The sequence below is a fragment of the Gossypium hirsutum genome, chromosome A13, assembly GCF_007990345.1.
Source record: "Gossypium hirsutum isolate 1008001.06 chromosome A13, Gossypium_hirsutum_v2.1, whole genome shotgun sequence".
In the NCBI taxonomy this organism is placed as follows: domain Eukaryota; kingdom Viridiplantae; phylum Streptophyta; class Magnoliopsida; order Malvales; family Malvaceae; genus Gossypium; species Gossypium hirsutum.
In genome coordinates, this window is record NC_053436.1 from 65,282,599 (window position 1) to 65,354,687 (window position 72,089).

General features: G+C 33.2%; 1 long non-coding RNA gene and 1 other non-coding gene across 2 annotated transcripts; both read left to right on the forward strand.

Annotated features, from left to right (window-relative positions):
- The first annotated feature begins 31,110 nt into the window (after window positions 1-31,110).
- Window positions 31,111-37,013, forward strand: LOC121212432 (uncharacterized). The gene is made up of 6 exons (XR_005907569.1): window positions 31,111-31,179; window positions 31,358-31,429; window positions 31,512-31,580; window positions 31,672-31,719; window positions 36,538-36,678; window positions 36,769-37,013. It is a non-coding gene; the product is annotated as an uncharacterized lncRNA (long non-coding RNA).
- A 4,671-nt stretch (window positions 37,014-41,684) lies between these two features.
- LOC121213311 (small nucleolar RNA R71) lies at window positions 41,685-41,790 on the forward strand. The gene has a single exon (XR_005908694.1). It is a non-coding gene; the product is annotated as a small nucleolar RNA R71 (small nucleolar RNA).
- The last annotated feature ends 30,299 nt before the right edge of the window (window positions 41,791-72,089 follow it).

Sequence of the window (72,089 nt, forward strand, 5' to 3'; positions counted from 1 at the left end):
TAACAATGTTGTCTCCAAGATTCAAACCTGCGTCTCCCCTTGAGAGCACAATACGTCTTACCATTGCAGCCAAAACTTGTTGGTATTGTGTGTTCAATTGTAAAACACATAATAATTCACCTAATTTGATATTAAAAACTGAGTGAAGTGTGTGAAAAGTCCTCATTTAAACATTTTCAAAAAGTTTGACTATTATTTGAGTATTTTAAAAGGTTTAGCTCTTAAGTGAATGACCTTTACAAATGTTTATCTTAATTTGAGCATTTAATTATTAAGTAAAGTTAAAAGAAAAATCCTCAAACAATGTGTCTATATTTCCATGCAACTAAAGGGGTTTGTAGGGGAAAAGGATAATTTATTTAAAGCATCACATATTATACAAAGTCAAGGATAACATCCAAAAGAATCAAAATTAAAATGCAAAACATCCACACAACCATACGAGGAACTAACTAATGGTGCACAACAACATTAGTAGTACGACTAACACATGATAACGAAATAGAAGTAAAAGTATTAACATGTTGAAAAAATTGGTATGAAAAATATTTGAGTCGGCATATTATAATTACCCTTTCAATTCTCGGTAAATTCCCACAAAAGCTCATAAAAACTCTTTCATGAGATAAGCTATTTATCCGATCTATTTTAGCTTGAGTGTTTTATCCACTGTGAAGTTTCATCTGACCAAATATATTTGATCTTACACTATTCTAAATAATCTTGGGACTCTTTTAATATTGGAGTCTTATAAATTTATCGCATGACGTAGATAAATATCTTATTACATTTAACGTATTTGTTGTTTATATGATAATTATAAAAATATAAAATTAATACACAAATAACTTGTGATTTGTCTTGTGGACACAACTTGTATAACAAGTCGTTGTATACTAATATATAATATATTATAATAAATTAGTGATCAAAATGGTTGATATATTTTATTTATGTTCAGTATTTTGAATAATATTATTTTATATTAATTACATGAGGTGAAAATGTATTATTTAAAAAAATAAAAAAAATAATGCATGTAACAGTAAGATCTAGTATATAGAACATGTCATACTTTAAAGAATACAAATGACAAAATATAAAAATATTAATGGTAATTTTTAAAAATGGTTACATAAATTAATCGATTTAAATTATGAATTTAAATATATTTTTTTAAAAGTTAGTCACATAAGAACAATTACATAAATATTATAGTATATTTAATTTTTTATATGATATAATTCTATATATATAAATAAATTACATATATAAAATCTAATTGAATCGGTTAATTGAATTTTAATTCGATTGACATTTATATTGTTGTAAGTTCATGAATCGAGTTTAAATATTGAATATTAAAATATCAATTTACTTATTTTTTCAAAATCATGATGTTTTTAGTTTTAAATCTTTTTAAATTTGAAACTAACCTTTTTTAAGTTGTGGCTAACTCAACCTTGAAGGGGCGTAATTGATACTAAAATGTTGAAACTTGCAAGCAATTGCCCCAATGATTTCCACGTCGGCGAACCCAACTGTACGTAAATTTGGGTGAAACTGAATTGTTACGCTCCAACATCCAGTGACAGACACACAACTAATCTTCACCTAAAACAATTTGTCATGTCTCATGAATTCTCCAAATTCTAAAATGGTTCTCCATTTCTTTTTCTTTAAGATATCAGTATACATAATTTAATGTCTGTATTTGGTATGAAAATCTTCTTTTTTCTATCACAGGCATGAAATTTTAATATATTGAAAATTAGATACTTCAGTTATATATGTATAGAGGATGGATTTACCTGTTTGGTTTAATAGGTGGGGTTTATAAAATTTAAGTCTTTGATAAAATAAATTATAAATTCGAATAAGATGAGTATATTTATAAATAGTGAGAGTAAAATTTACATAGAAAAAATATTAAAAAATTTCAGATCCATTGAATGAAGGTAAAGAGAGATTAGGTAATCGTAAATGGATTGAACTGCTTGTCCAATTTTCCAAGTGTCACTTTGAATTTGTTTTTCCATGTAAACGTAAGGCTGTCTCATTTGGATTCCTTACTTTTACTTCATTTTGACAAGAAAGAAAAGTTTGATTTGATCACCATTCAGCATTGACTTTTTTTTCCGCTATAAAAAAATGGAATTTTTTATAAGATTAATCTAAAAATTTTAATTAATTACATAAATAATTTATTTATTTTTATTAAACACATAAATAACTTAATATTTGTAGTGAAAATTAGTGGAGCCAAAGAGTTTGGCGCACTAACATGCTAGTCAGCAACCTGGATAAAAAATTAATTTTTTTTGGAATCAAATAAAATGACGCCACCTGTATAAATATTAAGTAAATATTATAATTTCTAAAAAAAATGAGGAGGCTTTAATAAAAAAATTTCATTTTCTTGTGGAGCCAAATAAATTGGCGTCACCCATTCTCAATGTAATTTTTTTTATTTTTTTTAAAATTTTAAATATATTAAAAATAACCTTTTTTTGTCTTTACCTATTAACAAATATATTAAAATTTTAAAAAATTAAATTTACTTAAAAATATATTAAGTATATTAAAAATTTTAAATTGATTATCCTCAACATTTTCTTTAACATATTTAAAATTTTAATATATTTTAATTTTTTTTAAAGTTTTTTAAAATTTTAAATATATTAAAAAAATTTCTCTTTACCTATTAAAAAATATATTAAATATATTAAAATTTTAAATATATTTTTAAAAAATATATTGAATATATTAAAATTTTAAAATTGGTTATACTTAACATTTTTAATATATTTAATTTTGTTTAAGTTTTTAAAATTTTAAATATATTAAGAAATTTTTTTTAATTTTAAATATATTAAGAAATTTTTTTTAATTTTAAATATATTAAGAATTTTTTAATTTTAAATATATTAAGAAATTTTTTTATCTTTACCTATTAGAAATATATATTAAGTATATTAAAATTTAAATACATTAAACTTTTAAAATTAATTATACTTAATATTTTTTAATATATTTAAAAGTTTAGAAAACTTAAAAAAAAAAATCACATTAGGAATTGGTGGTGCCAATTTATTTCGCTCCACCAAAATATGGAAAATTTTTATTAAAGTCTCCTTAGTTTTTAAAAATTATAGTATTTCCCTGATATTTATACAGGTGGCACCATTCTATATAGTTCCACTAAAAAATTGATCTTTTTATCCCGGTTGCTGATGTGGCATGTTAATAGCGCTAAACTCTTTAGCTCTACCAACTTTCACTATAAATTTTAGGTCATTTACGTGTTCAATAAAAAAAACCATTTATATAATTAATTAAATTTTTTAAGTTACTTTTATAAAAAAGAAAAAAATGGGTAGGTCAAAACAAGTATGTTAATTATTTCTACAGTAACATGTTTTTCTGTTCCAAACAATTAATCCCATAGGAAACTAGGGTTAGGTAAGGAGCCTCTCAAGAACTTTTAGTTTTCCATACACAATTCTGACTTTGCCCTTAAATCAGTGTATTTTATATTTATATTGCTTACATGTTAGAGCTAATTGTATTTAAATCACTGTATTTTAGTTTTTTTTATACATTTTAGTATTATTATACAAAAGCTTTTATAAGGTCATTGAACGAGTTTATATTACAAGTCAATTCAATATTAAATTTTCTTTTCACCAATATGGTAACATCAATACCATAATAAATAATTAGAGTGTATTTGATATTTATAATCTGATATAGTTACTTATTTAAATTTCTTTTCGCTCACAATTTAAACTACTTTTTTTATTTTAAGTTTGTATATATTGCATGTGTTGTCGTTATTATTAGTTTCAAATCATACATTTTTTATTTATTGTATGTTATTTTTAAATACATACATGTATTATAAATACATAGTTTTTATACGCATACGCATGTGATAGAATTTCTAGTTCATTTTACTAGATTTAACAAGTTATATCATATTGTCAATTGAGTCTTAGTACAATTGGTACTATTGTTATTGCAACAATAAAATTATGTAGGTTGGAATGCACTTATGCATGTTTTCATTAAACAGTAAAACAGATTATATCATATTTATATGAAAAATGACTTTTTTAGCCTTCCAACTATAAAAAAAGTTATTTTTCACCTTTTTAGCCCTTAAACTTACATTTTTGTCAAATAACCCCAAAATAGATGGAAAAGTTAACATTTTTAACTTTGGATTGCCATGTGAGTGATATGTAATCATTTAATTAATTTTTTAAGATTTAAAAATATTTAAAATAATTTTTATACTTTTCAATAATTTTTAATTTTTAAATTTATTAAGTTTTAAAAAATTAATTGAATGTAGATTTACCACCCACATGGCAATCCACATATATGTTATGTCAACAAAGTTAAAAACGTTAAATTTTTTTTATTTATTTTGGGTGATTTGAAAAAAAAAATCTCAAGTTTATAAGGATTATAAAAGGCGAAAATTAAATGAAGGACTAAAATAAATTTTTTTGTAGAATTGGAGGGCAAAATAGATCATTATGTCTATTTATATATTTTATAAATTTGATAGGTTAATAATTTGTATTATATAAAAATTGAAACATTCTAATAATTACTAGATTTTTGGGCACACTCACAATATGGATGTAAACTATATAACAAATATATTTATTAAAAAATAATTTAAAATTAGTTAATATTTTGGTTACAATGGTAAACTTAATTATTGATCATGGATGGTGCTTTAGGTTTAAATCTCGTTATGATTAAATTTTTATTAATTTATTACATAAAAAAACAAAAGCACAACATAACAATATTACTTAATTTATTTATGGGAAGGTATTTTAATAATTTCATAACTAAATTAATATTCAATCAATCTATAAAACTAACTCAATAAAACATTTAAATATATAAAGAGATAGGTGTCTTTTTTTCTTCTTACATGTCTTATGTTATTGTCATATTTTTTAATTACTTTTCATACCAAATGTTTGTTAATAATTTAAATCGTGATGGAATATCTCAAATTAAAAAAAATTAACTGATGGGTCACGAAACTAACTAATATTTCTATTAAGGCTAGTGCACCTATTGATTAGTAGTATAGCTATGGTAAGTCTGGATTATTATATCCACGAGGACTAAAAGTACTAGTAATAACCATCTTTCTATTATTTAGCCTATAATTAAAAGGATTTGTTTTAACCTAAAATTAAACTAATTAACTATGAACAAGACAGAGATCGAATTAGGAAAATACTTAAGAAAACCAATGAGAGAGACAATACACAGGAAATAATCCACCTAGACTTCACTTATTATTCTGACTCTGAATCGAACGATTTATTCACTTGTCTTGATCAGTAAAAATCCCTAAATTATGTTAATATCTTTTTTGAGACTAAGAACAAATAACTCTAGGTTGATTAATTGAAATCTCTTTTTAATTAAAACCCCTATCGTCGCATTAACTCGATCTATGGATTCCCCTATTAAATTTGACTCTAATCCGGCAGATTTATGTCGTCCTATTTCTAGGATTGCATGCAACTACACTTAATTATACTAGATCTACTCTTAAACAGAGACTTTTGCTCCACTGAATAAGCACATCAAACTTGGATTAATATTCTGAAAATATTAAGGCAATGATTAAGAACACATAATTAAGAACAAGAATAAGTATTTATCGTGTAATTCAGATAATTAAATAATAAGATCCATCGTAGGTTTCATCCTCCTTAGGTATTTAGAGAGTTTAGTTCATAATGTAATAGGAAAACATCTCAAAAATAGGAAAGCAACAAAACATAAAGAAACCTAAAAACTTTGAAAGAAATTGAATGGAGATCTTCTGTAACACTCATAACCCGTATCCTTCGCCAGACTAGGGTTAAAGGCATTACCAGACAAATCTAAACATCTCGCATTCATTTCTCAATCATCATATCATCATCGTCACACATCATTACTAAACCCTTACATAGGTTAATGAGACCTTAAACATGCTTTAGAAAGAGGTCGGGACTAAACCGAGCACATACAAATTTTCTCAGAAACTTAACAAAATTTTCAAAGTTTCAAAGGTCACACACCCGTGTGAACAGGCCATGTGCCTCACACGGCTTTAGACACACCCGTGTGTCTAAACCGTGGAAAAACAGGGCATACATACTGACTTAACCACACGGCCACAAGACACGCCCGTGTGCCTTGGCCGTGGTCAAAACTGACTTGGGTCACACGGCCAGCCACATGCCTGTTTTTCTAGCCTGTGTACCAATCGAAATGGCCACACACGCTCATGTGCCAAGGCTGTGTGTCTCACACGGCCACTAGACATGCCCGTGTGTCTAGGCCGTGCTCAAGACTGACTTGAATAACTAAATTACAACAGACACACGGTCGAGACAAATGGCCATGTGCTCAACCGTGTGGGGTAAAATTATGCTTGGTTTAAGTGACATTCCCTACCTATCTCAAGCACTCAAAACCCACAACATTTTAGCATTATTTGCATACATTCATAGGCAACCAATTCAACCATTTTGTATATATTTCATACCAGTCAAATACCATCCAATTCACTACTTAATTTCACAACCAAAACATACCAAATCAATGTACCAAAGTCATCACAACATACATAAGTTTCAAATACATAAACTCATCATTTTATCACATACTCCATACCATAAAACTTTCCAATTCAACAACATATCAAACTATCAAACTATATAACCTCAACCAATTCATTATGCCAACATCATCACAATTTACCAAAGTTCCAAATGCATAAACTCATTACTCTAATATCCTATAATAAACCATCACTTAAACATTATAAACATCACATTTCTTACTTATCAAACATACCATTTAGGCCAACTTAAGAGGCCATACATACCAAAATTTACAAGCCAAGTCTCATGGCTAATCACAACACAAAACATATCAAAATGAAACTAGCCTATACATGCCATATATCATATATGCAACTCCCAAAATGGTACCAAAATAGATGTCCAATAGTGTGATTGATGTCGCTGACGATCCCCAAATCCGAGCTAGCTTTATAACACTGTAGAACAGAGAATATTTCACACAGTAAGCTTAAAGCTTAGTAAGTTCGTACCATAAATAATCAACAGTTTATAATATACGAAACATCAATTGATAAACACTTAATAATTCACAATTCATCCATTAATTCTATTCTATCCCATTTAATATGTTCATAAGAATTCATCAAGCTTCATACACATAATATCATCTACCACATAGGTATCGAACATACTTGAACTTTCCCGTATTTATTCATTTCATTCTCACCTCTTGTTCAAATACCTTAATTCATTCGGAAGTCTTTCCATGCTTTAAAAAATTGCACACTTAGTGCATCAGTGATTTGTCGAAGCCGTAACAATCTCGCATACTTAATGCCATTTCAATAAACTGAAGCTATCTTGATATCGCACACTTAGTGCCTCATATAGTCGAAGCTATTCCAACTTGCACACTTAGTGCCATTTGTAGCCGGAGCTATTTCGAACTGCACACTTAGTGTCGAACATAGTCGATTATCATCATGCTCAAACCGTAATCAAATATTTATACAATTTATGCATTATCAAAGCATTAAAACATAACCATAACATCATTTATCACGTACGAACTTACCTCGTACTTGAAATTTGACGATTCAGATCGTTTACTCGATAATCTTCATTTTCCTCGATCTAAATCTGAATTCCTCTTTTCTTGATCTATATGTATTCAAAATTAATCGTCTTAATCACCAACACATTAAATTTAATACACAAACACATATTTGGGCATTTTTTCACTTTAGCCCCTAAAATTACACATTTTGACATTTTAGTCCTTATTACACAAAACACCAAATATATATAAAATTCATCAAAACTATGCCTTAGCCGAGTTTTCTTATGGTCCCTATCAGCCCATATTTATCATTTATTTCACATTTTAGTCCCTCAATTTCTCATTTTCATAATTTAGTCCAAAATAATCAAATTCATCAAAAATTCCAATACAAAACATAATAATCTAACACATATTTTCCATTTACTATCATCAAACTTCATAAAACTCACATTATCAACAATGGCTTAACTCAAAATCATCAACAATTTCCAAAATTCATACATGGGCATGATAGTATACAGAGCAACGATCACAAAAAAGTAGAAATTATTAAAAACCGATAAAAAACACATATCTAATTGATGCTTGCAAGTGCCAAATGTTTGAAGGCTTTAAAACCCTATTTTCTTTCTTCAATTTCTGCTAGAAAAGATGAACTAATGACCAAATTTTGTTTTTTTAATTATATTAACATATTATTCCAATTACTATTTTAACCTTTGTTTAAACATAAAAGTAAACACAAAACGGATGGTTATTAATGTCCATTAACCTTTTCAATGGTCTTATTGCATCATAAGGACGTCTCATTTAAAGAGACATAGCAATTAAGCACTTTAACAAATAGAAGGCCACTTTTACATTTTATGCGATTAGGTCCTTTTATCAAATTAAGCACACAAATGATTAAATTTTCATACGAAACTTTCACACATGTTTAACCACATACTGTAAACACGAAAAATAATATTAAAATAATTTTTCTAACTCATATTTTTGTGGTCCCAAAACCACTATACCGATTAGGGTCTAAACCAGGCTGTTACATCTTCAGTCTTGAAGGAGATCCTGCTTTTGAGCTGAATCCGTTGGCGGTTCTTCGAGTAATTTTTGTGTTCTACTCTGCGTGTCCCCTTTAGGTCTACTTCTAATGTGTTTATATATGCTTTAGAATGCTCACAAACCCTAAAAATTAGTTTTTTCCGTGTGTTTGGGAAATAGGGAGCGATACCGACATGGGCTGCCACATGGGCGTGCAGCTAGCCCGTGTGGATCACATGAGCGTCTGCTATGCCCTTGTGGAAATGGTCTTGGCCATGTGGATCTTTAAATCAGCCTGTTTTGTCTGTTTTTGGCCCGTTTTCTGCTCCTTTTGTTCCTCTATGCTCTCCAAAGTATAAAACATGAAATTAAAGGATTAAGTGCATCAAATTCACTAAATTAAATAATAAATCATCCAAAAACATGCTAAGCATGGGATTAAAATGTGTTACTTTTATGGTTTATCAAATATCCCCACACTTAAGTGTTTGCTTGTCCTCAAGCAAAATCCTCAACTCATAATTAAAATTAATATCTCTCAACTTGTAATTCTCATCAATAATGTTTTGTCATAATTCACAAATAATCACACATTGATAATTCAACTAAAATAGCCCTAAAGATTCAAACAATCCAAGTCAAATATTTTTAAGATATGAAAACATAGGTATATCCCATTATCTAAGTAATTACCTTTAATTCAAAACTGACAAGATTTTACATCCTCACTAAAGATTCACTCAAATCACTCAAAGTGTTTAAGGTTCAAAAATTAAGCACTCAAAAGTCAATTATGAAAAGTCATTACCATAGGCTTACATGAAAATCAAATCTCCACCACTATAAATGAGATGATACACAAATCAAAAGGTCTTTAAAGGGTTGTAATGGGGCTTGGGTTAAAGGTGTGGATAAAGGCTGAAAAAGAGGGTTAGAATCGAGATCGAATTGATAAATTACCTAATTAGAAAAATAAACTAATACTGAATAATTACATCAATCGAAATTAATAAAGAATAACACGAGCTTTTCTCAGGATATGAACTTAACTACTTAAGCTCAAAAACATAGAACTAGTGATAATGTGTTTGTATTTTTTTAAGAACAAGAATAATAAATAATAAGAAAAAAATTTAACAATGAAACAAAAGAACATAGTTAAACAACTCACCAAATCAAATCTCGACAAAAAAGGAGTCAATAAAATGAGAAACAATTCTCAATGAATCAAAAATAAGTTATGGGTTAATATTAATGGGTAAATCAAGAAAAGGTTTGTTAGGCTCGAAGGGGTTCACTAATGGTTAATTATGGAGGTAGGATTTTTATGGGATAAGTGGGTTAAAACCTAGGTGCCTTTATCATCTCAGTATATCAAATCAAAGGTGTGGTCTCAAAATGTATAATCGAAGAAAGTTCTAGAATAAAAAATCAATATTGACACACTCATAACCAATAATAAAGTGAGCAAGAAAAAAAATGTATGCTCTAAAGGCTCAAAATCTCAAAAAAAATTATGGCTTTTGATGTCAATCTTGTAAATTTCAAACTTCAAGGTAATACTTCAATTTAGGGAAACAATCTAAAATTTTTTAATTCTAAAAATAGACTTGTCATGCTTGATTCTCTAGTGTCTTAAAGTTTAAACCATCAATGCACAAATCCTTATGAATTTAATCTAAAACATATCAATAAGAATTATAAATCGAGGAAAAGTTCATTCTAATAGTGATATGAGAAAAGTACTTAAAAACAAAAGGCAAAATTCAGCGATTTGCAAGTAATCATATAAATAACCTCCCTACACTTAAGATTTACATTGTCCTCAATGTACAAACAAATATAATATATTATAACTAGAATATCGTAAGAGAGGGAGAGAATTGAAACTGCCATGACTGTTGGATGGAATTCCCAAAATAGTGAAAAGCGGAATTGTAGATAAATATAGAGGTAGTGCAAAATTCTGAGCAACTAATAAGAAGATAAACACAATAATGAAGAAGATTAAAAAGGGTTACTCGATTAGAAACAACCATAATAATTAAAATAGAGTTCAAAATATAAAGACAAAATAAAGATAAAAATAAAAATAAAAATAAAAATAAAGATAAAAATAAAAATAAAAATAAAAATAAAAATAAAAATAAACATAAAGATAAAAATGGACTCAATGGTCCTCATCATCAGAGAAGTTAGCATTGTGAGTCGTCGGTGCTGAAGATGAAATATGGAAGTGTTGACATATCTGCTATAGAGTGGAATCGATGTTGTCGAACCTTTGAAAACACTGCTGCTCGAATCGAGTAAATTGCTCCAAGAGGTCCGCAAGGGTAGCAGCAGAATGAGTAGGGCGATGACTCAAAGGTGGTGGTGGAGGTGAATCCTCGTGGTAGGGAGGAACATTATTAGTGAAGTACTTTGGGTCATGCTGAACGTCAGACTGAAATAGTCTGTACTGAGAGGGGTCCACTCTACGTTGCCGCTCGATCATCTTCATGTGGATCATGCTTGAGATGCCCTGAAGGGACATCTGGCTGACGAGGGTAAGTGCCGAGGACTGCTCCAGTATGTCAAGTAAATAGAAGTGTCAAGCGAGACGAGTCACGTAAGGACCGAGACAGATGGGGCCCTTCTTATGGCGGTCAGTCTGATGGAGGAAAGATAGCGCGATGAAGTACGCTAAATAAAAAAATGGCCATGGGCCATGCTCCATAAGAAGTAGGCGTCGTGAGTGCTAACAGCACTGATGCTCTCTTTCTGACCTGTTAAGGTGTGAGCGAGGAGTACTTGAATGTATCGTAGGGCTGGAGAGAGAGAAGTTGCCTTCGAGCGACTCGTGCCATATGGTATCTTACTGTCAGTAAAATTGGTCTAACAACGCGAGGGCAAGTCATGGATGTGCCGATGAAGCTGAAGGAAGTCCTCGGTGCTTATGAACTCTTCTGTGTAAAGTCCTATAGCAGCACCAAACTCTGGGATGCTCAAATGTCGCACCAACCCACCAAGGCGAAAGGTAATGGTGCCTGGCTCGTCATGGACTGTCATGACCTGCTAGATCGAAAATGTAGCACAGAACTCCAAGGTGAGCTCCGTGTTAGTGGGTTCGATGATGGTAAAGAATCTATCCTACAGAGCTATGGCAATAATCACGCGCACGTCATCAGGAAGTCAGACCTGCTCTAACGCAGCCCAATCAATGCAGCGGCCCAAACTAAGTGGTCGCACTCGATGGAGCTGGTATAAGTCCTCCTGTGGGCCCCTTGAAAATCGGAGATAAGGGTGGCCAGCCTCGGTAGATGCACTTGAGGAGAAGGTCCCACTGGAGCCCTTCCATTTTTCGAAGCAGGGACAACGATCTTCGTCTTGCCTCGTGTATTTGTCATAACGTGTCTATAAGTAAAAGACTTTAATTAATAACTAAAACAATCACCAAATCTGTAAGCCAAAATCTTAGTAGTCCTAAATAATATGTTGCTTCCTAAAACAATGTGGATGAAATCTCAAGCATGCCAAAAACATATAGTGAAGCTGAGTAAGAATCAAAGGGATCAAATAAAGAAGAATAATTAAAAGAAAAGAATTATCACTAAATATAACAAATCAGAACTAAAGGACAAATCAAGCTTTACTTAAAATAGAAGTCCTAATTGTATTAGACAAAAATCAAGAAATAAAATAATAAAACAAATACAAAACATTAGTGAATCTAATTAAACTAAAGATAATCAAAATGAACTCAAAACTGAACACAAAAAGAAGCAGAATAAAAGAAGAAAAATTAAGGAAGAAACTAAAGAACATAATGAAAACTCAAAGAATAGAAAATAATAAATAAAAGAGCATAATACGGATAATAAAATAGAAGAAAATAAAGGAAAATAAAAATAAAGATTAAAGGACCGGAGGTGAGTGGTGTGAACGGTGGTGGATTTGTGAGTTGAGGGGAAGAAGAGGAAGGATGGAGGAAGGGAAAGATGGTGTTGGGGCGCACGGTGCTTGGCCGAGCGGTAGGAGGGTCGGTTGAAAGGGGAACGGGCAAGGAAGAGATGAAGGGTAGTATGAGGGGGTGTGCTTTTAAGGTTTGTCTGTAACACCCCTTACCCGTATCTGATGTCAGGACAGGGTTCGAGGCGTTACCGAACTTAAACATTCACAAACATGCAAAACCGGGCCACAAAATTTTGTCCAAATTAATACTTTTCAAACACATGAATATCGTCTCTTATACGGGCCTTCGAGGCCTAAAACATACATCGGGGTGGTTCGGGACTAAACCGGGAACTTTCGATAAACTTTGGATAACTTAACAAATTTTCTTACTTTGGAGAGTCACACGCTCGGGTGGGTTGGGACACGCTCATGTCCTCAGCCCGTGTAACTCTCTATTTGTGACGTCAGCAAATAATTTGAACCACACGGCTAGGCCACACGCTTGTGTGCTAAGCCGTGTCCTCCACACAGCTGAAATACATGGTCGTGTCTTTGCCCGTATGGCCAACACTTAGGCTATTTTCCAAGCCTTTTGTTACCATTAATACCTCACATACTTAAATACATTATAGACACATATAATGTAGCATCAAGTAGATAATTAAACATCCTCCATTAAGACTCAATTGTAATATTCATATGTCATCATACATATGTTTTGCTTACTCATTTTATACCAAGTCTAAACATACCAATTTACAATAAATTGAACATGTCATTTTGATCATCACTTATACATTTATACCATGCTTGATATTATTTCACATTCACAAATGACATGCTTGCCTAAGTCATTCCACACCAATTTTGTTTTCCAGCATTATTGACTTATTGCCATATCACACTTTTATTCTCTGATTATGACCATTTCGTTTGGTCATAAGACATTCATCAAGCATGCGTACTATAGCACTAACCATTCATATAAAAGAAATATAATCACATGACCACATTGCAAGGCATCAATACATAGTTTGGATAAATAGGCTTACAAGCCATCACCCATATAAGCCACGTCTCATGGCTAAACACAACGAATCAATTTAAGCCAACATCTTGGCCAAATCATGAGAATACACATCATAATAACTAAGTCCCTATACATGCCACTCACTCAAATACACTTAAGGTTTATCAATACCCCAACGGTAATAGCTTGATAGTGTGATGCTACCTCCGACGATCTCCAATCCAGAGCAGACCTGACAACACTAAAGAAATGAAAAGGAGGGAGTAAGATTTACGCTTAGTAAGTCCATATGAAAATAATAAGCAATATGCATGTATGCTTTTCAAGGGAATACAACTTTAATTACACTTTTACTTATTTTTCGGTCATGATGTTTTCTCGTAGTTATTAATTTATTTATATCTGGAGCTACGGAACTCCAAATTAAGATCCACTAATTCTCCCTAAAACTAGACTCACATATATTCTTACCATAAAATTTTTAGAATTTTTAGTTTAGTTAATAAGTACAATTTATTCTTTAAAGTTACCCCTTTTTTGTTGTATAATAATTCTGACCCATCTTCACTAAAAATTATTTATCTCATAATACATTACTCAGATGACATTCTTGACTATTTTTATAAAAAATAGACTCATTAAGGATTCTAAACATATAAATTATAATGCATAACTATTTTTTTTTACAATTTTCAATTATTTTCTCAAATCATAACAAGGGATTTCAAAATCATTCTGACTCTGTCTCACAATAATTTAAATATCTCATAATCTAATATTCATTTTCTTACACCATTTCTTCTATGTGAAACTAGGCTCAATAAGCTTTAATTTCATATTTTATTCAACCTCAAATTCAATTTCCACAAAGTTTGGTGAATTTTCAAAATTTGACTACAACTACTGTCCAAAATAGTTTTAGTACAAAAATGATGATGACTAAGTCCATCACACCTTCATTTCTGTTAAATTAGAAATCTATGCATTTATAAAAACATATCATAGTCCACCAAATTAACACAACATCATTTCACAATACTCATGGACTTACCATTCGTGGATTTCATATTCAATTGAGTTTCTGTACATACCTGTACTCATTCATAACATAACTCAAGTTTGTTCTCACCAATGACATACCTCATTGAGATCATCATCAAATCATTCCTTGAATTACCCGTTGAACACTAGGAATACTAATGGATACACGGAAACTTGCACATAGTGCCATATACGCAGTTAGAACCAACTCATAGTGCGTAACGTATGTAGCTAAATCTACCACATATTTTGTAATGCCCGCATTTGAGCTACTCATGGTTTTGTACACAAAGTCAGCACCCGGACCCCAAAGCATTATCATGTAATGCCCGCTCATTGAGCTACTCATAGGTTTATACACAAAGTCAGTACCCGGACCCCAAAGCATTAACATGATATGCTCGCTCAGCGAGTTACTCACGGGTCTATACACAAAGTTAGTACCGAACCCACATTATATATATCACTTGTCTCATAAATTCAGACACAATTCATGAGTTCAGACCACATTATTTCTCATGACATATCTCGTGTATCCTATTCTACTCCTAAGGTTCAAACCAAAACACTTGCTCATAATATCGTTTGTTCTTCCATCATACATTTCATACTTTCATGATAGTAATAAAACATTTAAATGCACATATTATCTAAGCATTAAAATATGTTACAACATCACATTATTTGCTTATGTACTTTCTTGTCGAATTTTCATCAAGAATATCCATATAATCAATCATAAAATTTATATAATAATAACAATAAAGCATTTAATATTTAATTATAACATTGCATTATTATTATCACGCAACTTACTTCAAATGAAAATTTCGGTCGATTATTCCATTTTAGTCCATAACCTCGTGCTTTCCGATTTAAGCTCGAATCTCGATTTTCTTGATCTATAATGATAAAATCCACTATTTTAATCATCATGTTAACCAATACATTTCATAATTTATACTTTGGAAAAATGACCATTTTGTCCCTAGACTTCCACAAATTTACGATTTTACCCCTAGGCTCGTAAATCGATTTTAATCGAATTTCCTCACTACCCAAGTCCAGATGAATTCTTTTTATACTAGGAGCAACCCACGATTCTCATTATTACTAATACTAATAACTCATTTTGCCATCTTTACAAAATGGTCCATTTTAGGTGTTTTCATGAAAATCCTTTCACAAAAGTTGTTTATTACACAACCATGAATCATTTTCTTCCATAAAATATCAGAAAACAACATAAATATTCACATAGAAAAACCCTATACTTTCAACCATTTTGCAAAATAACCCCCCATTAGCTAGCTCATGCTACAAGGGTTCCAAAAATACAAAAATCAACAAAAAATGACCATCAAAATGACTTACTAGTAAGGGTTGCAAGTGGCTAAAAATTTCAAGCTTCCATGGAGGTTCTCCTTCAATATTTTGGCAGAGAAAGGAAATGGAGAAGAGAAATGACCACTTGTTTTATTTTATTAGTATTTGCTTTTGTCATCAAATACCAAACCATTACCAACTTTGACTATTTTGTCAATTCTTGTCCCCTATGGCCGGAAATAACTAATTTAAAGGCCTATTTGCACTTTAAAGACCCACAATTATGGTTCTCTAGCTATTTAACACATTTAGCTAGAAAAATAAAACTTTTGCCCCTTATGCGATTTAGTCATTTTCCGTAATTAAGCTCACAATCGCTAAAATTAATTAACCAAAATTTTCATGCACTTGTATAATCATGCTATGACACATAAAATAATATTAAAAACAATTTCTCCAGCCTCATAATAGTGGTTCTGAAACCATTATCCCGACTAGGCCCAAAATCGGGCTGTTACATTGTCGATGGAGACTAGAGGGAGGGGGTTTGGGGAAAGCTGTGGTGATCAGCAGTGGGGGGGAAATAGAAGGGGCGGTGGTATTGGGTGGAAAGAATATGGGTAGGGAGAAAGTGGCGGCGGGTAGGGTTAATGTGGGGGAAGAAGACAAACTATAAAGATAAAATACAAGTTGGGGACTTTAAAAGGGTAACACAGTCATGTGAGGCCCGTGTTGGGCCACATGGTCGTGTCACACTCCCGTGTGATCTGAATCCTAGTCCATGTGCGGTTAATGAAATAAGCCTAGTCTTTACATGGCCTTGGACACACCCATGTGTCCAGGCCATGTCGCACGGCCGTGTGCAATGTTGTTCGCTTCTCCCATGCACATGTGGCCTCCCACACGCCCGTGTTTTCGAACACATGGCCATGTACGTCGCCTGTGTAGCTCTCTAACTTGTTTAAAAATTGAAAATCTAGCTCCAGTTTTTACACGACTTAGGACACGCTTGTGTGTTCAAGCCGTATGGTTCACACTACCATGTCGCATGCCCGTGTAGCCTCTTTTAGCTCGTGTCTCTGTCATTTTTTTTTGGATTTAAGCTTTAGGGCTCACACGGCCGAGAACACTCCGGTGTGTCTAGGCTGTGTGGGTCACATGGCCATATCGCATGATGTGTAACTCATTATTGCCCCTATGTTAAGTTGCACGGCCTAGGACACGCACGGCCTAGGACACACTTGTGTGTCCAGGCCGTGTGAGTCAAAAACCTACATAATATGAAGTAAAAATAGGAAAATTAGCAGTGTTAGTACTCGGGTTGCCACCCAAGAAGCACTTATTTAAAGTCTAATCTCGACTTACCTCATATTCACGCGGTCACAGTGGATCACGGAGTCGAGACTCCTCTTTCTCACTGTTAATTCCTTTATTTAAATAAGGTTTAAGTCGGGTACTGTTTACCTTGAAAGTGCCAAAATAAGAATGAGTTACCTTGACTGTAATGTATGGAAAGACATTGAGTACCATCAAAGGAGTTACTCCGTTTACGTTAAGCTCTGAAGTGAAAATTCGAGGGTCGGTTTCATCTAATAAGACCTAGTCCCCTACCTTGAATTGTTTCGTCTCATCTTTATGCTGGTCCTGGTTTTGTTTTGATTCGGCATTGTGTTTTTTTGGTTTCTCCTTGACATGTGTCCACCATTCGTCTAGTTCATCGATTTGAAGCCTTCATTCTTCATGACTATTCTAATGTTGTCGCATGAGCTAGAACGTGGCTCATTTGTGCTCCTTGAAAATTTTTCCTGCAAAGAGGGTTGAACCACATAATTAATCTTATTGTCAAGATTTAGAAAATCACATTCATCACTCGATGTCTTAACTGAATCACGAGCCTGAAAAGTGATTGTTTCATCACCTACATGAAGAGTTAGTTAACAAGTACCAACATCTATGATAGTTCTAGCAATTGCCAAAAAATAGCGTCCTAAAATTAAAGGGACATCACTATCCTCATCCATGTTCAACAAAGTCAACTGGGAATATGAATTTATCAATTTTTACGAGTACATCTTCAACAATACCCCTAGGAAATCTAATGGTTTTATCTTCTAATTGAATGCTCATTCTAGTTTGTTTAGGTTTCCCAAGACCTAGCTGTTTAAACATTTTGTAAGGCATGACATTAATACTTGCCCCTAAATCAGCTATAGCATTATTTACATTTAAACTACCAATTAAACAAGGAATGGTAAAACTCCCTGGATCTTTCAATTTGTTGGGTAGTTTATTCTATAGAATAGCTGAGTAGACTGTATTTAGCTCCACATGCGATGAACCATCTAACTTCCGTTTGTTTGCCAGAAGCTCCTTTAAAAATTTAACTAAGTTGGGCATCTACAAAAGAACTTCAATAAACGATAAGTTAATATGTAATTTTTTTTAAAATGTTAAGAAATTTACCGAATTGTTCATTTGTGCGGTCTTTTTTTGTCGCGTTGGGGTATGGCACACGAGGTATATATTCTTTACTCACTGGTTTTTGTTTACTCTGATTTTCATCCACCTTATCTTTATTTACCACACTTTCTTTGTAACATCCTGAATTAGGGCCTAGTCAGAACAATGGTTTTGGGACCACAAATCTGACACAATATTTTTTATTATTATATTTTTATGGTCTACAATTTTACGGGATGATTTCGTGAAAATTTCGTTCGAAAATTTGAGTTCTACATGTTAGAGGTGTTTAATTGTTATGAAATTTTGAATTGGAGGCCCTTAAATGGCAATTATACCATTGGATAATTTGTTGGCAAAAATGGATATGAAATGGGTGAAATAGAATATTTTTAAGTTAGGGGCATTTTGGTAATCTAGTAATTATAATGAATTAAAAACAAAATTAAAAGCCAATTTTTGTCCATCTTCTACCCCACGGCCGAAACTTGCAAGGAGAAGACATAGCTAGGGTTTTTCAAGCTTCCAAGCTCGATTGTAAGTCCGTTCTAGCCCCGTTTTTAATGATTTTTACGTTTTTGAAATCCTCGTAACAATATCTACTCATTTCTACCCATATTTTGAGCTAGGGTTTGTGTTTAAAAATCTACCCATGGATGGCATCAATGTGTTTTGATGTCTAATGGTAGCAAATGAATGCTCGGTGTGTAATAAATGACTTTTACTAAGTGATTTTCAATGAAATTGTTAAAAAGGACTGTTTTGCAAAAGTTACAAAATTTGTCATAAAAGTGTGATTTAGTGGAAATTAGGGGCTGCTATAGTTATGAAAATGATTTGGATAGGCTTAAAATGCAAGGAAATTAGATAAAAATTGGCTTACAAGCCTTGGGGAAAAAGTGCAAATATGTGAAAGTTTAGGGGTCAAAATGCAAATTTGATTTTTGGACCCATATGAATAATGTGACTAATTAGTAAGCTAAATGTGATATTATAGATCAAAGAAAATGAGATTCGGGCATAGATTGGAAAGGAATGAGATTATGGACTAAATCAGAATATATAGCTGTGCTCGCATTCGATGTAAGTTCGTGTGTCAATAGTATTGCAATGCTATGTTTGAATTGAAAATTATATATTATTATTGCATGAATGGAATGATTTAACATATTGAAAAATGATGAAAGAATGATATATAAAAATTGTAAGAACAATGATATAAATATTGAAAAATGATGAAAGAATGGTATATAAAAATTGTAAGAACAATGATATATGACTAGTAGCACATGTAACACCCCGTACCCGAGATCGTTGCCGGAGTCGGACATGAGGGGTTCACAGACTAAATTCGCTTACTATCGCAGTCCATTTTAAAAATTTTCCAGGCAGTTGGCTAACTGCGACACTGTCACCTTAAAAATCATATCTTGAGTTTCACAACTCGAAAATCAGTTTTGTAATTTTTCCCTGAAACTATACTCATATGCCCATCTACATATTTTTTTCTAGAATTTTTTGTTGGGCCAATTAGTACAGTTTATTAGTCAAATTCTCCCATGTTACAGGGGTCGACTACACTGACCTTTGCTCATTATGACTTGGATATCTCCCTGCACAGAGCTTCAATACTGATACCGTTTGTTTCTATGGAAACTAGACTCAGAGAGGAATCTATACATATATGGAATGACTCCTAATTATCTCTGGTTAATTTATAATGAATTTCCAAAGTCGGAACAGGGAATCCAGAAACTGTTCTGGCCCTGTCTCACGAGAACCTGAATATCTCTTAACATACTGTCCATATGATCGTTTCGTTACTTTCCTATGAAAATAGATTCATCAAGGTTCATTTACATAATTTAATAATTATTTAATTCCAATCCTACTATTTTTAGTGATTTTCCAAATCTACATCACTACTGCTGCTAGCATCTGCCTTTAAGGTAGACTTTACCTATTTCATAGTTTCCATGATTCAACTAGCCCTTTTTGCATAAATAGCACAAATTATGATAGTGATTAACCATTCCATACCAAATGATTATAACATTATGCTCAAACATATATAAGCCATTTTCGCATGGCTATATACATTAACCAAAATATTCTTCTGCCACTAGTCTATTTTATACATGCCATAAGATAATCCAAAACATAGCAGTACCAAACAGTGGATAGTGATAGTGTGACTAGTTGCTGACGATCCCCGAGCCTGTAGCTTCGCAATGAGATCTATAAAACAGAGGAAACAGAGTAAACGGAGTAAGCATTACAATGCTTAGTAAGTTTTAAGCAGTGTCAACAGATAACAATCAAATTATAACATAGTTGTTCGTATTTTTATTTCACTCTTCCTTCGGGCATACCATCCCTTTACCGAATACGCACATCTCATCATATACAATAGGCAGATAAACTTTCACATAAAAGTGGGCTCATGTGACATAGATATATCGTATGATTTCACATCACCTCTCACACTGATCCGATGTCACATAATCATAGGAATAGTTTCATAGATTGCTCTCGTATGCATCACATAACTACCTTATGATTTAGTGCAAATCAAGCTCACATATAAACTTGGAGTACATACCTGTTTAACCTTTCGCATTGAATATATTTATAAGCAATTCTTATTACAAAGTCTTACCCGGACATAATCTCCACACGAAGTTATCGGGTCTTACCCGGACAAATCCCCACACGTAGTCATCGGGTCTTTAGAGCTCGGATATAGTACGAGCACAAAGCTTACGGACATTAATCAGTGATAATATTCTCGCATAAAGCCTGCGGGGTTTTAACCCAGATATAGTACTGACACAAATGCCCTTCGGGACTTATCACATTCATCACATCGGCCATTAGGCCCTATCACATATATATACACTTTCACATTCATCACATCGGCCATTAGGCCTTATCACATATATACACTTTCACATTCATCACATCGGCCATTAGGCCTTATCACATATATACACTTTCACATTCATCACATCGGCCATTAGGCCTTATCACATATATACACTTTCACATTCATCACATCGGCCATTAGGCATTATCACATATATACACTTTCACATTCATCACATCGGCCATTAGGCCTTATCACATATATACACTTTCACATTCATCACATCGGCCATTAGGCCTTATCACATATATACACTTTCACATTCATCACATCGGCCATTAGGCCTTACTATCATTTCATATTCGAATACTCATAAACTTACAATATCACGATTTAGAATTCAAGTATGGGTTTAATCAATAGCTTGTGAGCAACTAAAACAAGTTTATCAAGGTTCACAACAAAATCTCAAATTCAGCACAAGCTGTTTTTCCTGAGCAATAGTCACTAAATTATTTATGACTGGAGCTACAAAACTCCAAATCACTTTCTGTTAATTTTTCCTGAATATAGACTCATATATCTTCCATCCATAAAATTTCCAGAATTTTAGGTTTGGCCAATCAATACCAGATTTTTCTTAAAGTTTCCCCTGTTTCACTGTTTGACTAATCTGACCACTCTTCACTACGAATCAAATTTCTCATTTTACAGAATTCAAAATGTGTTGTATTTGATTTCATTTGAAACTAGACTCATTAAGCTTTAATTTCATGTCTCATTCAGCCTCTAATTCAAGTCCATAAATTTATGGTTATTTTCTAAAGTCACGTTACTGCTGCTGTCCGAAGCAGACTATTTCAAATTACCCTTAAATTCCCAAGCTCAAACACTTAAGAACTTACCATTTGAGCTTAGAACATATCATGGCCACATCATATCTTACTAAATCAACTCATCATGTCCTATTATAATTGAATTTACTCAACGTTTAAACACTTAAAACTTACCTCGGAAATTACCGAACGATTACGACGGCTATTCGATCACTTTTTCCTTTCCCTTATCCAACTTGATCCTCTAGGCTCTTGAGCTAAATCAAACAATTTACTTCCCAAATTAAACATAGTCATACGACATCCATATACATTTTATACTAGCCGAAATGTACCATCAAGATATACTTTACTCAAATAATTTACCTTGGCCGATCATGTATAATGTTTTGTAGCTTAATAAATTTAACATACATTATGTATTCATAATATTTGTGCAGCCAATTATCCATGGTCATACACACACAATCAAAAATAAATACCAAATTTTCATATCCTTTATGCCCTAAGCCGAATACACTAGTCATGTTCACCTACATTTTTCAAGTACAACATTCTCATATTCGGCATTAGTATCAAGCATAATAGCCAATTCTTCCCACCATTTCCAAAACCAATTCATCAATGCAATCATACCATTACAAATCAACTTAAAATAACCATATCTAATAATCAAATACCTATAGCATTGCACATTTCTCGCATAGCAAGTACAACTAAATTCATTATTAACATATATATATCTAAACAGTTAACTACAAGATTTAATCACCATTATCAAATCATAAAACAACTTATAACCATCATCTATATTTACTTCCCATAAACCGAAATAACCATTACATCATCTTTAAAACACTTTGCATTTTACCCATTTAATCAAGCCAAATCTCAAGACCATTCCATCACACAAATTATACCATAAATCATACTTACAATTTAAGTTAATGCATGACCGAAAATCACCATCATTAACATCATTATCAAACTAAAACCAAAACACATCTATCATCCGTATACCAAACTTACCAAAACAAACTACTATGAGTTTCAAGCTTATTGACCGAATCTCAAACCTCAAAATTCTAAGTTTAATCTATGGGATAAGTAGAGTTTGAACTAATCATCTCAAACATGCATAGATTTTCAAGAATCATTCAATACATACCTCATTCTAGCCATCTTCTAAGCCAAAAATCAAAGCAACCAAACTTTCTTCTCCCTCCCTTTAGGCTACGGCAATGGAGGAAAGGATGAACAACTTTGGTTTCTCCTCCCACTAATTATTATCTAACATCTTTCTTTTTTTTTTCTAATACTTATTTCCTATTATAAAACCATGTAGTCATTATAATATTAATACAAAATGCATATGCTTTGTATCCCATACCCTCATGGCCGGCCACTTCCTCTAAAGTGGGGAATTTGACATGCAAACCCATCATTTCACAACATGCATTATTAGGCCACTTTACATTTGCCTAGCACATTTCCAAATTTTCTCACATAAGTCCTATTTGAAAAAATTCACTTACCATTAACAAAATTCAAACATGAAATTTTCACACATGCATATGTACATATAATGAGCATCAACTATGACGGTTAATTATCTTTATGACTTGGTTTAGTGGTCCTGAAACCACTTTCCGACTAGGGTCACTTTAGGGGTGTCACAGCATATGAAATGTTGGATGGTTCAATTATTGATGGCTTGCTATATAATAGCTGAATATATTGAGAATTTGATATAACATGATGTTTTATTAAGTTGGATAACTTGTGAAAGAGTGAAAAGGAAGGTAAGTTTGTATGTAAATAATATATCGATTCTTTTTTTTATGTTATTATCTTTTGTTATTATATGAGATGTAGCTGCCTATAGAATGATCATTTGATGTAAATTATGAATCGAAATTGACTAAGAATGAATTAGTAAAATGTTGATAAGTGAAGAATTTCCCGATTGGGCCTTCGGAATAGAAAAGATACGAATAATCCTTTGTGAGAACACATGTGTAGTACTATGTGCAGGCTACCATGTGTTTAAGACAGTTTTAGGTCACGTGTGTAGTACTAAGTGCAGGCTACTACGTGTACCAGATTGTTAGGTCGCATGTGTAGTACTAAGTGCAGGCTACTATGCGTGCCCGATAGCTTCAATCACGTGTGTAGTACTAAGTGCAGGCTACTACGTGTATCTGATGGTTAGGTCACGTGTGTAGTACTAAGCGCAGGCTACTACGTGTACCAGATTGTTACACTACACCAAAACAGACTTTTAGCGGCGTTTTTAGCGGCGTTTTAAAAGGAAACGCCGGAAAAAATCAAATAGATGGAGTTTTAGCGGAGTTTTTAAAAAAAACGCCGCAATAGATCGAGCTTTAGCGGCGCTTTTTCAAAAACGCCGCTAAAAGTTTAAGCAAGACGACGTCGTTTTACATGAGCTTCATTGGCAGTAGCGGCGTTTTCCCAAAAACGCCGTAACAGATCAAACTTTTGTGGCGTTTTAAAAAAAAAACGCCGCTAGAGTTCTGCCTTTTGCGGCGTTTTTAGAAAAACGCCGCTAAAATGTTAAACAAAACGACGTCGTTTTATATGAGCTTCAATGACATTAGCGGCGCTTTCCTAAAAACGCCGTAATAGCTCGCACTTTAGCGGCATTTTTGTAAAAAACGCCGCTATAGGTCGCATAATTAGCGGCGTTTTTTTGTAAACGTCGCTAATAGGTTAAGGCAAACGACGTCGTTTTAAATTAGCTTCAATGGCATTAACGGCGCTTTACTTAAAACGCCACAATATATCAATCTTTAACGGCGTTTTTACAAAAACGCCGCTAAAACATTAAGCAGACCGACGTCGTTTTGTTTGAACTTCAATGGCATTAGCGGCGTTTCTCGAAAAACGCCGCTAGAGTTTATGGGGCAGACACATTTTCTCTCTTTAACAAAGTAAAACACAACAAAATCATTACATTTTTGAGTTCTTTATTACTTAATATTAGGTGTTTATGGGTGCTAAATATAATATTTGTTTAAATATAATATCATATATTTTATATTTGTTTGAATTTATTTTTAGTGGGGCTTAAAATATAGGTTTAACATTTTGTTAAAGCCCACTAATACTTGCAAATAATTAACCTAAGTCTATTTTAAGTCCAATCATATTATATTTTTAATTTTTGTAAAATTATGTCATTTTAATTTAATATTTTTTATTTATTTAATTTCTTTATATAGTTATCTTAATATTATTTTAATGTTTATATTAGACTACTATATATTATACATTTAGTATAAATTTATTTTTTTATAAATTATAAAATTACATAGTATATATAAAATATTATGAAGTTGAAACCGGATTAGACCAAACTCAAGTATTAAATGTTTCAGTCTAACTTATTTTTTAAATGAATTTAAAATTTTCTATTTAAACTGATGTTTAAATTTAATATTTTTATAGGTTTAAGGTCGGTTATAATTTATGGTTGATGATTTATGTTTTATGATTTAGGGTTTGAGGTTTATAATTTAAAAGGTTATGGGTTTAGGGTTTAAGAGTTAGTGGTTAGTGGTTAGGATTAAGGGATATATATGGGTTTAAGGTTTATGGGTTAGGTGTTAGGGGTTTATATGGGTTAAGAGGATAGAGGATAGGGGTTTAGTGTTTTAAAGTTTATTATTTAGGGTTTATTATTTAGGGTTTAAGATATTAGTGTTTAGAGATATTAGGGTTTAAGGGTTTAAGGTTTAGGGTTTAGGAGTTTAGGGGTTAAAGGTCAATGGTTTATGAATTATGTTTTGTGGTTTAGGGTTTAAGGGATAGATGTTGGGGGTAGGGGTTATGGTTTATGATTTATACTTTAAGGGTTAATTAAGGTTTAGGGTCTAGGGTTTGGGGTTTAAGGTTTATAGTTTAGGGTTTATGGTACAGAGTAAGGGTCTTACCCCTGTTCAAGGATTTAGGGGTAATGTTGTCAGGGTTTAATGTTATGGTTTTCCTGGTAAGCAATAATATTTTATTTTTAGTGTTTTAGGATTTTAGGGTTAGGGTTTATGGTTATATTTAGTGTTTAGGGGTTAGCAGGTTTAAGAGTATACATATTTAATATTTAAAGGGTATACATATTTAATATTTAAAGGGTATATTGGGTTAGGAAGATTTAGGGTTTTAGGGTTTAGGGATTGGGTTTTATGGTTTATGGTACGGGGCTTATGGTTTGGGGTTTGGGGTTTGGGATTTAGGGTTTAGTGTTTAATTTTGGAAATAAAAACTTAAAAAGTTAAAATTTAATATTTTAGTTACTAAGTTTTATATAAAAATATATAAATAATGATAATCTCAGCAGGAAAATTTGAAATAAAAAAGCATAAAAAAATATATGTTAAAAATGAAAAAAAATTAAAATTGTGAATTAGTGGCGTTTTTTTAAAAACGCCATAAAAAATGAGCTATAGTGGTGTCTATAATAAAAAACGCCACTAAAAGTTGACCTATGCCGGCGTTTTAAGTAAAAACGCCACAAATATTTGAGTTTTAATAGGTTAAACGGCGTCGTTTTTCTTTCATTGTCTTTATCCCTAAGTTAAGCCCCGATACTTAGTATTTTTTTCCCAAAACAAAATTTTCCCTATACCCTCAGTTTCCCCAAATCAAACCCTAAGTTGCTTTCCTCCATATTTCACCGATTGAAGGCCTGAGCTTGGTGTTTCTTCTCAATCGATCTTCATCCCCTTTTTTTAACTCTCTTTCTCTCTCAAATCCTCGATTCCACTTCACTCTCCAGATCTCCCCAGGTAATATTCAAACCTTTCTTACGTTTTTTTTCTATTATTCTTTAAATTTATCATCTTTTCAGTTTGTACTTCTTTCTCGTTTGTATTTCATCTTAAAATTTGAAATTGTTGTAGAAATTCATTATCAATAAAATGTCAAATTTTATGACTATTTTAACACAGACCAATCTGACAAGCCTTCATTGTGCTGCTGAACAATCTGCTTGTTGTCTACCGCAATATAAATCGTAAGTGTTGCTTTAAATCCTAATTGATGCGCAGTTATTTGGTTTCTGAAGTTCTATTAACACTCCTAATCCTGTTACTTTCATTTATTTTCATGGGGAGTGGTGGTTTTTTTTTTCCTTCACTGGCAAACAGAAGGTCAGGTAACTTTAATTTCTAAGTCTCTGTTTCTTTTAATTTCTAAGTCTCTGTTTACAAATACAAATACATAAGCTTATGTTCATTGTTGAACGTATGGCGTTCCATAAAGGTTAGGCTGATTGGATGGTGCTGTAGGTTTCCTTGCTTAAATATTTTGTTTCTTTTAATGGTATTGAGCTTGGTCCTATTTCTTCTCACAATGGTCTTCATTAGGGTGACCTGATTTCATTGTATTTGTTTATTTTGTGCACAAAGGGCTTTAGCTATTGGTTACGAAAAGTCAGGAGTAGAGGCAATTTGCATGGTATCAATATAGGATGGATTAGTAATGATTAAATTAATAATAGATTGATGAGGAAAATATAGTTATTTTCATGTGATCATCCTTGGGGAAATTAATAATTGTCTTTGTTGATATATATATAAGGGGTAAGTTGGTGATTAAGCTTAGATAAGTTTATATCATATTAGTTGAATTGATTATGGTAACATTTGTTATAAAATAATAATACTTGATTTTATGGAAGGCAAAAAAACTTTGGTGAATTAAAGTATATATATATATTACTTACTTGTGACTTGGTGATTTATTGGGTTAAAACTTATCGTTATATTTATATTGTGCTCTCATAATTTGATTTCAATTATGCTTTAATAGACCGTTAAAAATAATCAAATGATAATGGTGTCGAACATAACTTAAGGTACATATATACTTGACAACTTGATTTCTATTAAAATATGTCAAAATATGTATACATTTGTGACTGTGAAAATCGTATTATAATAATGTTATACTATCTTATTTATAATATGTTATGAAAATTGTATTATAATCTGCTTTGGTTAGATATGGAGCTATAAAATTTCTTTTGTTGAGTTTTAATGCTTGAGTAATGAATAAGTATGCATGGTTATAAGTATTAAGCCATTTAATCAACTACACTAGGTTGAGTTGACTTGATTGCTAAGTTGTTTGGATATTTTATTACATAATTGTTTGTTAAACTGATGCATATGAAAATACTATAAAATTTGCTTAATTTTGCATAAATTGATTGGTGTTTGAATGCATTTAAATGTTCATTTTAGTTAATATCACATTAGTGTTTTGTCAAAACATAATGATTATGTCTCGAGATCCTAAGAACAAAAATAATCAAATTGTACATTTCTGGGTACAAGTCTCTAGACTTACCAAGCAAGCCTTAAGATAATCATGATCGGAGTCTTGAGACACAAAATTTTGTGTCTCAAGACTGTAAAACATCGAAACTAAAATTATTTTCGATTTTTCAAAAAATTGTACTATCTTTGATTTTAATATTGCTCTCAATCATGGAAGATACTGGGGCTTACTGTTACTTACTAAGCATAATATTAGAAGCTTTAATTTTTTGTCTGAGTGTTCACTTTTTTCTTAGTCCAAATCTTAGTCTACACATTTGCAGGGTAAGTAGTTTCAGTCATGGCTTTATCTCGTCGTCTTTGCTTGCCATTCTTATGGTTTCTCCTCCTGTGCTTGCTTTTGCTGATTCATTTAAAAATCATCACCGTGATGCCGCAATAACACAGTCTAAACAGGTTTAGTTAACAAGAATTTTAATCATCACTTTATACAAGTAAAGACTAATTTAATAATTTTTATAATTAAAATTTGTTTATTATAAAATTCTGTTGTTACGATTGAAAAGTTCTTAGATATTATTATTTATTATTTTAATTAACTATGAATAAATTGTATATATACAGTGAATATTAATTGAAGTTCATTTGTATATATGATATATCAAATTATGATCAGTTATTATTTGAATAAAAATTATTTTAATAATTTATAAATTTATGTAAATTAAAGTTTTTTTAAAAAATTTATTAAAGTAAAACATTGTGTTGACGTAGCTTTATTTTTAGTAATTCTTATAGCTTCTATTTTTTTTATCATTTTATTTGTTTATTCCCACCTGTTATTAGCAAATATAATTAATATTATACCAATCATTAAATGTTGTTTATTTTTAGAACTCATTTGATTGTTTTGTCGACCAAAAACAGACTTCTGTTCTTCAAATGCAATGAGTAGGGAAGTCTCTCGACATTATTAGTGATCAATCCCAAGCATCTCCAAATAAACCCTCAAGAAAACATTTCCAATTCAATCAAGGTAAACATTGTCTTCCCTAACATTTATGTTTGTTTCAACATGTTTTTCCTTTTATGTTTTTAATGTTTATGATGAAAGATTCAACATCTCTAGAAACTGAATCATGCATTTTTTCTGCTAGGATTAGCAATCTAGTATGAATAAGTTTGATCATTGTTTAAATATATTATAATATAAAAACATAATGGGTGTTAAGATTTATTCTACTCCACTTTCAAGATCGGGTTAGTGTTCAATTAACTGACGTAAGCCTACCACTGTTAAGATTTCTCTTGTTGCTACAACAAGCATAATGGGTGTGACCTCATTTGCTGCTTAAAATATAACAGACCAGAATGGATTACTGTGATGAGGAATAAATAAATCTGGCAAATCAGTATGTTGTTGTTAGGACTTACTTGTGGAATATTTTTGACATCATGTGAAACTAGGGTGTACAGTGTTTTCAAGTAGAAGCAGAACAATGTGCACCTGCTTCCTGCTTCTAAAGTTCCATCTATGTCAGCTTTTCTCCATTGCAGTGAAAATGGAAGATGTATGCCTGTGTGTTTGTGTCTTTATATATGTATGTATTTGGTACTAGATGAAAGCTTTACTCCAGTTTTGAAATATAGACCAAGTTTTGCATACATTGATCATTTTCTGCCTCTTTTCCTTTGAATACATGGTTCTCTTGATACTAAATACTCAGGTACTTTCTGCATATTCTGTGATTCTTATTAGATAAGTTATATATCAACAGTTATGTTAGTTTTCATCAAGGCCTCTGTAAACATAAAATTGGTACTCTGGTTAGGAGAAGTTAATGTTTATGAGTTGTGTGGAGTATGATTCTGCACATGCAAAGTTGGTTTGTTTAAAGCTGTGCATTTTTAAGTTGATGTTCAACGGCGCAAAGAAAAGAAAAGAAAAACTTAAAGCATCTGTTGGGTTAATTAGTCTTTGCTTTAGTATGATTTTCATGTTTTCATAATAATGGTGATTCTATTTTGGTTTTTTAGATGTTCTTTTGGTCTGTTTTCATGTTTCTATTATGTGTTTAGTGTGGACTTAGATTGATTGAAGAGTTTAATGTTGTCTTGTTGCTCACGTTTTATATAAAAAATTGTTATATTTTGTTTGAAAATGCTTTTCAATTTTTAATTATAAAATGAGATGTGGATTGAAGGTAATAAATGCTAGAGTGAAGGAAGAAAATAGCACTGATAATGGTATTTAGAATGGCAAGCTTATATTGGATATAGTAAATTGCAGTAAGACTCAATATATTATGATGTTTTTTATGGTCATTGGCAAATTCCAGTTGATTGGCGTTGAAGCAATTGATTTTAATATTTAATATTTTTAAATGTCTTTAAAAGTTATAACTAATTTTTATCAAAATAGTATTAATTATTATTTGAAGTATGAATAAGTATGAATAAGAACACGTGATAATCAGTGTCTTCTTGAGTAGTTCCTGTCATCACATTCTTAAGTTTCCTTTGTCCCATTGATGATAAGTGTGCTTTCTATACAGTGCAGTTTTGGCAGATTTTGCTGAGGTGTACAGCTTCATTGGCAGTGTCTTTGATCCTGGTACAAGTGGGCACTTGCAGAAGTTGAAGTAGATGGACCCAATAAATTTGGAAACTGTACGTCATCCAAATGATAGTAATAATTTTATTGTATACTAAATATGAAGTAATATATATGAAGTAAAATTATATTGTATACTAAATATGATACATATACTTTAATTCCTTGTGTTTTGACTTTTAGGATATAGTTCCATGTGTCTGTATTAGTGAATTAATGTTGTATGTATTTCAGTTACTGCTTCCTGCTCCTCCTGCAAGTATTGGTTCAACTGAAGCTGCCATTTAATCTTCGAATTAATATTTGGTACTGATATAGATAAAGTTTTTATATTTGCTTAAACTGAAATATATTTGGTGCTACTCTTATAATCTTACATATGTTCTAGGTACTATCGAGCATTTGAAATAATATTTGGTGCAACTAAATACACCACAGCCATTGACATTTGTTCTAGGTACGTACAGGTTTCGTTGCTAAATTTTTTTCCTTATTTCTATGCATTTTCACTTTAAATTACTTAACAAATATTACTTTTTGGACTCTAGCCTCTGTTTGCTGGTGAGAGTGGGGTAGACCAGGTACGTTTTATTAAGGTACGTTTTATTTCAAAATTTAATTAATAATAGTTTTATCATGATGATTTTGGAAAATTTAATATTTTGGGGTTGCGATTTTGTAAAGATTTAATTGCTGGTTCTGTTTGGAGCAGAACTATTTTGTTTCCAAATTAATTTTTTTATATTTGGTTCGACTTAATTATTATTTGATTCAACTTAAGTATGAATAAGTATGAATTAATTTTATTACCATATATGTAGCTTGCTTGTCCATTATAATTACAACAATAGCTGACCTTCTCTCCAACCTTATTTTAAATATTTTAAAGATTCAAAGTATATAGGCTGGAAACCTGATGGGTTGCCTTATATCGAGCTGCAAGTTATAATGGATCCTCCCTAGGTGTAACAACACCACGTATGATGAATCTTAAAAAATTCAAAAAGTCTTGAAAAAAGTTCTATTGCTATTGAATATTTATATAACCTTAATTTATTTCCAATTTACTTATAAAAATTAAACTACGATTCTTTTTTGATATTATTATATTCAAATTACTATTTTTTTATATTAATAATGTTTGATTTTAATATTTAATATTTTTAAATGTATTTGTATAAAAAAAGATTTCAAAAAAAGTTCTGTGGAGCTTATAAATAAGTCTATCGACCTTAAAAAAGAATTAAAAATTTCAACGACTGAAGGGCCACTTAAAATAATTTTATCAATATAATAATATTGATCATTGTTTAAATATATTATAACTAATTTTTATCAAAATAATATTAATATTGATCATTACTTAAATAAATTACATGACTCACATAACGTACATAACAACTTACATAACTTAACTAATACATGTAGTTTAATCTAATAATTTCCTTAAAATCATATAGTTTAAAGTTTAAATTTCATAACTTATATAATCTACATAACTTACATAAAACATAAATATATATCATATCAAGACTTATATAATAAACAACTTACCCGTGTAACTTATTGCCAACTTTAGACTTCAACAACTACGAAATGGATAGGACTTGGATGAATTTCTCAAGGGTAAGCAACGAGTATCAAAATGGAGTGCAATCTTTTTTAGATTTTGCATTTCACAATTCAAGCCAAGAGAATATGATTCTTTGCCCGTGTAAGAAGTGTGACAATATCTATTGGCATTATCGTGAAGTTGTCTACGAACATCTAATTGTTGATGGCTTCATTCGGGGGTATAAAAAATGGATTTTCCATGGAGAGTGTACACCTAGTGGAGCCTCTTCGATGATTAATCCGGGTTATCCTTATAGTGGTTACCGTCAGTATGTTAGAGAAGATGACATGGAAGGTATGATGCGGGATGCATTTAATATGAGGAGTGAAGGTTTCCAATCATTTCCACCAAACTATGTTGCATCCGATGATTATAATATCAGTGGGAATACTTTTATGGAAACGAGAAGAAGTGTACCGGATGAACAACCGAATGAAGAAGCGGCGAAGTTCTACACGTTACTTGGTGAAATGAATGAAGAACTTTATGAGGGATCAAAATTTTCGAAAATGTCATTCTATATTCGCCTTTTCCACTTAAAATGTTTGGGAGGGTAGACCAGAAACTCTTTGACAATGCTGTTAGAGCTTTTGAGAGAAATGTTCCCGTTTGCAAAATCCCTCAATCATGTAAAGACATGAAGAAAGTGATAAAAGATTTGGGCCTTGGGTACAATAAAATTCATAGTTGCCCAAATGATTGCATGTTGTATTGGGGTGATCGGAGAAATCAACAGTCTTGTCATGTTTGCGGTAAATCTCGTTGGATGAATAGAGATGCAGAAGATGCTAATGAGGATGAATATGGCCCACAGTCAATAAAGAAGCCGAACAAGATTTTGCGATATTTCCCGCTAATCCCAAGGCTTCAAAGGCTATTCATGTCGTCAAAGACAGTCGAGTTTATGACGTGGCATCATGATCAACGAACGGATTATGGATTATTAAGGCATCCTGCAGATTCTTTAGCATGGAAATCATTTGACAATAAATTTCCAAGCTTTGTAAGTGATCCTCGGAGTGTAAGGCTTGGGTTAGCATCTGACAGATTTAATCCTTTTAAAATCATGAGCACCTCGTACAGTACTTGGCCTGTGGTCCTTGTTCCTTATAATTTGCCTCCATGGCTCTGCATGAAGCAATCTTCTTTGATATTATCTATGATTATCCCCGAAGAGAAAGGCCCCGGAAATGATATTGACATATATCTGCAGCCACTTATTGAAGAGTTAAAACAATTATGGGCGGGTGTTGAGACGTATGATGTATTGAGAAAGGAGAACTTTTACCTACGTGCTACTTTGCTGTGGACAATTAATGATTTCCCGGCATATGCGAATTTATCTGGTTGGAGTACCAGAGGACGTTATGCTTGTCCTTGTTGTGCTACTCAAACGTGTTCACAGTGGTTATATAATGGGAAGAAGTTCTGCTATATGGGGCATCGTCGGTGGTTAGATGAAAATCATAGCTATAGATTTCAGAGGGCTTTATTTGACGGTACTGAAGAGTTGAAAAAAACTCCTGAGCAGACCATTGGATTTGAAATCTTATTCATGTTAAAAGATATGGATTTCAGTTACGGGAAGCTGAATCAACCATCTAACAGGCAAACAAATAGATGATCGAGGGATGAATCTGATGATGAATCTGACGAGGAGGATGACCCTAATGAGGCGGACTTGTGGAAGAAAAGAAGTATTTTTTTGAGTTGCCTTATTGGGAGCATTACATATTACGCCACAATCTTAATGTGATGCATATTGAAAAGAATGTCTGCAAGAACATCATCCAAATAATTTTGAACGTCGATGGTAAATCAAAAGATAATCTTCAGAGTCGACTTGATTTAGTTCACATGGGAATTAGGCGTGATCTTCATCCCTAAGTACGTCCTAATGGAAAATATTGGTTGTCGCCTACAATTTTTTCAATGTCAAAGGAAGAGAAAGAAATGTTCTGCACGGTGTTGAAGGATATAAAGGTTCCGGATGCGTATGCATCAAATATATCTCGATGTGTAAGTCTTAAAGATCAAAGACTATATTCATTAAAATCACATGACTATCACATCTTGATGCAAGATCTACTTCCAGTTGCTTTACGATGCTGTATGTCAAAGAAGGTAACGTCCTGTATAATTGAACTGTCCAATATAATGAAAGCAATTTGTGGCAAAGTTCTGAATTTTGAAGAACTTGAAAAAGTAAAAGATCGAGCCGCTTTGACATTATGCAATTTGGAGAAGATCTTTCCACCTTCCTTCTTCACAATTATGGTGCACCTTGTCATTCATCTCCCTCGTGAAGCAATAATTGGTAGGCCGGTTTTCTATCGTTGCATGTATCCAATTGAAAGGTGCTAATTTATTTCAAAGGCATTCAACCTTTATACCTATAGTTACCAGTTTTGATAATGTTGTATATGGTGTTTAGGTTCCTAAGCAAATTGAAGTCTTATTGCCGTAACAAGCGTTATCCGGAAGGATCGATTGCTGAAGGCTACTTGGTAGAGGAGTGTATGACATTCTGTTCTAGATATTTAGAAGATGTTGAAACAAGATTGAATAGACCAAGTAGAAATGCCGGACTCAATGATCCTAGCTTGGCCGAAACTTATTTATTTCAAAGTTATGGAGAACCAATCGGCAAAGTTGAAATTGCAGAATTAGATGACCGATCTTGGATACAAGCACATAGATATGTTCTTTTCCACCACGATGCACTTGAACAATTATGCAAGTAAGTTCTGGAATATGATAAATATTCATCTTTTTTTGATTTGTTTATTTTTTAACGAATTAAACATTTTTTAACATAGTGAGTACAAACAAGTCTTAAGATCTCGTTCACGCTCATGAAGATTACAACATCGCGAGATTAATAGGTTATTCGCAGAATCTTTTCATGAATGGTTAAGCCAAACGGTATGCAACTCAACATTTTATTGACAAATAATAATGTTTTCTCATAACATTTACAATTACTCAATTTACTTTTGATTCAATAGGTTTGGAGTGGGGATATCATTAATGACGAAGTTAAATGGCTTTCCCAAGGTCCGAATTGAGTAGTAAAAAGATATAGTGGCTTCATCATGAATGGATTCAGATTTCATACCAAATATCGCGAGAGATTGAGGAGAACTCAAAATTGTTGAGTAGTTGTTAATTCTTTAATTACAAGTTACGCTAGTGCTAGGGACAGTAATCCTGTCGAGGGAAATGTGGAGTATTACGGGCTTCTAACCGACACTATTGAGTTAGATTACTATGGAAAATGGAAAGTTTTCTTATTTCGATGTGATTGGGCTGATGCTAATACTGCTCGTGGAATTAAAAATGATCAGTTTGGTTTTACAATGGTGAATTTCTCTCGATTAATTCACACTGGAGAACATTTGATAGACGAGCCGTATGTATTTTCTTCTCAAGTTAAACAAGTTTTTTACTCGAAAGATCCAATTGATGAGGGTTGGTACGTTGTACTCCGAAACACCCCTAGAGACTTATTTGACATGGGGAATGGAAGTAGAGATGACATCGTTGAAAGATCAGAAACTTTGCCTTTTCCAGAACAAAACTTAAATGAAAATATCCCTAGTACTAGTACACAATTTCAATGGGTTCGTCAGGATGTGGACGAAGATATTTACGATTTATGATGTAGTAAGATTTTATGAGTTTTTATTTATATGTAATGTTATAATTTTAACATTGGTCATGTTATATAATTTAACTATTTTATATTTACTTTTGTTGTTATTTCTTACTAAAATTTTAACTATTTTATGTGTTGCAGGAAAAATGCCTAGAAGAAGATTAAGAGATCTTAGTATTGTACAGAATACTACAAATTCGGAAGAAGTAAGTACTGAACAGTAGACAGTTGTTGGATCTTCAAGCGTGCCGGAGACACTTGACGAGTCTGTGGAATTTCAAAGTAATGTTAAGTTTATTTTACAAATTGTATTAAATTTTATTACTGATTTATTTTTAAATTTCAATATAGTAATAATATATTATTTTTCAGCTGAAAATGGTCGGACGCGCAGAGGTCGAGGATGTACGCTCCTAACAGATTTATATAACTTAAATTCTGTCGAGCGTGTCAAAGTAACTAGGAACAGCCATGGTCAGCCTGTTGGACAAGAAGCTCGACTTTTAGCAGGCTATTTGGGCATTATAGCACAAAATGCCAATATGTTGCCCATCAACTACGAATCATGGCATAACATGCCTGATAGCAATAAAAATCAAGCTCTCTCTAATATTAAGGTAACAAAATGTTAATGTAATTTATAATACTTTGGTTTAGGTTTCATTTATATTTACTTCCTAAACTGTGTTTTTTAGGAGAGGTTTGCTTTAGAGGTCTCTGATGCCTATATCAAGAAGGCATTGGGTAAAAAATGGAGAGACCATAAAAGCATTTTGAAAAAAGAATATTTTAAAAAACCCATAAGCCTTGAAGAAAAATTGCAAAACGTCCCACCGGGAATGCTGAGGTACCAATGGGAAGATGCAGTTCGATTTTGGAATTCGAAGAAAGGAGAGGTATTATGTACTTGCAAACTTTTATAAATTTTTCGGTTTATAGTATTTACTATATACGTAATAATAATTTCATTATGTAGGACCGTGAGCGAGTTGGAACAAGCAGCAGGCAAAAACAAAAATTTACGCACACGGCAAGATCGAGAAGTTTTGCTTGTGTAGCTCAGGCTGTGGTACTATGAATTTATTAATTCTATCAAGTATTAATGACTTTTTACTATTAAATAATATTTACTACTATATTGTAGGAAGCCTCGTCTGGTCAAAAAGTTGGACGCCTTCAGCTTTTTGACATTACGCACAGGAAAAAAGATGGAACTCCGATGACATCTGAGGCTGCAGAAATTATGGTATATTTACTTAATAAAATTTGATTCATTATAAATATTTATAATATTTAATTATAATGTTTTAATTTTTCGTTTTTATTAGTTTAATTTAAATAATGTTATGTTGTATTCCTTTTTATTGTATATTTCGTTTCTAACTCTTTAACTGATTTATTAGGAGAAATTAAAAGATAAGAAGGCAGAGTATGAAGCGACTGCTTCGACTGATAGTTCTATTAATTTTGAGGATATTGATAACAGAATTATTAATGAAGTTTTGGGTCCTGAAAGGTATTGTCGGGTTAGATTTCAAGGATCTGGTGTTAACCCGACCCAATATTTTGGATCCACCTCGCACCAATACATGCCTTCCGGGAGTCAAAGTCAAGCTGAAGTTCAGAGGCTAAAAGATCAGATAGTTCAGATACAAGCTAGCACAGATGAGCAAATTTCTCAACTTAGAGCGGAGGCAGTAGCGAGGGAGGCAGAGCAGAACAGAAAATACAATGAACTCCAGCTACAGCTTCAGTCTATGATGACTATGTTCCAGCAATTTCAAAATCCCCCATCTTAGACATTTGTTTTCTTGTAACTTTTAACATTATTGTAAGAATATTTTGAATATTCATTTACAATTTATATAATATATTTTTTGTATAAATTTGTATTATTTAAATTTACAGGTTTTGGTTGGATTTCATGGTATATTTGTTGTTTTTGGTTGAATTTCTTGCAGGAGGGTTGGATATAGGTGCAAAAATACATATTGCAAAACTGGGCAAATTATCGGCGTTTTTTAAAAAAAGTGCCGCTAAAAGTACTGCAAATTAGCGGCGTTTTTTAAAAGCGTCGCTAAAAGTGTTGGTCTTTAGGAGTTTTTTTTAAAAAAGCATCGTTAAAAGTCCAGGTATTTAGCGGCGTTTTTTAAAAAAGCGCCGCTAAAAGTCCTAGTCTTTAGCGGTGTTTTTTAAAAAGCGCCACTAAAAGTCCTTGTCTTTAGAGGCGTTTTTTAAAAAAACGTTGCTAATTTTACCGGCGTTACATATAACAACTTTTTTGCGGCAAAAAAAAAACGCCGCTAAAAGTCTGTTTTCCTGTAGTGTTAGGTCGCATGTGTAGTACTAAGTGCAGGCTACTATGCGTGCCCAATAGCTTTGATCACGTGTGTAGTACTAAGTGCAGGCTACTACGTGTATCCGATGGTTAGGTCACGTGTGTAGTACTAAGTACAGGCTACAATGCGTACCAGGGAGCTTCAGTTACAAGGGTGGTAATATGTACACGCCACCGGGTATCTGTTATTATTCCGATGAGTTCAACGGGAAACTTACTAAGTGAAAGTAAATATGAACATGACTATGTGATGAATAAGTGAAGGTTCGTATGTGTAAACTTATGAGCAATGTGCTCGATATGTGATCGAACTTTGGTAAGATTGATATGGAGTAAGTGTTATAATGAAAGTTACTACAAAGAAAACATGAAAGAGTAAAATTTAGTAATAAAACAGTTTTGGACAGAAGTAGTTTTGTAACTTTGAAAAATCACCAAAAATGGGGGAAATTGAATTAGAAGTTGAATAAGATATTAAATAAAATCTTATTAAGTCTATTTTCATATAAAAGAAACGGTGTAATCAAAAGAATTTCATATTATGAGATATTTGAATTTTTGTGAGACAGAGTCAGAATGAGTTCAGAATCCCCTATTCTGAACTGGGAAAATAACTAGAAATTGTACAAAACAAAATCATGGGTTATAAATTATATGCTTAAAATTGTTAATGAGTCTATTTTCAAGAGAAATAGACAGGAGCATCATCTGAGTCTCGTACTATGAGATAATTAATTCATAGTGAAGAGAGGTCAGAACTGTCAGATAGCAAAATAGGGGTAAATTTAAAGAATAAACTGTACTTATTTGCTAGAACAAAAATTTTGAAAATTTTATGGTAAGAAGATACGTGAGTCTAGTTTCTGGGAAAATTAGCGGTTCTCAATTTCAAGTCTCATAGCTCTGGATATAAATAATTTAGTGACTATGACTTGAGAAAACAACTTAACTAGACTTTGAATAAATAGAGAGGAATTGAAAAATAGCATGTTAATACATTGCTTATTATTTTTCATGCGAGCTTACTAAGCGTAAAGCTTACTCGCTCTTTTACATTTCTTTTAGTGTTGTCAGGTCGGCTCGGTGTTGGATATCGTCGGAGGCAACATCACACTATCAAGCCAATACTTTTGGAGTATTGATACATATGTTAGAAATATCAAGTGAGTGGCAGGTATAAGGACCTACTTCTATGACATGTGTTATTATGATTTGGCTAAATGTATTAGCCTACATCGAGCTATTGTATATGGCCATGAAAGGTGGCTCATAGTGATTATGGTTTGCAAGTCTAGCTAATTGTGTTACGTTTTAAAGCATATGATGTGATGATATGAATATGTTTGTTTTCCATGCATGGTTGGTAATATGTCATGTGTGTTGAATGCATGTTTTATGACCAATCAAGGTGGTCATGACCATGAATTAAACGTGTAATATGGTAATAAGATGATAGTGCCTTGAACATAGATGTTTGATGTATAAGTTAGTAACCATAGTTTGATGGTATAAGTGATTAATGAGATGACAAGGTCAAATGAATGTGTAATAATGTGGCTAGACTAGTTTATCATGAGCAGGTGGAACATATGTATAATGACGAGCTAATGTTGAATGTGTCTTATAAAGGGTGTTTAATCACTAAAATGATGCCATGAGTTGTGAGTCTGATGTGTATAAGGTTGTAAGGGTTTATGGGAAACATGAAGGCTTGGAAAATAGACTAAGTGTTAGCCACACGGGTAGAGACACAACCATGTGTCTTAGCCGTATGGAGGACACGGCCTAGCACATGGGCGTGTGGCCTGGCCTTGTGGTTCAAAATTTTTTGTTGATGTAACGAACAAAGAGTTACATGGGCGTGTCCCAAGCCACACAGGTGTGTGTGACCACACGGTTCAACACACACAGGCGTGTGACTCTCTAAAGCAAGAAATTTGCTAAGTTGTCCAAAGTTTATCAAAAGTTCTCTGTTTAGTCCCGAACCGATGGATGTTTTAGGCCTCAAAGGCCCATATAAGGGACGATATACATGTGTTTGAAAAGTTTTAATTTGGACGAAAATTTTATGGCCCGGTTTTGCATGTTTGTGAATGTTTAAGTCTGATAACACCTCGAACCCTGTCCCGGCTTCAGATACGGGTAAAGGTTGTTACATTCCTGTCTTGGTTCTAGTTTGGACTCAACTAACCCTTTTTCATATCGAACAGTAATCGCATGGAGCTGCTCTTTTGGGTTAGTCTCGGTGTTGCTAAGCAAGCTACCTTGTGGTCTTTGTGAGATCAGCTTAGTAAGCTGACCTATTTGATTCTTGAGCCCTTGAATTTATGCTTGCTGATTTTTAAGCACTGTTTTGGTGTTTTGGAAAAGTGTTTCTAACACCAAGATAAATTTCGTTAGCATCTCCTCAAGGTTCGGCTTCTTCTCCTGCTGGTAAGGTGGTTGTTGAAAACTTGGAGGGGGTTGTGGTCTTTGATTACCTTGCCCACCCCAAGAGAAGTTGGGATGGTTTCTCTAACCTACATTGTAAGTATTACTATCAGGGTTATTCTGAGGTCTAGAATTGTTACCCATATAATTGACTTGTTCGTTCGTAGTGCTAGGGCTGTAGGCTAGGCATTCTGGATTATTCATTCCTCCACCACTTGTGTCACACTGCATCACCGGATGTACCTGCGTAGAAACAAATAAACCATCAATCTTTTTATTTAAGAGCTCTACCTGGTTTGATAACATGGTGACCGTGTCGAGGTTGAAAACACTAGTGGCTTTTGTCAGCTTTGTCCTCATGACTTGCCACTGATAATTATTCAGTGACATCTCTTTAATAAACTCATAAGCCTCCTCAGGTATTTTGTTATTTAGGGTACCGCCAGCGGCTGCATCGATTAGTTGTCTAGTTGAGGGGTTCAAACCATTGTAGAAAGTCTGAACCTGTAACCATAAGGGTAACCCATGGTGAGGGCACCTTCTCAATAAATCCTTATACTCTCCCATGCATCGTATAAGGTTTTTAAGTCCATTTTCATGAAGGAAGAGATATCATTTGTAACGCCCCCACGCCCGAGACCGTCGCCGGAGTCGAGTATGAGGTGTTACTAAGCTTAATTTAACATATTTAGAACTTTGGATTATTGTTTCTACATTCACAGCTTTTAAGCTACTTGCGTCACAGTCACAAGAAAAATCATATCTCGAGTTAAAAAACTCTAAATCAAGATCTGTAAATTTTTCCTGAATCTAGACTCATATACCTATCTACTAAATTTTTTCTAGAATTTTTGGTTGGGCCAATTAGTACAGTTTATTAGTTAAAGTTATCACTGTTTCAGGACTCGACTGGTATGACCTCTGTTTACTACTAACCACATTTCTCTCTGTACAAAATTCATATGACTATGAGATTTGTTTCTACTAAAAATAGACTCAATAAGGATTCTGAGGATATAAAATATACCACCTAATTATATCTTTATAATTTATAATGAATTTCTAAATTTGGAATAGGGGATTCAAAAACTGCTATGACCCTGTTTCACTAAAATTCAAATATATTCTAACATATAATTCCTTTACCTGTTTCATTTGTTTCATGTGAAACTAAACATAATAAGCTTCAATTTGATATGTATTCCATCACCAAATTCAATTTCTATGATTTTTAATAAATTTTCAAACTCGCGTCAGTGTTGCTTCAATATTCTGTTTATGGCAAATTTCATCCTTTTATGAGTTTTTATGCACTAAGTATCTTAATAGTTTTCCTTAACATCAAACATAATCTACACTAACCATTTTCATAATTTATCATTATCAAGCATTTCCTCAACCATTCCACAACCATACAATAAGATCATTTACACAAAATAGGTATATTGCTATACATGCCATACTTAAATTTACAAGCCATTACCAAAAATTCTTCCGGATAGTGTGACTGAGCCTTCGACCTATCCCGACTCCTGAGCTGGCTTGTCCAAAACTACAATGAGTAAGAAGGAGGGAGTAAGCATAAATGCTTAGTAAGTTCATATGCAAATAATAAGTAACATAACAAACAGTCATACCAATCAACATTAGCATGTATCACTAAAACACATATCACATTTTTAATCATTTTTCATCATCTTATTATGTAACGCCCCCACGCCCAAGACCGTCGCCGGAGTCGAGTATGAGGTGTTACTAAGCTTAATTTAACATACTTAGAACTTTGGATTATTGTTTCTACATTCACAGCTTTTAAGCTACTTGCGTCAGTCACAAGAAAAATCATATCTTGAGTTACAAAACTCAAAATCAAGATCCGTAAATTTTTCCTGAATCTAGACTCATATACCTATCTACTAAATTTTTTCTAGAATTTTTGGTTGGGCCAATTAGTACAGTTTATTAGTTAAAGTTACCCCTGTTTCAAGACTCGACTGGTCTGACCTCTGTTTACTACGAACCACATTTCTCTCTGTACAAAATTCATATGACTATGAGATTTGTTTCTACTAAAAATAGACTCAATAAGGATTCTTAGGATATAAAATATACCACCTAATTATATCTTTATAATTTATAATGAATTTCTAAATTTGGAATAGGGGATTCAAAAACTGCTATGACCCTGTTTCACTAAAATTCAAATATCTTCTAACATATAATTCCTTTACCTGTTTCATTTGTTTCATGTGAAACTAGACATAATAAGATTCAATTTTATATGTATTCCATCACCAAATTCAATTGCTATGATTTTTAATAAATTTTCAAATTCGCGTCAGTGTTGCTGCAGTATTCTGTTTATGGCAAATTTCATCCTTTTTATGAGTTTTTATGCACAAAGTATCTTAATAGTTTTCCTTAACATCAAACATAATCTACACTAACCATTTTCATAATTTATCATTATCAAGCATTTCCTCAACCATTCCACAACCATACCATAAGATCATTTACACAAAATAGGTATATTGCTATACATGCCATACTTAAATTTACAAGCCATTACCAAAAGTCTTCCGGATAGTGTGACTGAGCCTTCGACCTATCCCGACTCCTGAGCTGGCTTGTCCAAAACTACAATGAGTAAGAAGGAGGGAGTAAGCATAAATGCTTAGTAAGTTCATATGCAAATAATAAGTAACATAACAAACAGTCATACCAATCAACATTAGCATGTATCACTAAAACACATATCACATTTTTAATCATTTTTCATCATCTTATTACCTTATCGTGGTTGTATCAATACTCAACCCGAGGGTTAAATACATACCTGTCCAAAATAACCATTTCACATCACTCACCAATACTTCTCTTTACATCTCGAATATTCCTCCATTGAGTAGAACTTTACCCGTTGAACACATCGGAATATAATTCGGATACATGGATAACTTGCACATAAGTGCCATATATGCAATCAAGCAATCATGTAACCCGCCCATAAGCGAACTCGGACTCAACTCAACGAGCTCAGGCGTTCGCATCCATAAGTGAACTCGGACTCAACTCAACGAGTTTGGATGCCTAGTTACATCTCTCGAACTCGGACTCAACTCAACGAGTTCGGACATTCGCATCCATAAGTGAACTCGGACTCAACTCAACGAGTTCGGATGCTCAATCATCCTAGTGACATGTCACTTGTATCCTAATCTATTCCTAAGGTTCAAACGGGATTTTTCCTCGAACACTTATCCTTGCCGTCTTCCGTAGAATGCCGAAATCAATACTCGGTAACAATTATATTTAACAAGTAGTTCACATAATTTACATATTATTTGAAATTAACCACAAAGCATACATTTCATAATAAAATTCAGCATAACATATAATTAACATCAATAACTTAAAAATAACCATTATGATACATTATTTACACATGAACTTACCTTGGTACCAAAATACAAAGATTTTGCAATTTAGTCCATAATCTTTTCTTTTCCTCGATTGAGGTCGATTCCACGTCTTTCTTGATCTAAAATAACACATTTAGCTTATTTAATACTCACATTATCAAATTAATCCTTAACTCAAATTTTGGAAAAATTACAATTTTACCCCTAAACTTTTGCATATTTACATTTTTGCCCCTAGGCTTGGGATTAAAATTTATTCCTTATTCTTATGTTTTACAACATGCTGATCACTTTTCTCTTCTATGGCAACATCAAATTCTCACTCTAACATGTACTTGTGACTATTAGTTATTTTTACCGATTAAGCCTTTTTACTCGTTTTTGCTTAAAATCGAGTAGTACAAGTTGTCTAACATAATTTAAAACTTCATATTCTATCATAAAACATCAAAATACACAAATTTCACCTATGAGTATTTTTCCAAATATAAACCCTAGGTTAAATTATTGCTAACATAAGCTTTATCGAGTTACCGGGATCTCAAAATCGTAAAAATCATTAAAAACGGGGCTTGGAATCACTTACTATGGAGCTTGGAAGCTTGAAAAAAACCCTAGCTATGGAGAACCCTTGAAATTTCGGCCTAATGAAGAAGATGGACAAAAATTGGCTTTTAATTTTGTTTTTAATTCATTTTAATAACTAAATGACCAAAATACCCTTACTACTAAACTTTCCAAAAATTCCTTCCATGTCCTAATTTTGTCCATGAACTTAAAATTGGTCAAATTTCTATTTAAGACCTCCTCATTAATATTCCAAAACAATTTCATACTAAAAACTTCTAGAATGCAAGTTTTGCAACTTATTCGATTTAGTCCCTACTTTCAATTTAAGCACTTTAGGCATAGAATTTCATCACGAAATTTTCACACAATCATGCAATCATATCATAAACCTAAAAATAATTATAAAATAATTATTTCTATCTCAGATTTATGGTCACAAAACCACTATTCCGATTAGGCCCTAATTCGGGATATTACATCATTCGTCAACTTTTCCATCTTGGTCGGCGGAAAGTATTTCAACAGAAACTTTTCTGTCATTTACTCCCATGTATTGATGGACCCTCGTGGTAGAGAGTCCAACCACTGTTTAGCTTTATTCCTCAATGAGAAGGGAAATAACCGAAGGTGAATGCCTGTGACAGCCCTAATTTGACTCTAGTCGAGAAGTGGTTTCGGGACCACAAAATCGAGTCACAAGAATAATTAAATGTTATATTTTATGCCTATTATAAGTGAAAGTGTGTGTGTGAAAATTTCATGTTTTGATTTTGTCTTTTAAATGTGAAATTAATTAGAAAGGACTTATGTGTGAAACTTTGGAAATGTGATAGGTTAAATGGTAGTGGGCAAATAATGCATGGTGGAAAAAAATGTAGACTTGCATGTCAAATTCCCCACTTTAGAGGAAGTGGCCGGCCATGATGGTTAGGGATACAAAATATATGCATTTTGTATTAATATTATAATGACTACATGGTTTTATAATAGGAAATAAGTATTAGAAAAAAAAAGAAGGCCATACATCCTTGCCTTGTTCATGTGAATGTTTGAGAAAGAATGGAGAAAAATGCTTGGAGGATTTCGGCAATGGAGCAAGCTCAAAATCTAAGGTAGAACAAAAGGGCTCTTTGATATTTGGCCTTGGTGATTCTAATTGGAGGTATGTTTAATTTTATTTCTTGATAATTTATGTGAAATTGAGTTAATTGCTAAGCTCCTTTCATAGCCCATGACTCAATTTTTGTTATTGGTTTGAAGTGATGCATTCGGCTATGGGTTGTAGAGTGTCTTGGTGGGTGTTTTGATGTTTTTTTGATGAGGCATGAAGATGGTTGATTTTAAGTGTTTAATAAAAAGGATTGGATGTGAGTGTGTGTGAAATGGCAAATGATGAGTCTCGGTAACTTCATGAAGAGTTCGGCTATTGTGTTTATGTGAATATATATATGCTGAATGTAGTCTTGGATAAGTAAATTTTGATGTATTAGATTGGTAACATGGTTATGCTGATTGTGAAAATGTGATAAAGGTGCCAAGAAATATTTGTAAACATGCATAGTACCGAATGTGTTCATGAATGAATAAGTTATGTGGGTTGTTTAAATGAAAGAAATGGATAAGTTAAGGTATAATTGAGTGTTCGAATATAAATTTAAGAAGAATGATACATTCGACTATGCTTTGATGTGCTTGGATTGTTGTTCATTGAGTAAGTGATTGAGGAATGGTTAGAAGAATTTGAATGCTAAACTAGTTGATTTGTTTATAATGTCCGATTATGATCATTTATAGAGATGTGAATGAATTGTTGTTATGTGAATAAATATTTGTTTGATGATATATATATGTATTCGGCAATGGGATAAAATGTGTATTAAGGTAAGTTTCATGGTGATTATGCTTGTGATGTTGGGTTAATATTCGGCATTGAGTAATGTGGGGTAAGGTGATTAATCGGCTATGAAATTAGCTAAATTGAATAGGTATGTTTAATGATATGCTTAGTGTAATGTATAATCTTGTAACTCGGTTTAGTATTGAGATAAAGGTTAGATGTATGATTGGATTTTGGTATGTGTTAAATTGGTTAATCAAAGATTTAATATGACGAAATGTTAATGAATAACATAATTGGTTTGCACCTTAAATAGTTGAAATAAAGCTTGCCGATTATGATTAAATGTTTAAATTGTAATGGTCATATATAGGTATATATATATGCCTTATGTATGTACCATGTACACATAAGGACATTCGGCAATATGATTAAATTCATGTATAAGGAAGCATGATAAATTAAGTGACTCCTTGCTTGTGAATGTGAATTAGATATAAATTAAATAAGCATGAAATCGAGTCATGGCATGTTTTATTAAATATGATACATATTGAAATCTATTGTTTTAGATATAGATTAAATGATATGTGATTGCCAAATGTGATTGTTAAGTGAATAATATTAGTTAAGTACTTAAGCAAATCTATTGTTTTACTTAAGCTTAAGAGCAAAGAGGATCAAAGTCGGATAGGGGAAAAGAGAAAGTAAACGAATAGCCGTGGATATCTAGTCGTCGACCACTTCCGAGGTAAGTTTTAAGTGATTAAACATTGAGTAAATTCAATCATAATAGGACATAATGAGTTGATTTAATAAGATATGATGTGGCCATGATATGTCTTAAACTCAAATGGTAAGTTCATAAGTGTTTGGACTTGGAAATTTAAGAGCAAATTGTAATAATTTGCTTAGGACAGCAGCAGTAACGTGATTTTAGAAAATCACTATAAATTGTTGGTGTGGAATTATAGGCTGAATAAAATATGTAATCAAAGCTTAATTAGTCTAGTTTCTTATAAAAGAGACCGTGTAAGCAAAGAAATTTCCTATAAAGAGATATTTAAAGTTGTGTGAGACAGTGTCAGAATGACTCCGAAATCCCCTATTCTGTATTTAGAAAATCATTATAATTTGTAAAAAAATGGTTATAAGATAAAATTTATATGCTTTGACTCCTTAATGAGTCTAGTTTCAAATTAAATCAAATATAAAATATTTTGAATTCTGTACAATGAGAAATTTGATTCGTAGTGAAGAGTGGTCAGATTAGTCAAACAGTGAAACAGGGGAAACTTTAAGAAAAATCTGGTATTGATTGGCCAAACCTAAAATTCTGAAAATTTTATGGATGGAATATATATGAGTCTATATTCAGGGAAAATTAACGGCAATTGATTTTGAGTTTCGTAGCTCCGGTTATAAATAATTTAATGACTATTGCTCAGGAAAACATCTTGTAGTGAATATGTGAATTTGTTGTAAACATTGATGAAACTATTTGAGTTGCTTATAAGCTATTGCTGAAATTGATGTACAAGATAAATATATATATGTGTGGTAAAGCCGAATGGCGTGAATAAAAAATATGTATGAGATATGTATATGTGGTAAAGCCGAATGGCTAATGTGAAATATGTATGAGATATGTACATGTGGTAAAGCCGAATGGCTAATGTGAAATATATATGAGATATGTATATGTGGTAAAGCCGAATGGCTAGTGTGAAATATGTATGAGATATGTATATGTGGTAAAGCCGAATGGCTAGTGTGAAATATGTAGGAGATGTGTGTATATTGTGGCCGAATGACCAAATGTGAAAGGTGTGTATTATTAGATATTTGATGAGGCAAATGAATTACAAATATGACAGTCGATGTGAATGTTGTAACATGTGATTAAATGTACATGAAACTTGGAAATATATTCCGGGTAAGACTCGATAACTACGTGTGGAGATTATGTCCGGGTAAGACCCGATGACTACGTGTGGAGATTTTGTCCGGGTAAGACCCGATAACTACGTGTGGAGATTATGTCCGGGTAAGACCCGATGACTACGTGTGGAGATTTTGTCCGGGTAAGACCCGATAACTACGTGTGGGGACTATTCGAGCTAAAGGTTTCGCTGAAGATTCGAGTAAAGCATAAGATTATACGAACACAACTGCCCGGAATTAGTCACTAGCACAAATGCCTTCGGGACTTAGCCCGGTTATCATTCGGATATTCATGCACATATCAATAAATCATGACGTATCTATATTTAATTTTCATAACTAGAATTCAAACACAAGTCACTTATCAAGCATTACCATTTTCGGCTACCCGTCACAAGTATAAACTAGTCACTATATAATTCAAGTTGAATCATTATATCTCCGTTTATTTGTTATGCTATATTGACTTAATCAAATCATAAACTAAGTTCCATTACTCGAAAACTTACCTCGGATGCTGTCGAACGACTTCAACGGCTATTCAATTACTTTTTCCTTCCCTTTATCGGATTTAGTTCCCCTTTGCTCTTGAGCTTAATTTAACAAATAAATTGATTTAATCATCTTGAACATCGAGAGAAATTCAAGGTACTTAGTCCATATATATATTGGACATTAGAGTTATATGCATGAAATCATGAATCAAATTCAACATATTAGCTAATATTCTCCTTTAGCCGATTATCTAAGTCAAGATAGAATCATCAATACGCTTACCTATAGCCGAATACATGCAACACCAATCTATGTATGCATTCATGTGGTCGAGTATACATATTCCAATATGATATCATTTCCATTTCGTTTAACACTTAACATTTACCACATATCAATTAACCCATTTCTTTACTCATGTGGCCGATTATACTTGGTCATACATACACATGATTAAGTTATTTAACACCTAACTCACATAGTCATAGTGTACAAAATCTTAAGGTCCACATATGAATACCCCCAAGTTCCCATGACTTAACCCCGAACCACATTTTTGCCGAGAATTCCTTGAATTTCTAATAGCATACACACATATAATCAATTAACTTAAGCTACCTTTAAACTTTTACTTATCACCTCATGCCAAACCATCAAATGAACTAATTATAATTACATAGGTACTACCAAAGCCGAAACCTATGCATACTATTATTCCTTATGCCCAAACCAAAGACAACATTCGACACTTTCATCCACCATTCTACCAAGCATGTAATATTCAAACACAACCAAACTCACATTCGGCCCTAGCTCATAACAAGGTAGCAATTCTTTTCCCTTAGTATCTAATGCTCACCTATGATTCTTTTTATAGTTCAAACACTCATCTATCATCATTCACCTAACTTTAACATGAAACAACAAAACTCACCATTTCTCATCCAAATAACATGAACAACAACCATTTCTTGAACATTTTCTCATGACCGATTGCTCATGTTACCAACAAGATTCAAAATTTGAACATGGGCTAACTAAGGGACTTAGTAACTAGCTTAATACATTCAACAATTCTAAAAGCTACCATGAATTACATACCTTATTCAAGACTAGAAGGAGTGGCCGAATATTTTACTTCCCCTTCCTCCTTCTTCTTAGCATTTTCGGCTAAGGATGTTAAAAGATGAACATTTTTTTCTTTGTTTTCTTCCTTCAATTCACGGCAATGGAGGAGCAACCTAGCTAATTTTTTTTTGTTTGTCCTCCTACTAACCACTATTATTTTATTACCCATGTTCTTTATTTTATTATTCCTAACATAAAACACTAACATAAAATGTTTATAATACATTTTAACCCATAGCATGGCCGGCCACCATCCTAAGTTTTGGGTAATTTGACATGCAAGGACAAACATTTTCTAACATGCATCAATAGGCCACTTTAACATTTGCCTAGCACATTTCTAAATTTTCTCACACAAGTCCTATTTAGCAAAATTCACTTACAATTAACAAAATTCAAACATGAAATTTTCACACATGCCTATATACATATAATAAGCATCAAATATAACGGTTAATTATTTTTATGAGTCGGTTTTGTGGTCCCGAAATCACTTTCCGACTAGGGTCAATTTAGGGCTGTCACCACTCTCCCCCACTTAAGAAATTTTCATCCCCGAAAATCTTACCGGTAAATAGGTTTGGGTGTCGTTCTTTTATAGAGTTCTCGGTTTCCCAAGTAGCTTCTTCGATTCCGTGTTTGAGCCATAACACCTTTACTAACGGAACCCTTTTGTTTCGCAACTCTTTCACTTCACGAGCTAGGATACGAATCGGTTCTTCTTCATAACTCAAGTCAGATTGAATTTCAACCTCTGATGGACTAATTATGTGCGAAGGATCAGATCTGTAACGCCGAAGCATCGAAACATGAAAAAGATTGTGAATCCTTTCAAGTTCAGGGGGTAAAAGCAACCTATATGCAACTGGACCAACTCGTTCGGAGATTTCATACGGCCCAATGAATCTCGGACTCAGTTTGCCCTTATGGCCAAATCTGAGTATCTTTTTCCAAGGTGAAACCTTAAGAAACACTTTGTCTCCCACCTGATACTCAATATCTCTTCGTTTTAAATCCGCGTACGACTTCTGACGATCGGATGCTGCCTTCAGACTTTCACGAATTATTTTTACTTTCTGCTCAGCATCTTTAATCAAATCAACTCCGAAAATTTTACTTTCACAGAGCTCGGTCCAAAACAATGGTGTATGGCATTTACGACCGTACAAAGCCTCGTAAGGTGCCATCTTAATACTTGATTGAAAACTATTGTTGTAAGCGAATTCAATCAAAGGTAAATATCGTTCCCATGAACCACTAAACTCAAGGATGCAAAATCTCAGCATATCCTCGAGTATCTGAATTATCCGCTCGGATTGACCATCGGTTTGGGGATGAAAACCAGTGCTAAAATGCAGCTTGGTACCCAAAGCTTCTTGCAATTTCTTCCAAAATCGCGAGGTGAATCTCGGATTTTTGTCCGACAAAATAGAAATAGGTACCCCGTGTAATCTCACAATCTGAGAAACATACAATTCAGCTAGTTTATCCAATGAAAAATCCGTATGTACGGGGATAAAGTGAGCTGACTTAGTCAGTCTATCAACAACAACCCAAATCGCATCTTTCTTACTTGCCGATACTGGCAACCCAGATACAAAATCCATCATGACTCGATCCCATTTCCATTCAGGTATCATGATCGGCTGAAGTAAACCCGTAGGCACTTGATGTTCCGCCTTCACTTGCTGACATATTAAACACCTCGAAAAAAAATCGGAAATGTCTCGTTTCATACCATGCCACCAAAACTGACGTCTCAGATCGTTGTACATTTTCGTACTCCCCAGGTGAATTGACATTCGGCTACAATGAGCTTCGTTCAGAATCATCGAAATAAGTTCTGAATTTCTTGGAACACACAAACGACTTCTGAACCTCAAACAATCGTCATCATCAATTTGAAACTCTGATTCCATATTCGAAACACATTCAGCCCGTCTTGCGACCAATTCATCATCGACTTTCTAAGCTTCACGAATTTGATGAATCAACAATGGTTTGGCCTTTAATTCTGCTACTAACACATTGTCAAATAGATCAGACAAGTGTACATTCATCGCTCGTAAAGCAAATAGTGATTTACGACTTAAAGCATCCGCAACCACATTAGCCTTTCCCAGGTGATAGTCAATGACAAGCTCATAATCTTTTAACAACTCGAGCCAACGTCTTTGTCGCAGATTCAAGTCTCTTTGAGTCATCAAATATTTGAGACTTTTGTGATCCGAATATACATGGCACTTCTCACCAAATAAGTAATGTCACCATATTTTCAAAGCGAACACGATGGCAGCTAGTTCGAGATCATGGGTCGGATAATTTTTCTCATGTGGCTTCAGTTGTCTCGACGCATAAGCTACAACTCGACCCTCTTGCATCAATACGCAACCCAACCCAAGTAGGGATGCTTCACTATAAATGACAAACTCTTTGCCTGATTCGGGCTGCACTAGTACTGGAGCTTCAGTCAAATAAGTTTTCAGTTGATCGAAATTTTTCTGACACTTTTCTGTCCATTCAAACTTAACATCTTTCTGAAGTAGTTTCGTTATTGGTGTGGCTATCATCGAGAAACCCTTTACAAAGCGCCTGTAGTAACCGGCAAGCCCCAAAAAGCTCCGAACTTCAGTAATATTTCTCGGAGGCTTCCAGTTAAGTATGACTGAAATTTTGCTCGGATCAACTCAAATACCCGATGCAGATACCACATGTCCCAAGAAGCTAACCTCTCTTAACCAGAACTCACACTTACTGAACTTAGCATACAACTGCTTATCCCGTAAAATTTGCAACACTAATCCCAGGTGTTCAGCATGATCGGTTTCATTTCTCGAATAGACCAAAATATCATCGATAAACACAACTACAAACAGATCTAAATACGGTCTGAAGATCCGATTCATCAGATCCATAAATACCGCGGGGGCATTAGTGAGCCCAAACGGCATCACTAAGAATTCGTAGTGACCGTATCTCGTTCTGAAAGTAGTTTTGGGTATGTCTGAATCTCGAATTCGCAACTGATAATAACTCGATCTCAAATCTATCTTTGAAAACACCGAGGCTCCCTTTAGTTGATCAAACAAATCATCAATACGCGGTAACGGATATTTATTCTTTATTGTCACTTTATTCAGCTGACGATAGTCGATGCACAACCTCATGGTTCTGTCCTTCTTTTTCACAAACAATACTGGTGCACCCCAAGGTGAGAAACTTGGTCGAGTGAAACCTCTATCCGTCAACTCTTGCAACTGAGCTTTTAGCTCTTTTAACTTGGTTGGTGCCATACGATACGGAGCTATCGAAATCGGTGTAGTCCCAGGTACAAGCTCAATACCAAACTCTACCTCCCGAACAGGTGGTAAACCCGGTAATTCTTCGGGAAAAACATCCGGGTATTCACAAACCACCGGCACAGATTCAGGTTTCTTTTCTAACTCTTTGTCATCAAGTACATACGCAAGGTATGCTTCACACCCCTTTCTTACATATTTCTGAGCCAACATTGATGATATTACAGCTGGCAACCCATTCAAGTCCGTAGACTCAACTCGGATTATCTCGTTATATACACACCTCAAATCAATGGTTTTTCTTTTGCAATTTACAATTGCATCATGTACGGTCAACCAATCCATACCGAGGATAACATCAAATTCATCAAATGGTAAAAGCATCAAATCGGCCGAAAAATAGGAACCTCGGATTACTAGGGGACATTTCTTACACACTTTGTCAACAAGTACATAACGACCCAAGGGATTCGACACTCGAATTACGAACTCAGTAGACTCAACAAGTAAAGTCTTACTGGATGCTAAGGTTTCACATATATAAGAATGAGTAGAACCAGGGTCAATCAAAGCAATCACATTAGTATCAAAGAGAGTAAAAGTACCGGTAATAACATCTGGTGAGGAAGTATCCTCGCGTGTGCGTATAGCATAAGCCCTAGCAGGAGCACGAGCCTCAGATCTAGTTGTAGCGTCTCTAGATCCTCTCTGACCACCACTAGGATTTCCCGTGTTTCTAGATGGTCTACCTCGAGCAGTGGTAGCACCCGGTTTTCCACTTTGATTTACATTCTGTTCAGACAATCTCGGGCAATCTTTAATAAAGAGGTCAGCTGATCCGCACTTGTAACAGGAGCGGTCATGGAATCTACATCTCCCCGAATGCCATTTACCACAATACTGGCACTCTGTTCTGTCTCGACGTTCATTTCCAACACTGGCGATCGAAGTGACTCGTGTACCCACAGGGGGTCGATCACGATCTCGTCTAGAAAAGCCCGAAGTGTCTCTAGATCGGCCTAAATCATCTCTAAATTTCTTCGATGACTGTTGAAAGGGCTTTCCCGAAGATCTCTTACGAAACTCCTTTGCTCCCATATCAGCTTTTCTTTTCTCCTTACTGAGCTCCTCGGCTTCGCAAGCTCGCTCTACAAGTACCACAAATTCTCGGATTTCTAAAATGCCAACATACAGCTTTATATCATCGTTCAGTCCATCCTCAAAACGTTTACACATCACAGCTTCTGAAGAAATGCATTCTCGAACGTACCGGCTAAGTCTTACAAACTTTCATTCATAATCAGTAACCGACATGGAACCTTGTTTAAGTTCAAGAAATTCCTTCTGTTTTTGATCAATGAATCTCTGACTGATATACTTTTTTCGAAACTCGGTTTGGAAAAACTCCCAAGTTACTTGCTCTCTGGGCACAACAGAAATCAACGATTCCACCAATAGTAGGCAGGATCACGTAGCAAGGAGATAGTACACTTTAGGCACTCATCGGGTGTGCAAGATAGCTCATCGAGTACCCGAATAGTGTTGTCCAACCAAAATTCAGCTTGCTCGGCATCATCGCTGTCCGTAGCTTTAAATTCAGTAGCCCCGTGTTTTCGGATTCTGTCAACTGGGGGCTTATTTGACCTTATTTGGTCAGTTACCGAAGGTATTGTAGGTGCGGGGGTTGTATTAGTCGGGAATGGAGGTTGTGGAACAGCCGAATTAGTTCGAATGTATTGGTTGAACCAATCATTCATCACGCTATAAAAAGCTTGTCTAGTTTCATCATTCTGATTACTAGCAATAGGTTGAGAGTCCGCCGGCGCTGTCCCTTGTGCGGGAGCAGGCGCTACACTCTCAAGATCATCAGCTACCGTTCGGTTGGGATCGGGATCCATTTCTATAAGGAAACACATTTTAACTGTCAGAAATCACCACACTATCAAATAAACACATAATGGCATGTATAGCTAGACCCAAACGTATTACGGTAGTCCTAGAATTGACTAAACCGTAGCTCTGATACCAATAAAATTGTAACACCCCGTACCCGAGACCATTTTCGGAGTCGGACACTAGGTGTTAACGGACTTAATTCACTTATTTGCACAGTCCATTTTAAAATTTCCAGACAAGCTGGCTAACTGCGTCACTGTCACCTTAAAAATCATATCTCAAGTTCCAAAACTCGAAAACCGGTTCCGTAAATTTTTCCTGAAACTAGACTCATATGTCCATCTACATTTTTTTTCTAGAATTTTTGGTCAAGCCAATTAGTACAGTTTATTAGTTAAAGTCTCCCCTGTGACAGGGTTCGTCTACTCTGACCTTCATGTATTACGACTTAGATATCTTCCTGTACAGGGCTTCAATACTTATGTCGTTTGTTTGTAAAGAAACTATACTCGAAAAGGAATCTGTACATATAGGGCATGACTTCTAATTATCTTTGGTTAATTTATAGTGAATTTCCAAAGACAAAACAGGGGATCCAAAACTTGCTCTGGCCCTGTTTCACGAAAACTTAAACATCCCTTAAAATGAGGCTCATATGATCGTTTTGTTTCTTCCATATGAAAGTAGACTCATCAAGGTTCGATTACATAATTTATTAGCTATTTAATTCCATTCCTACTATTTTTAGTGATTTTTCAAATTCACATCACTGCTGCTGTCAGCATCTGTTTTTAAGGTAGACTATACCTATTTCATGATTTTCCATGGATCAACTAGAGTTTTGTCATACATAGCACCAAAATGATCGTGATTAACCATTCCAATGGCTAATCATTACCAACATTTCCATACCACTCAATGAACAACATACAAAATGATTATAACGCTATGGTCAAAATATATATAAGCCATTTTCGCATGGCTATCCAAATATATATATTACCGAAGGTACTTGACTAACAACAAAAGGGCAGTCCTATACATGCCATTTTCAGAGTTCAACTAAAAGAGTACCAAAAGGGCTTTGATAGTGTAGATGACTTCGACTTTGACACTCCGAGTCCGATAGCTGACGAACCAAAATCTATAAAACAGAGAATCAAAGAAACGGAATAAGCATTTAATGCTTAGTAAGTTTTGAGTAATGAAATCATGCACAACTGAAGTATAGCATTCATATGACTAAACGAATAGTTTCATATACACATATTCTCAAAATCATACCTACTTCACATTTCCAACCCTTATATTCATGCATAAGGTATTAACTTGACTAAAGGCCGGAAGCTTGTTAATCGATTGAGTGAATACTATTTAAAAGGAATCAATTATTCCAATGCATATACAAAACATACCTCATTGTTGGGATTTTACGAGCGTATTAATTGAAATTTTTACAGCAAGATCGCTCATTCCCAAACCAAGTACCTTCGGGATTTAGCCAGATATAGCTACTCGCTCAAATGCCTTTGGGACTTAGCCCGGTTATAGTAACTCGCACAAATGCCTTCGGGACCTAGCCCGGATATAGTAACTCGCACAAATGCCTTTGGAACTTAGCCCAGAATTAGTCACTAGCACAAATACCTTCGGGACTTAGCCCGGTTATCATTCGGATATTCACGCACATATCAATAAATCATGACGGATCTATATTTCATTTTCATAACTAGAATTCAAACACAAGTCACTTATCAAGCATTACCATTTTCGGCTACCCGTCACAAGTATAAACTAGTCACCTCAATATATAATTCAAGTTGAATCATTATATCTCCGTTTATTTGTTATGCTATATGTCATGACTTAATCAAATCATAAACTAAGTTCCATTACTCGAAAACTTACCTCGGATGCTGTCGAACGACTTCAACGGCTATTCAATTACTTTTTCCTTCCCTTTATCGGATTTAGTTCCCCTTTGCTCTTGAGCTTAATTTAACAAATAAATTGATTTAATCATCTTGAACATTGAGAGAAATTCAAGGTACTTAGTCCATATATATATTGGACATTAGAGTCATATGCATGAAATCATGAATCAAATTCAACATATTAGCTAATATTCTCCTTTAGCCGATTATCTAAGTCAAGATAGAATCATCAATACGCTTACCTATAGCCGAATACATGCAACACCAATCTATGTATGCATTCATGTGGTCGAGTATGCATATTCCAATATGATTCATTTCCATTTCGTTTAACATTTAACATTTACTACATATCAATTAACCCATTTCTTTACTCATGTGGTCGATTATACTTGGTCATACATACACATGATTAAGTTATTTAACACCTAACTCACATAGTCATAGTGTATAAAATCTTAAAGTCCACATATGAATACCCCCAAGTTCCCATGACTTAACCCCTAACCACATTTTTGCCGAGAATTCCTTGAATTTCTAATAGCATACACACATATAATCAATTAACTTAAGCTACCTTTAAACTTTTACTTATCACCTCATGCCAAACCATCAAATGAACTAATTATAATTACATAGGTACTACCAAAGCCGAAACCTATGCATACTATTATTCCTTATGCCCAAACCAAAGACCACATTCGGCACTTTCATCCACCATTCTACCAAGCATGTAATATTCAAACACAACCAAACTCACATTCGGCCCTAGCTCATAACAAGGTAGCCGATTCTTTTCCCTTAGTATCTAATGCTCACCTATGATTCTTTTTATAGTTCAAACACTAATCTATCATCATTCACCTAACTTTAACATGAAACAACAAAACTCACCATTTCTCATCCAAATAACATGAACAACAACCATTTCTTGAACATTTTCTCATGACCGATTGCTCATGTTACCAACAAGATTCAAAATTTGAACATGGGCTAACAAAGGGACTTAGTAACTATCTTAATACATTCAACAATTCCAAAAGCTACCATGAATTACATACCTTATTCAAAACTAGAAGGAGTGGCCGAATATTTTACTCCCCCTTCCCCCTTCTTCTTAGAATTTTCGGCCAAGGATGTTAAAAGATGAACATTTTTTTTTCTTTGTTTTCTTCCTTCAATTCACGGCAATGGAGGAGCAACCTAGCTAATTTTTTTTTGTTTCTCCTCCTACTAACCACTATTATTTTATTACCCATGTTCTTTATTTTATTATTCCTAACATAAAACACTAACATAAAATGTTTATAATACATTTTAACCCATAGCATGGCCGACCACCATCCTAAGTTTTGGGTAATTTGACATGCAAGGACAAACATTTTCTAACATGCATCAATAGGCCACTTTAACATTTTCCTAGCACATTTCTAAATTTTCTCACACAAGTCCTATTTAGCAAAATTCACTTACAATTAACAAAATTCAAACATGAAATTTTCACACATGCCTATATACATATAATAAACATCAAATATAATGGTTAATTATTTTTATGACTCGGTTTTGTGGTCCCGAAACCACTTTCCGACTAGGGTCAATTTAGGGCTGTCACAGATCTGGCTTGAGTTACAAGTCTGGTAATGCCCCTTACCTATTCAGGCGACGGTTACGGGATAGGGGTGTTACAATTCCATCATCAGAAATGCCATTAATTTTAAAAGTATCACAGTATTCTAGAAAGTTAGCCAAATGAGTATTTGGATCCTTATCTTGCAAACCATCGAACTAAATAAATTGTTGGATCATCTGAATGGTGTTTGGCTTCAGTTTGAAGTTATTTGCAACAATAGCAAGTCTCATAATACTCGATTCAGCCCTTGCTAAATGAGGCTTGGTATAGTCGTTCATAGAACAAGGAGCAGGATTCTGATTTACATGATTCGTGGCAACCATAGGAGGTAGCGGATTATTCTGATTTTCAGCCATCTCCTTGGTAATATTGGTATCGTCCTCGTGCTCTTCCTCTATATATTGTAGACTCTACCTTATTTCTCTACGATTTCTACGGGCTGTGATTTCAATTTCACTATCAAATGATAGAGGTCTTGACGGGTTTCTTCTAGTCATAAACTAAAGGAACCTGCCAGGAGCAAACAAAAGAAAAGTTAGCAAGAAAAAATTAAAATAAAAATAAAATGCAATAAAAATAAAAATGGCTAAATTAATAAAAATCAAGCGTTCCTAATATCTTAGTCCTCGGCAACGACGACAAAAACTTGATGGGTCACTAAACTAACTAATATTTCGACTAAGACAAGCGCACCTATCGATTAGTAGTATAGTTATGGTGAGTCGAAAAATCGTATCCATGAGGACTAAAAGTACTAGTAATAACTATCTTTTTTATTATTTAGCCTATAATTAAAAGGATTTGTTTTAACCTAAAATTAAACTAGTTAACTATGAATGCGACAGAGATCAGATTAGGAAAATACTTAAGAAAACCAATGAAAGAGACAGTACCCAGGAAAGAATCCACCTAGACTTCACTTATTATTTTGACTCTGAATCGAACGATTTATTCACATGTCTTGATCCGTAGAAATCCCTAAATTATGTTAATATCTCTTTTGAGACTAAGAACAATTGACTCTAGGTTGATTAATTGAAATCTCTTTCTAATTAAAACTCCTATCGTCGCATTAACTCGACCTATGGATTCCTCTATTAGATTTGACTTTAATCCGGTAGATTTATGTCGTCCTATTTCTAAGGTTGCATGCAACTCCACTTAATTATGCTAGATCTACTCTTAAACAAGGACTTTTGCTCTACTGAATAAGCACATCAAACTTGGATTAATATCCTAAAAATATTAAGGCAATGATTAAGAACACATAATTAAGAACAAGAAAAAGTATTTATCATATAATTTAGATAATTAAATAATAAGATCCATTGTAGGTTTCATCCTCCCTAGGTATTTAGGGAGTTTAGTTCATAATGTAATAGGAAAACATCTCAAAAATAGGAAAACAACAAAACATAAAGAAACCCAAAAACTTCGAGAGAAATTGAATGGAGATCTTCAGTCTTGAAGGAGGTCCTACTTCTGAGCTAAATCCATTGGCGTTCTTCGAGTAATTTCTGTGTTCTACTCTGCGTGTCCCCTTTAGGTCTACTTCTAGTGTGTTTATATAGACTTTAGAATGCTCAGAAACCCTAAAAATTGACATTTTTTTGCGTGTTTGGAAAACAGGGAGTGATATAGACATGGGCTACCACATGGGCGTGTGATCAGCCCGTGTGGAAATGGTCTTGGCCGTGTGGATCTTTAAATCAGCCCGTTTTGTCTGTTTTGGGCCCGTTTTCTACTCCTTTTGTTCCCCTATGCTCTTTTAAGTATAAAACATGAAATTAAAGGACTAAGAGCATCAAATTTACTAAATTAAGTAATAAATCATCCAAAAACATGCTAAGCATAAGATTAAAATGTGTTACTTTTATGGTTAATCAATAACTCCAAAAAACAAATCAAATGTTAAGTTTTCCAATAGAAAATAATTGTTTTTTTAATGTATTTTTATGTGCTTACTTATTAAACATGCACATGAAATTTATTTTTTTATTTTCTATTTTTATAAAAAGAGTTTTATGTTAGCATTTTAGGGTGAGCTTTTCATCGATTACACAAAATATGTTTTATAGAATTAAAGTATTTTTGGATTAATTTTTTTAAGATTAGTGGTTATTCCTTCCAATAATTTTATTTTCAAGGTTTAAACTTGAGCTCTTTTTTTCCTAGTGCAATGTGCCTTACCTCCTTCTCAAGATGGTATGACCCAAATGACTAATACAACTATCATTATGGAAATGTTGACCACTCAACAAAAAATTGCATAGCTTTTGAATACAAAGTGTAATATCTATTGAGAGTTGCACTGATAAACTTTAAACAGGATGGTAAGCTCAATGTGAATGACAAATCCTTTACCTAATCATGTAGGTTCATTAGTTAGCTCAATGTATGATAATGTGAGTTCACCCTTGAAGCGAAATGTGTATGAAATTACTATGTAATAGCTTGCCCGACGTAGACTGTATAGATAATTTTTAGCGTATAGTCGAATAAACCAAGGGTAGTAAATAGATTAGACTAGTGACTAGTTCATTAAATGTTTGGGTGACGTGTTGCGAGGATTCTTTTGTGAGGAACACCTCGCTGGAATTCACCATTTAACAAACTCAAAGGGTTTAACAGACTCTTTTGTGAGACAATCCGTCAACCCCAGATATTTTGGGCGAACTTGTTAGTTTGTGGAGTGATAGAATAGTTTCTCTTGCTTTGGTGAGAAAACGATGACTCGATGAACATAGTTAAAATTTAGTTGAGACCTAGTTAGAATTGGACTAGAATATTGTAGATGACAGTTTGAAGTGTTTAGGTAGCTGAATGACTAGTTTAGTTGGCTTATTTTAGTGTACAAGCACTTTTTTTCATAGTGCAATGTGCCTTACCTCCTTCTCAAGATGGTATGACCCAAATGCCTACTACAACTATCATTATGGAAATGTTGACCACTCAACAAAAAATTGCATAACTTTTGAATACAAAGTGTAATATCTATTGAAAGTTGGACTGATAAACTTTAATCAGGACGATAAGCCTAATATGAATGACAATTCTCTACCTAATCATATGGGTTCATTAGTTAATTCAATGTATGATAATATGAATTCACCCTTGAAGGGAAATGTGGATAAAATTACTATGTAACAGCTTGCCCGACGTAGACCGTATAGATACTATTTAGCATATAGTTGAATAAACCAAGGGTAGTAAAAGGATTAGACTAGTGACTGGTTCGTTAAATGTTTGGGTGAAGTGTTGTGAGGATTCTTTTGTGAGGAACACCTTGCTAGAATTAGCCATTTGGCGAACTCAAAAGGTTTGACAAACTCTTTTGTGAGACAATCCATCAACCCCAGATATTTTGGGTGAACCTGTTAGTTTGCAAAGTGATAGAATTATTTCTCTTGCTTTGGTGAGAAAACAATGACTCGGTGAGCATCGCTAGAATTTAGTTGAAACTTAGTTAGATTTGGACTAGAATATTGTAGATGACAGTTTGAAGTGTTTAGGTAGCTGAATGTCTAGTTTGGTTCATTTGTTTTAGTGTATAAGCAATATTTACTACTCACTAAGCTGATTAGTGGCAGTGGTTATGTTTGGTAGATGATTAAAAAGCCTATTATCGAGATTACAGAGCTATAATAGGATCTTCTAACCCTTCCACTAAGCTTTGTCCTCAGTGTCTGTGCTATATAAGGATGCCGATAACCGACACGTTTCACCTTTGTTTTTCTCTTAGTTCTTCCCTAAGTCTCTGGAAATTTTTAAGTTATCTTTGCTAGAAAAGGTGGAGAAGGTATCCACAGCTAGTAAAAGCCATTGATACGTTCCAGCTTACTGGTAATTTCTAGATAGCCCTTAGGTTGTTTTCAAGGTGATTTACGTTCTTGTATTAGTGCATGCATGATTATATTTTAGTAGGAATTGTTCTGATGATTATAATCATTTCCCATTTAGCTCAAAAACCTAGTGAAGGTCTGAACAATCGAGGAAAAAGACCAGTATAGTAGATTTTATTATGAAGTTTTCAGGTGAGTTCTTTCTTACTTCTTTTGAGGTATGAAAATTATATGATAAGTGTGTTGTACAAAGTAAGTTGTCTTTACTGGAGATGGGTCATTGTGTTGTAAATTGACGTGTGTGCAATAAACCAGTGTTGCATGTGTGAGCATGACTATAGTCGAGGTGAAAATACCCACCTTATGTGCGTGCCCAGTACCAGACTTTTTGTGACATGGGAAAAAATGGAAAGAAGTTTTATTTTTGATGCCTCCGGTAGGGCAGCTTTATTGCAAATTGATTGGCAGATCACGACCCGACCTTACAGGAGAAAACGAGTTCAATTTAACAAGGAATATGAAAATAAATATAATTATAGCTGATATGAGATTTTGATTTCTGAAATATGGATCCAAGGTTGGCACAAGGTTGGGTCGTAGGTAAACATGCATGATTGAGAGAAGTATGTATGAGTTGGCAGTGTGTGTCCATCGGGAATACCGTGTTATATTGGTGAAGTGTTGTCGTTAGAGAACTGTACTGACAACTTGGTGTAATGTGTCTATAAGATTGAGTCTTAGAAATGTGTTTATTGTTGGGTTTATTATCGATATCCTGATAATCAATTTGTGTTTATTTGGAACTCACTAAGTTTAATTGAACTTACTCTGTTACTATTCTTTCTCGAGAGTGTAATTAGTATAAGAAGATCAATAGAAGGGGATTACGCCAAAGCTGCATCTGTGAGTGGGCTGCTTGTCTATTTTTGTATCATACATGATTATTTGGTGGATAGCATATACATACGCTTTGTATCAACTTTTTATTTTACCTCGTAATTGTATTGTTTCATTTTCAAAGAGAATTTACCCCCTTATTATAAAAATGTATGCCAAGCTTCCTTGATTTGGATTTTATGAACTCCTTTAATTGTATTCGCCATTAATGGCAACGGATGATTAATAGGCTACATTTTATAACCCTTATTCTTTTTCTCTTTTAAAGATGCGTTACCGATTTAAAAAAAATAATTATGCTTTGTAATAAAAAAGGGGAACCTTCATAACTGTTTCTCAAATATTTAAATAAAACCAAAGAATTTTGAATCCATTAGTAACACCCCAGTTCGTTGAGGTGCATGTCTGGCTTAATGATGTATGCCAAGTTTTCCTGACGGGCTAAGAGGTGTTACATGCTGCTCTACTAGGTCGCATTTTCACTATTTTGAGAGAAGTGTTTATTGAAGCTATTCCTTTGAGATTTACCTTTAGAGGAGATTTGAATACGGCATGAAGGTAGCACATAAGGGCAATAGGGAAGAATTGTAAAAGTTGTTAGATTCTTTTTGGTTTGAAATGAGAGAAGATGGTACTTACAATACGATAAATGTAATAGGGGGAGGACTAATTCCAAAGAAGTCTATAACCATCCTTTATGGGAAAAAGAAACCCATTATAGATGAAGTGGAAATTAAGGTTGTAGTTATCATAAAGGTGCCTAATCCTTTTACATTTAAAGATGATAAAGTTGTACCATGGAAGTATGAATTTGAGGTTGATGGCCTAGATTTTACAAATATCACTGAAGTTAAGGGAATAACTTGAAGTGGATGATGTTATTCTCCAAATATGGTAGGGATTGAAGAAGCAAATAATAAAGGGAAGGAAAAGGTATTTGAAGAGCCCAAGATAGAAGGAACAAAGGTGAATCCTTTGTTTGTTTGCATAGTGAATAAAATATGATGGAACAACTAAATACAACCTACTAAGATCTCTTTGTTATCTTTGTTGTTAAGTTTTAAATCAAGCTTATGTTGCTCACATTGTGTGTCAGTGGAGAATAATCTTTGTGTCTTTCCATTGTCTACTAACCTCGGTAGGAAATAAGGAAATTTCTACATATTAAGCTGTCCGCACTAAGAAAATAGTGTTTGTGTCTCACCACTAGTAAACATAAATTTCATTGAACCTCCAAGAATGCCATGTTGAACAATCACACTAAAGGTGTCCTCAATTAGTGGTATTGGTAGAGGTGGAGACCCATGAGGAGAAGGAATCACAGCAGGAACTGTAATAGTGGTGGCCACATCACCAAATGTTGTAGCGCAATCTTTTCCTTTCTTTCGAAAAAGTTCCCTTATAGGGTTATCCTTATCTTCGATGCTTAGAACAATATTGACAGCTCCAACAATAGTCTTTTGTTTCATTCGACTACTAACATTTCCTTCCCTAGTAGGAGCAACAGAAGGACCCATTTGCACATTATGCATAAAAGATTGAACATCCATGTATTCATCAATTTCCCTGGATAAACTTGTTGATTCCTTTCAACTCTCTTCAACAACATGAGTTGTGCCTGTATCACCAACAAGTCCATTATCAGCACCACCAATAATCATAAGAAGGTTCGCACCACTTTTTTTATTTATGTAGGTTTAGAGGACCACAGACGAAGCATTAATTTAAAAAAGGTATAAAAATAATTTTTAGGCTCCTCCTCCCTCAAGAGAATAAGTCTTAATTCATTAGTGGCTCCATGTGGCCAAGCAAGCTGCGTGGGCAACACTGTCACATTATCCACACCATTGTTGTCATCAATTAACTGCCGTCCATTAAGGCTCAAATGTAAGAGACAATGGTGAAACACGTTTCTGACAGTTAGCACATCCTCTAGATTCAGTATACGACCTTAGTGAAGCCTCTAAAATTAAGCCACCCTATTTTTGATATATTTTCTTATTTTCGCAGGCATACATTCTTACTAGGTATTGACCAGTCGGTTGGAAAATCAAAACTGGCATACATTCTTACTAGGTATTGACCACTTGGTTGGAAAATCGAAACTAGTTCCAAACTTATACTTTACCTGTAGGTATTTATAGCAATTCAGCCGAATGTTTGAAAACCAGTTAGAAACAATTGATTCCATTCCCTCACGAGGACTAAAGTAAAACAGGCCCATAGAACCCCCTCAATTACATGCTTTGAGTTAGTATAAATTCTGAAAAACAGAAATCAATAGTGCCTCCTTTCACCGACCACATTCGATGAAATAAGCCACTGTAACCCATCATGAGAAGCTAAATAGCTGCCTTGGAGCTATCCTATATTCGTTGAGAAGATGGCAGAAGAAAGGGTAAAGTGGAAGATGAAAACCCATTTCTAACATGTGCAAGGAAAGCAGAAAGCTTCCATTGGTGGTGTCATTTGATCGACTCGACCCTTCAACAATCAAAAAGTCGTAAGCATATTTGGGTATTTGAATTCCTTGAGCTTCCAAGTGATGACTTATTTCCTTGTACTTGGTGGTGTAAGCATACGATTTCGCTTCCACGAGAGCGTTCACTTCATAGCATTGTGAGGGCTCGCTCATTGAGCCACTATAGTTACCTTGAACACTACGACCACCTCCTCTCGATCTAACCATCGTCCCAACTAAACCCAGAATAATTACAGTAACCATTTGAAAATTTTAGGAAATTTACTTCTGAACCACGATTATCCTTTACAACAACTTTTTCTCAGAAATTTCAAATCCAAATGGTTTAATATTTAGAGGGTTAAGGTAACCTTCCATTTTAAAAGACTTGTACACTTTAACAGTTTGTGTATCCAAGAATAAATGTACAATCAACTGTACCTCTCCTCAACACAAGGTGAAGTGTATATAACAATCTAAAGTGAAAAGCGTATACAATAAGTTTCTTTCTCAGAAATCTCTCACATTGCGAAGCCAAGTTCCTAGAAGAGTCACTTTATATCTCTTCTTTGAACTAGGTGGGGGAAAAATTGTTATGGTATTCCCCATTATCGACCCGCTACTCGGTTACCCGATTGGGTCCTGGCTCGTAGCCTGTATGGTTCACACCTTGGGTTTGCACGTGAGGTGTTCGCGTATTTTCATGAGCTCACACGATGTGGGTTTGTACCACCATGCAGGCGAACCTACACATAGAAAGCATGAGTTAATTTTAGAATAGGGTATGTGTTGGCATGCATGGGGGCTTACCTACGACGTCACATCCAGGAACAATATCTGTATCATATAAATAGAGAATTTAACCCTTTTAAGAGGGACACACAAAAAAAAACTCAATAGAACTTTATGACTTAGTTTACTTTAATGAGATTGGAGCCGAAAAAGAGAACCCTATGCCAGATGAATTATTGAAATTAGTGGAACAAGAAAAGAATTCCATAGAACCGCATTAGGAAGAGATTGAGGTAATAAATTTAGGTAATGAAGAAACGAAAAAAAAAAGGTTAAAATTGACACAACACTTACTCTTTGTCAAATTAACAACTGAAAGATTTGATCCACGAGTTTGTTAATGTTTTTGCATGGGGTTCCTAAGACATACCTGGTTTAGATACGAGCATTTTTTTAACATAAGTTGTCTTTGAAACCATAATGCAAGCCCATGCATCAAAAGCTAAGACAAATGAAGCTTGAAATGTTGCTAAAGATGAAAAAGGAAATTAAGAAGCAATTTAATGCTATTTTTTAAAAGTTGCTAAGTATTAAGAATGGACAACAAACATTGTGTTAGTGTCAAAGAAGGATGACAAAGTGAGACTGTATGTGGATTATCGAGATTTGAAAAAGGTCAGTCCAAACATCATATTGATACTCTTGTGAATACGAACTCCAAGAATTGTACTTTTTTTTCTTTTATGGATGATTTTTATAGGTATAATCAAATTAAAATGGCTAAAGAAGACAAAGAAAACCATGTTTATCACAATGTATGGAACTTTTTGCTAAAAAATCATGCCATTTTGTTTGAAAAATATTGGTGTCACGTATGAAAGAGCCGTAATAAATTTCTTTCATGACATGATGTAGAAAAATATAGAAGTTTATGTGGATGACATGATTGCCAAGTCCAAGAAAAAAGAAAATCATTTAGATAATATTTGAAAATTATTTGAGAGGTTGAAAAAGTATAGCTTGAGATTAAACTCTACTAAGTGTACTTTTAGGGTTAAGCTAGAAAAATTATTGGGCTTTTTAGCGATCAAACGAGATATAAAGGTATATCTAGAAAGATTGTAGGCATTTTATAATTTGGTCTTGCCTCACACACAAAAGGAAGTGAGAGGATTAAATTATATCCCTCACTTTATATCACAGTTGAATTCTAAATGTGACCCCATCTTCAAATTGTTTCGAAAAGATGGCAGTAGAGATTGAACCGAAGAATGTCAAGAAGCCTTTGAGAGGATAAAGGAGTATTTGATGAAGCCACGAGATTTGGTACCATCAATACAAGGAAATATATGTAGTTGTGTTAGAAACTTCAATGGAGTTTGTTTTGGGGCAATGAGATTATTTAAACAAGAAAAAAATGCGCCTGAGTAAGAATTCCTTAAATTACGAATTCAGATACTCGTCACCGAAAAAAATGTGTTGTATTTTGGCATGGGCTGCTCATTAGTATATTTTTGAGAAGCTTTCATTATTTGAAAGGATTGCAAGATAGTAATTCTTTCAAAGTATGACATAGTTTATGTATCTCATAAGGCCATAAAAAGAAGCGTAGTGACAAAATTGTGACAAATTTTTTGATAGAAGCTATGGGTTCGATTTTCCTGACAAAGACTTTATTGTTGTTTAAGAAAGTTGGAAGATGTATTTCAATTTCTTCTTTTCCAATAAAAAAGTTATTGACTTTGTTAAAAGCTGCCAAAATTTCATAGGTCCAACTTATTGATGGTGGTGAGGATTGCTAATAAGAAATCTTAAGAAAATCACATGATTAATGCCACTATTTTGACACCAATTTAGTTGGTATTGTATAATGTTTCCATTTAGGGTAATTTTCTCGTATTCGTTTTGGTAAAAATTGGTGTCAAAATTCACACTTTGTTCAGGTTGCAATCCTATGGTGTTTTTTTTTAATCTCAAATTTGAATATGTTAAAAGATATAATGATTTGATATTTTGATATTATATCACATCGTTAATTAAAAGTTTAAAAAATTATATAAAATTTTTAATTAAAAATAAATATTTTTTAAAAATGATATGGCATAATTTTAAAGTGTTATCTCATTATATTTTAATGAAATTCTTAGGAACTAAGTTACGAGAAGATATCAAATTCAATTATTAATGTAAACAAAAAAAAATTAGAAACCAAAGTGAACAAAATTATTTAATTAAAGAACTAAATATTATTTTATTCCTATTTAATTCAAACAAACGGGGAAGGATAATTCTAAATTTAATCATTTCAAAATATAAACTATTTAAAATTTAATTCTTTTTAGTGCTTTTATTAAATAAAAAATTGTATTTATTTAAATGTTTTAATATAAAAATTTTAACCCATCAAATATTTTAAGTTTTTTCTCGATTCCCTTAGTAGAATTTATGACATTTATATGGCTGTTGAGGTTTCTCCGAGGTTCTTAGTATAAATTTGGGCCTACTTAACTTCATGTTTAGGCCTCGCCTGGTGGTTACTTATTGATTCTAGGCCTCCTCTTCCTTTTCGTCTAACAAGTTCTAATATAGGAGCAAAGGAAATGGGCCTTCTTCAAAACTTTTATTTTGTTTTAAAGAAATAGTATTATAAAATTACATAGGAAAAACAATATTTTTATCTTACAGATTTATAATATGGTCAATTTTTCATTCTTCCAATATAAAATTATTGATTTCGCGTTTGTTAGGGTTACACAAATCTAGTTTTAAAACCAATGATAAATTTGATTCCACATAATATCATTTAAAAATGATAGTATTGTAATCAAGATAAAATTAAATTTTAAAAATCATAATTTTTTATTTATAAATTATGCAAATAATACTATAAAATGAGCCTTGTTAACGAGTAAAGTGAATAAGGAAGTCCATGGTTACACGATTGAAGGTTGAGTGAAGATTAGGAAGGGTGTCTTTTTTTTTGGGAGTGTTTGAGAGTTGAGAAAGGAGTGAGTACGTGAGATAGTATGAGTTGTTTGCATGATACTTTTATGATAGGAGATAGGTTTAGCTATATGTCTTGAAACCATTGATATGAAAGTCTGATTTGATATTTCTAGTAGTGACAGTGATACTACGTCCTAAGATGATACATCTTAGGATGATTGACAATCACTGACCCTAGACTTCTGCATGGTTTCCATGTAGTCTTAGCTGAGACATATAGTCCTAAGGTTCATTAGGCTAAGGTTCATAGGTCGACTCAAGGTCTACTAGTTGGTAAATCAGTTATCCCTGATTCATTGTGACATTGACTTCATCAAGAGACACATGTAAAATTTTTCATGAGATTTACAAGGTTCGGTATGTGAGGTATAACAAGCCTATACATATAAAATAAAATCATAACATATCAAATTTGAAACTATAATAAATCAAGGAAAAAATAAAAAAAATCAAAGATTAATATGATAATTTAAAAATTACAATTTAAACAATACAATTAATAAACCATGTAAAGAAAACCTTACTTAAAAAAAACATAATTTCTGTTATTTTTGTTGAGGACACTAGTATATATTAAACCATTTAAAAACTTGGTGTTGGTCTTATAGGATAGATTGTAATTATTATTTAAACAAGAAAAAAATTAATATTTCTTTGATAATGAATAATAGAATAATTCGTAGGTACTTTTTCTCATGATTGTAATATGTATAGCGTCCATATTTTAGTGAGAAAATTCATTTAAGTGCTTTAATTTTTATATGGGTAAACTCACTAAATATCACTAAACTATTAATATATTTAAGTTTTAGTTAATTAACTTTAAAAAGTTACAAAATATCACTGAATTATACAAAAGTTTTTATTTAAGTCACTGAAGTTCCAAGTGGCAATTTAACGGTCTGTACGATGAATCAATAACCATCGATAAGTTGAACATACATTAGGATCAAGCCGATATATCGATTAGTGTCAAAGATTGGAAAAGAAAGATGTTCTGATTTTGGCTCGCAAATTCATTACGTTCAAAGTTATTTCACAAAAATAAAAAATATAGAAGAGAAGGGGAAGATAAACTTTTGATTGGTGTAAGAGGTGCAAGCAGAGAAGGCCATACAACATTGATTTTAACATCCCAATCACTTAAATGAAAATTTTCGAATAATTTAGTGGCATTTTCAAACTTTTTGAAGTTGAGTGACCAAAACAAAAATTTACTTAAACTTTAGTATCCTCAGATCCAAACTAAAGAGGACTCATCTCACCCTTAATCAATATGTCTCTATTTCCAATTTAGGAAATCATAGGAATAAATAGGAGTATTTTTTTCATTTCATTTTTCAAATCCTTCCCAAGTAAATAGGAATAAAACATGCATGTATGTTAAATAAAAGGTAAACATACGTATGTTAAATTATGGGTAAATTATAATTTTGAAATGTGATAAATCTCAAAATCATATAAGAACTATGGCTTAATGTGCAATTGTATATATAAACTTTGATTTTGTATAATTTTATACATGAAGTTTTGATTTGATCTAATTCTTGTAAATTATTGACTTAATTATTGATATAACATCATCTAATGTTTATATATTACATATATTAATAATTATACTTATCTAATATAAAAATAAATAAATAAATTTATTTCTTTAAATATGCATGATTAAATAAAAAAATTAAAGTTTGAAGTATACATTTGAACCAAAATTAGAGTTTCAAGTGTATAATTGCACCAAATTATAATTAATGTATACATTTATATATTAAATCAAAGTTTATATATAATTTTAAAATTTATCCCTTTTGAAATCTATATTTAAT